The sequence below is a fragment of the Podarcis erhardii genome (assembly GCF_964252035.2).
Source record: "Podarcis erhardii genome assembly, chromosome: 17".
Taxonomy (NCBI): domain Eukaryota; kingdom Metazoa; phylum Chordata; class Lepidosauria; order Squamata; family Lacertidae; genus Podarcis; species Podarcis erhardii.
This window is the reverse complement of record NC_138515.1, coordinates 32,984,078-33,045,025: the sequence shown is the minus strand read 5'-3', so window position 1 is coordinate 33,045,025 and position 60,948 is coordinate 32,984,078. Positions and strand designations below refer to the sequence as shown.

General features: G+C 43.5%; 1 protein-coding gene across 1 annotated transcript; it reads right to left on the bottom strand.

The window, feature by feature from the left end:
• Positions 1 to 7,777: 7,777 nt before the first annotated feature.
• WARS2 (tryptophanyl tRNA synthetase 2, mitochondrial) lies at positions 7,778 to 38,307 on the bottom strand. The gene is made up of 6 exons (XM_081845477.1): positions 38,246 to 38,307; positions 22,573 to 22,830; positions 10,609 to 10,689; positions 10,327 to 10,412; positions 9,841 to 9,959; positions 7,778 to 8,490 (listed from the first exon to the last, which is right to left on the bottom strand). Exons 1-6 carry the CDS (start codon positions 38,288 to 38,290, stop codon positions 8,042 to 8,044), a joined length of 1,038 nt encoding a protein of 345 aa, XP_081701603.1. The 5' UTR covers positions 38,291 to 38,307; the 3' UTR covers positions 7,778 to 8,041.
• Between the last annotated feature and the right edge of the window lie 22,641 nt (positions 38,308 to 60,948).

The window sequence follows — 60,948 nt, the reverse complement described above, 5'->3', positions numbered from 1 at the left end:
AATGAAACGAAACGAAATGAATGAATTGCTGCTTTCCGAGATCAAAGCAACGATCTCTCTCCGTGCATCTGGAGACCCAAGCCGGGTGGGGAAAGAACTGGAGCTGCAACAGTTGCGGGGGGGGGGACTTCAAAGTGATGCCCCCCCACTCCTCTCTTCTCTCTCTCCCACTCCCCAACCCATCAAGCATCCTTTGCAGACAATGGATTTGGTGGCTGCCCTCCAAAGAAATAACCTGCCTTGTAGAGAGGGGGGGGGACCTCTGTGCGCGCGCGCGTTTCCTTTCTGCTTTGCATCCGAGCAAGCTAAAAACAGCGGGGAGAAAAAGTCTCGGGGAGCTGAGAGCAGCTGGGGGGAGGGATCGCAGACACGCAGCTGCCTCCCTCCCCCAAGTTCACTTCTGGCAAGCAAGCTCGGCGGGTTCTTGCGCTTGCCTTCGTCTTCCCTGCGCGCCCCGTCGCTCTTAATGCGCTTTTTCCCTCGATCTTCCTCCGCATTCAAGGATTTGAGGAAGAAGCGGAGGCGCTTCCGTGGTGAAGTCCAGAGAGCCAAGGACGTCGAGAAGGCGGGGAGCGACGGGCCAGGTTGCGCGCCCTCGAGAGGCATCGTCTAGCACGTCTACTATTTTATTCCCGTTCCCAAGTTCTGCGCCCTGACGGGTGGGGACATCAATCAATCACTCAATCGATTGTTGACAGTATAATAAAAACAAAGAAATGGGCTCGACGTGCCGGGTGGGCGTAGTGTTGTTGTTGTTGTTTCGTCGTTTAGTCGTGTCCAACTCTTGGTGACCCCCTGGACCAGAGCATGCCAGGCCCTCCTGTCTTCCGTTGCCTCCCGCAGTTTGGTCAAACTCATGCTGGCAGCTTCAAGAACGCTGTCCAGCCATCTCGTCCTCTGTCGTCCCCTTCTCCTTGTGCCCTCCATCTTTCCCACCATCAGGGTCTTTTCCAGGGAGTCTTCTCTTCTCATGAGGTGGCCAAAGTATTGGAGTCTCAGCTTCAGGATCTGTCCTTCCAGTGAGCACTCGGGGCTGATTTCCTTAAGAATGGAGAGGTTTGATCTTCTTGCAGTCCATGGGACTCTCAAGAGTCTCCTCCAGCACCAGAATTCAAAAAGCATCAATTCTTTGGCGATCAGCCTTCTTTGTGGTCCAGCTCTAGGGCCCCCAATCCTCAGTCCTGCGGGTTGAAAGTGTCATTTCGAAGCCCATTAAGAGCGGCAGCTCTCGCTCCGAATTGTTGAGAGGCAGCCTCTGGCTTGGAAGATGAGGCTGCAGACCAGGGGTCCAACTTGAATAAGATATTGGTGGGAGGGGACAGGTAAGTCCCGCCCTGCATAATCAATCACATGGCCTGGTATATTCCCTCCCCCATTGAATGGCAATGTCCATTAACTTGGGGGGCCCTCAAATATTTTCTTTGAGGAGGCCACAAGGGTCATGTAGTCCAACTCCATGCAAAGCAGGAATCTTTCTCCGGATGTGCGGCTCAAACCCACAGCCCTGAGATTAAGGGGTCTCATGCTTTACCAGTTGAGCTACCTGTATGGCAGAAGAAGAAGAAAGAGCCAGTAACTAGAAATGTAATTGGAGAAGAGACTTCGGTTCTGGGCACTCACCTCAAATTAAATACCATGTGCTGAAATCTGTGGGGCATTCCAGGGTCCGGTTTCCCTCCCGTCTTCCCAATCTCCAGATGTGTCCAGATGTGTCCAGAGAGACTTGCTTGTTGGGATCCGTATAAAGTCCTTGGGAGATGTCCCAAACCTGACACCAGCAAACCTGGGTCTGGATCATTTAAAAAATGCAATGTTGCATTGAACTGTATCCCTTTCAAATGGTTTTTCTTTGCAAGATTTCGCTGCTCACTTACTCGCTGTTAAGTTGATATCGTCCTGAAACGAACAGCGTTTGTATCAAGTCTTTTTTTTGTTTGTTTATTTGCTTTTGCTTTAACCGAAAAGGGGGGGGGGAGAGCAACAGAAAGGAACCAAAGGAACAATATTTCTCCCCTTTTGCTGCCCCCTCCTCTCTCTGCTTTGTGAAAGTTCCTAATCTAGAGAAGCTATTGTTATGTTTAATTAATCATAGCAAAAACCCCAAGTAACAAGTGGGAATGTGACGACGACAACAACATCATGAGGGAAGGTGGGGCAACCCAAGACACAAACCACCTTTTCCCTAGATCAGGGACGTCTAACTCCCAATAGACTGTGATCTACTCACAGTATAAAAAAACTGCAGTGGTCTACTCGTTGTCATAAGAAGACTGGCAGTGATCTACCCAAAGTTGTGGAGCTTTTTTTTAGGAAGCCAGAGTTGTGGAGTTTGAGCTTTTTTTTAGTGAGCCAAAGTTGGTTTTTTGTTTTTGCTTTTTTGTAAGGAGATCGCTGAGGGGCCAGAGATCAACCAGGATCTACCAGGAACACCCTGATCTACCTGTTGGGCATGCCTGCCCTAGATGTCCCTGTTTGACTTCTCTGGTTCTAAAAACGTCTTCTGTATTAAAATCTAAATGTCAGCATTGGTCTTGCTCCAAATGTGGGGATGCAGCAAACCTAGAGGCACAAATCAGGGTGTCTTTAGGGGCTAATTACTTGACTTGGGGCTTAGGGGCTGCTTCAGACATTACACTGTCCAGGCGTACACCCCAAAATGGAACGTGTCAAGCAGTGCTTTGAAAATATGCCTCTTATACGGTGCACCAGGTTTGGTTTATTTTCTTTATATAATATTTTGCATTGCAGCTACCCTTCGAGTGTATGCTCAGTGGCAATCCCTTGCTTGTTGCTGTGTAATGTGTGAAACGGTGCCCAAACCTGAGCGATTATGCACCATTCCAGAGCTGTCAGTGATTTCTCCATTTCCCCATGTGTTTGTGGTGACTTTTCAGAAAGCTCCGCGTTTTAGACTATACTACCCCCTGGTGGCCACCTCAAGCAGCACTTCACCCCCAGCTGCGCTGCAACCAAGACCTCTTTCTTGCAGCCAAATTCATATTATAAGCTTGAGGAAGCTGTACATTTGTACTCTGGAAACTTTGCAGAAGCAGGGAAGAAGAGGAGTTTCCCTTCTCATCTCTTCATCAACAGCCATCATTACAGGGATGCTGTGCCAGAGCACTGTCCTAGTTTTTGGTACCTATAGAATTTCAGTACGTGAAAGTAGAGGCATTCCAGCACAATAGGTAAAGGTAAAGGGACCCCTGACCATTAGTGGCGCTCATCTTGCTTTATTGGCCGAGGGAGCCGGTGTACAGCTTCTGGCGAACCAGAGCAGCACACGGAAATGCTGTTTACCTTTCCGCTGGAGTGGTACCTATTTATCTACTTGCACTTTGATGTGCTTTCGAACTGCTAGGTTGGCAGGAGCAGGGACTGAGCAACGGGAGCTCACCCCGTCGCAGGGATTCGAACCTCCGACCTTCTGATCAGCAAGTCCTAGGCTCTGTGGTTTAACCCACAGCGCCACCTGCGTCCAGCACAATGCTAGGCAGTAAATCAGGGGTGGGGAAGCTGCAGTCCTCTAGAGGCCAGAGCCATAGCCACGAGGGGGTCTAGCCTGGTGTTTTGCCCCAAGTGAAGCCTCCAAAGGCATGCCATTGAGGCTCTCAGTCTGTGTACTCAAATGCACAAGGACGTGTGTGTGTGTGTGTCAAAATGGGTCTTTGCCCCGGGTGAAATACAGTAAAGCCTAGTTTCACACCAGCTAGAGGCTACTGGATTCCATCTCCCATAAGCCCTAACCAGCATGGACGATGGTCAGGAAAGATGGGAGCTCACAGAGGGCCAGAGTTTAGCCTTCTTCTTGTTGGCATCTTGTGTGTGTGGATAAGACAATGGAGTGCACTTCTGAGGGTGGTCAAACCGCTGTGTTAGCAGCACCAGAGTGACCTCCCTGAGGTGCAGGCCTGGGCAGTGTGTTTGGAGGTCCTAGGGTGCAAAGCCTCTCTTTCAGCCTGGCTGATGTGGTCCAAAGGAAAGCAGAACAATGCGCTTTGCACCAGCTTAGCTGCAGGAGTTGCAGGAAGGAAGAGTACATTGCGCCATCAAACCGTCTTAGGTGCTCGACTCTGGATTTGTGTAGGGTTTACTCCTTAGCCTTTTCTTCTCCTGAAGGTATCCCACAATTCAGCAGAGGTTTAGGATCAGAGTATTCCTTATCCTAGGTGGGCTAACTTCCCAGGTGGATGATCCCTATCTGCTCCTCTCTTCCCTCTACATGCAGAAACTGCCACCTTGACTGTTGGACCCACTATTGGGCTTGTCTCCTCAATTTGCCAGAGCCTGTCTTCGCATGCAGGGTGTCAGGCTGCTGCCAGCGAGTCCGGGCTGGTTGCCCAGGAACATAAAAGACAAGGAGGAGTTTCTTGCCGTCTGCTATTTATTCAGTATTTACAGAGAGAGGCTATAGAACCAGCCTCTTGGATAATGGCATTGTCCCGAGCGAATCTCCACTCCCCGTCTCTCCCACGTCCTCATTTGTCATCCTCATCACCTCCTCTCTACAGGTGCTGCTATGTGCCCTCTGTCTTTGATCTCTTTGCTCTCCTACTTTCAAGGCTCGCCGGGTTCAGGGTGGAGTTTCTGGAATGCTTTCTAAAGACACTGTGTCCCTCAGTTGTTGTGCTTCCTCCTCCTCTCCCATAATTTCCTAACTTTTCCCCTGATCTGCCCCTCCCTCAAACTCCTGTTGTAAATCTTAACTGTCCCGCTCTTCCTCCTCCCTGAAAGGGTCAAGCTGGGCAGGTGGTCTCCACCATTCTTCCTCTGCCCAGTCCAACACAGGGGAAGTCTCTCATTCACCAAGGGTTTGAGCTAAGGATACCAGATTTTTTTCAATGAATCTGGGGAGACTTTTCAACTTCAGTGGGGACTGGTTTGCAAATCCGGGGACTGCCCCTGGGAAACAGGGACGTCTGGTAACCTTAGCTTGAGTCCCACCTGGTTTAGCCGGCCAGCCAAAGTCGTTTGACAGCTTCTAGGAGCCACAGGTGAGAGCTGAGTGCAAGGTGGAGACCAAATGTGGACAAACTACCCCAGAAGGAGCACAGCATATCCCCCACCAGAGGTACCACCCCTCCCCTAACCCTCCCTACACCCCAGAGATCTTACCTACCCACACAGAAAATGAACACAAAACTGGCTGGAGGTTGCAGGACTTCCATCCCCACACAATGAATACCAAGAGAAGCAGTCTTCTTGCTATAGGCAGTGTGTTGTGATTTCATGGAAACACAGAACCTGACAGTGGAGGCAGAATTCCAGAAAACCTCAGCTATCATTTTTAAAAAAAGAGGAGTGGGGAGAGAACTTTCTAGCTCAAACGTATGCTTGACAGTTAGTCAGGTGCTGAGCCTGCTGGTATCTCAGAAGCCAGAAAGACAGGATGGTGGGGTAAGACAGAAATGAATAAAATCCCCAGACATCTGTGATGGAGCTGAAGGGTTCTTACTACATGCTCTAGTTACATGCTCCAGTTATCTCCCGCTTTGACTACTGCAATGCGCTCTACGTGGGGCTACCTTTGAAGGTGACTCGGAAACTGCAATTAATCTAGACTGGTGACTGGGAGCAGCCACCGGGACCATATAACACCAGTCCTGAAAGATCTTCATTGGCTCCCAGTACATTTCCAAGCACAATTCAAAGTGTTGGTGCTGACCTTTAAAGCCCTAAACGGCCTCGGCCCAGTATACCTGAAGGAGCGTCTCCACCCCCATTGTTCAGCCTGGACACTGAGGTCCAGCGCCAAGGGCCTTCTCGCGGTTCCCTCGCTGCAAGACTATAGGGAACCAGGCAGAGGGCCTTCTCGGTGGTGGCACCCATCTCTTGCCAGATGTCAAGGAGCTTCACAATCTACCTGAAGGAGCGTCTCCACCCCCATAGTTCAGCCTGGACAGTGAGGTCCAGCACCGAGGGCCTTCTGGCGGTTCCTTCACTGCGAGAAGTGAAGTTACAGGAAGTGAGGCAGAGGGCCTTCTCGGTAGTGGCACCCGCCCTGTGGAACGCCCTCCCAGCAGATATCAAGGCAATAAACAACTATTTTACTTTTAAAAGACAACTGAAGGCGGCCCTGTTTAGGGAAGTTTTTAATTTCTGACGCTGTATTGTTTTTAATTATTTGGCTGGAAGCTTCCCAGAGTGGCTGGGGAAACCCAGCCAGATGGGCGGGGTATAAATAATAAATTATATTATTATTATTATTATTATTATTATTATTATTATTATTATTACCCCTGCAATGACTAGCAGAAGTAAAGTTGTGCAAAGTTAGATAACTGGGTCCTCTAAGAGACAATTTTTAATTGTCATATGATTTAAAGAGAGTTGCAGAATTTCTTTCTTTTTTTCTTGGTGCAGAAGGATTCTCTGAGCGTAGATTCCCCCGCTCTTTTGGCACTGCAAAGTGCTCTGTGCCAATGTGGTGGGATGGCACTATGGTGGGCAAGCGGAGGCTACGGTGACAGCGTATGAGCCACCACTTCACTCTTCTCTCTGCAGAGTGTGTTCGGCAGCTGTCAAGTTTTGCAGGAAAGCCACGGGAGGCAAGCAATTCAGACAAGTGGAAGTCGATTACTACACACTGCTATTTTTAAAAAAACCCAACAATAAATGTTTCTTTCAGTCTTGCGTACAATTCATTATTAATTTCAATAGTTTTACTCTACCCTCTTCTGAAGTTTTAAACAGAATACAGCATTTGCTCTTCCTGATTCTGAATAAATTCATTCTACGTCAGTGCGCTATTTTCCCACCAAGCTAGCTTGGCTTGCCCATCTTTCTTATTGCTTCAAATAGAGCCAGGCAGATGCTTCCACAACCCCCCCTCCCAGGGATTTTCTGTGTACAGAAGAGCCTTTGGTTGCAATCTGGTTCAGAGCAGAGTAGAGCAGCCTCTCAAAAGCCACCAATTTTAACCTCCTCTTGCCCAGTGGGGAAGCATCACATTGTGCGTTGCACACAAGGCATTAGGCCTATTCCTTCTGCAAACTCCGTACAATAACCATCATCCGACAACACTGGCCTTCTTGTCTGGAACTCATGAAATTGGTTCACCCAAATATTTGGAGGGCACCAGGTTGAGAAAAGGGGCCTTAAGGCACCCAGCAGCCCACTCTTCCTACAGGCTCCTAGCATGTAGCTCATAAGGTAAAAGTAAAGGGACTCCTGACCGTTAGGTCCAGTCGCAGACAACTCTGGGGTTGCGGCGCTCATCTCGCTTTATTGGCCGTGTGGCCAGCAGGACTAAGCCGCTTCTGGCGAACCAGAGCAGCACACGGAAATGCTGCTTACCTTCCTGCCAGAGTGGTACCTATTTATCTACTTGCACTTTGACGTGCTTTCAAAATGCTAGGTTGGCAGGAGCTGGGACCGAGCAACGGGAGCTCACTCCGTCGTGGGGATTCGAACCCCAGAAGCGGCTTAGTCCTGCTGGCCACATGACCCGGAAGCTGTACACCGGCTCCCTCGGCCAGTAAAGCGAGATGAGCGCTGCAACCCCAGAGTTGGCTACGACTGGACCTAATGGTCAGGGGTCCATTTACCTTTACTTTATCTATACTTGAGTAGAAAATGTAATGTGAGAAAACATCTTAAGACTGCCAGAGGGACCAGCCAGAGCCAGTGGTAGGGCTAACACTTGTCCCACAGACACTCTGATCAACAGTGTTCAGGTTCACAGAGGAATTACTGAGGAGTTTATACAGGCATGTACCAAAGGCTGAAATTTGCACAGGTCCCTTCCAGAAAACAAACAGGTCACAGAAAAGCTGCATTTCTCATGCAGAAAGGATTCGGTTTTTTTCATCAGCTCAAATCTTTTTTGGGGCAGAGGCAGGGAGGAAAGCACTCTTTAGCTCAGATGTCTGCTTATTTGGCTCTTTGCGATTTCCAAGCCTGGTCCATTTAATGTCCCTGAGGTAATTATTCGGTTACTCGTGGATCCAAAAACACAGAGGACCTCTAGTAAGACGGAGGAGTCAAGGTAACCATGGCTGAACTCAAGATTATGAAAGGCACGAGCTGCTTTTCCTTGAGGTTAATGCAATCCCACCAGTCTTTTGATTTCTGAATATACGGGGGCTGCAAGCTCTTTGGCTTTTTCTGCTCCGGTCCATAAAACCTTCTCCAGGTAAGATCTGTCTTCTTTTAGCCTGACAAATTCACTCCTAATTGGTGCAAGTTTCTCAGTGACTGCCTCTGCTACCACTGACTTGTAGTGAGCTGTATCAAGGCCAGTGCTCTGACGTACCACCTCCTCCGTGCTGAGTCCTGTCATAGCAGAGTGAATAGCGACCAGGTTGGAGACACCAGGGCGGTGAGCAGGGTCATAGGTCACCTCAGAGGTGAAGTCTGTTACAGCCTTACGAAATTTCAGCATTATCTCCTCGGGGCTGTCTGTTATGTTCACCGTGGCAAACTTCTGAGGGTCTGATTTGGACATCTTGGATGTGGGATCTCTGAGTGACTTGATCTTCTTTGATTCCGCTAAAATCAAGAGAAAATGCAATTACGGGAGAATCCGGGAGAATCCGCGACCAGAAAGAAGAGGAACATCAAGAAGACTGGAAGAAATTTAAAGACTATTTGAATAAATATTGTAATATTAAAGATATGTAACCACTTGAAAGAAACAATTAGGCTTAGGATTAAACTGGAATTAAATTTATAAACAAGAAAATGCATGATAAGGAAAGTTATGAAATATGATTAGGACTGTGATATGGTCTTTGGAAACACTGATATTGGAAACTGCTACATATAATTACTATGAAATTGGAAGAGATTCGAGGAAGTCAAATACTATGTTTATGAAGATGGATGGTACTTAATTTTAATTAAGTGGTAATATGCTGTAAGTATCTTTTTTCTTTTTTCGCTTTTTCTTTTATTCTTTGTTTGTTTTTATTATTGTTAATCTTTTTTTAAAATATGTTTATCTACTAATATTATTGGGGGGGGGGGGAGAAAAATGCAATTACAGAAGAGAGCTCCGCAACAGAGTGACTACGAGGTTAAGCGACATATCGGGAAGTCCCGGGTTCTAATCTCAGCTCTGCTATGGTTCACTAGGTGGCCTCAGACAAGCCACTCTCTCTAAGCCTCAGCCTTTCACCTCCAATCTGCATTATGGGGATAATACTATTGACCTATACAAACAGCTCAGGTTCGTGGGTTCGACCCCCGCAGAACTGAGCCTTCCCTAGAACAAAGTACTAAGCCAACCAGCCTCCTCTTTCCCTACAGAAAGGGAAAGAGGCATCCCTGTTTTTACATATGAAAGCCCATTTTCTTAAGAGTCTCTGGAAGACGCTATGGGCACAGTGAAATGCATAATACAGTCGGACCTTGGTTGACGGACGCCTTTGTGAGTCGAACGTTTTGGCTCCCAAACGCCGCAAACCCAGAAGTCAGTGCTCCGGTTTGTGAACGTTCTTTGGAACCCAAACCTCCATCGCGGCTTCCACGGCTTACGATTGGCTGCAGGACCTTCCTGCAGCCAATAAGAAGCCGTGCCTTGGTTTCCAAATGTTTTGGAAGTCGAATGGACTTCCAGAATGGATTCCATTCGACTTCCGAGGTACGACTGTATTCTAGAGGACTGCTGAAAAGGATAGGAAAAGAGGTCGGGGCGACACCTAGTACTGGAGTAGCAAAGATGAAACAGATGCCATACTTTTTCAAAAGCTGCATTTGACAGCCTCTGTTTCCCTTTGTATTCCTTTACTTTGGGCACCTGGCTATCTCCCCTCTTCTCTTTCTTCTGCAAAAACTCCCCAAGCCGATTCACTTTACTCAGCAGGCAGCCATTTGTGATAGGTTTTGTACCGTACTCACTTAGAATGGCTGTGGGCACTGGAAAGAATTCTCCGTATTTTTTGTTGAAGCGTCGGGCTGTATCCTGGGTCAGCTCCAAATGCAGGACTTGATCTTCTCCAACAGGAACATGGGTTGACCTTCCAACAGAAACAGAAAAATAGAAATGTTGCGTGGAAGAGAGAGAGAGAGAGAGAGAGAGAGAGAAGGTTCACATCTGCTCACTCAAACTGTTTCAGAAAAAAAAAACCACAACACCACAGTTGAAGTAAACCGCTAGATTTAGTGGGAAATTCATGGATTATCAATGACAGATTAGCTACAATCATAATGTCCACCAGATAACTGTCAGTGAGAAAGGGCCACTGATTCACTACAGAATGAAGGGACAATCCCACCACAACTAGGTTGCTCAAAAGCCACCCATTCCTGAACTATTCAGTCCCCTTGGTTATATCACAGTGGCCTTCATTTATAAGTTATGGAGCTGTGCATTCTGGCTCTTACTTGTAGAGGAGAATATCTGCGGCTTGAAGAACAGGATAGGTGAACAGACCAACTGTTCCTTCATTCATCTGGCTGGCATTCTTCACCTATTTATGTGAAGAAAAAGAAGACACATAAAGGCTTAATACCTTTATTTTTTATTTGAGGACAGCTACAAGGAGCACAAAAGATGGCAGGAGCCGGGCAATGACAAGGGCAGGCCTAAAGGCTTCACTTGTGTAACAGCTGAACAGGGATAGCCCACCTGCCAACTAAGCTAAGAAAGGCTCACAGAAACCTCACCTTCCATTGTGGAAAGTGCTGCAGGCGTGGTATGCTTGTGAGACATCCCAGAATCCAGGCGAGCTCTGCATGCTCAGGCACCTGAAACAAATCAGAAAGGCAATTAATTAGGTGCGAAGGGTTTTCACAAAAGCACAGCCCCAGTAGCAGTCCCCACTTTCAAACAAAGACAGCATGTTTAAGAACATATAGAGCTGTCTTTTTATGATAATGTCATGGACTGGTTGGGTGCAGAAGAATGATGGGAGGAACCAGCAGGGGAACCAGGAAGGGAAGAAGGCTCAGAGCCTGGGGAGTGGTGGTGGGGAACGATGAGTGGTCACAGGGAAAAGACTGGGAAGAGGAGGTGTCAGAAGTAATAGGGCTTAGTGAGCGGGGAGAGTCTGTGGCACAGAGCAGTCCAGAATCAGAGGCAGAAGCTGAAGCAGGAGAGTGGAATGAGGGAGGCCAAGAGGCAGAGATGAGACAGGCTAGCAAAGTCATGGGTGTCTCCCCCTCCAGCTGCAACAAGCTGCCCTCCCCATGTCTCCCAGAACCAGAAGAGGCAAGAAATGAATGGAGAGGTTGCCTTTACGCAGGCGCAGTCTCTGATTGCTTGGAAAAAGCTGTGGTGAGGAGGCGGTGACATTCAGTCTTGGCAACTGATTTTCATGGAGGAAGACCACCGGGAATGAGCTGCTCTACTCATTAGGCCTGACACTCAACCAAGTCTGTGGAGGTTGTGCTTTTGCTAATGAAGAGTTAACTCCATCCTTGAACTGTGTGATCTGTCACTCCTGGGACAGATAACCAGTTTGCTTGTGTTGGACCATCAACTACGCTTACGGCAAACCAGGAAGTGGAAGAGGGAATGAGCATGCACAGATCTACAGCTTGTTCAACACTCAAACCCTGCTCAATCTGTGACATCTGAATCAAGCCCTTCGTCCATTTAGCCCGATGCTGTTTACTCAGACCAGGAGAAGTTCTCCAACATCTTAAGCAGGTGTCTTTCCCAAGGATACTACCTGTGACTGTTTTTATCTGGAGGTGCCAGGGGTTGACTGGGAGACTTACCCTTCCCATAAGTAGCGTAAAGGTAAGGTAAAGGGACCCCTGACCATTAGGTTCAGTCATGACCGACTCTGGGGTTGCGGCGCTCATCTCGCTTTATTGGCCGAGGGAGCCGGCGTACAGTTTCCGGGTCATGTGGCCAGCATGACTAAGCCGCTTCTGGCGAACCAGAGCAGTGCACGGAAATGCCGTTTACCTTCCCGCCAGAGCGGTACCTATTTATCTACTTGCACTTTGATGTGCTTTTGAACTGCTAGGTTGGCAGGAGCAGGGACCGAGCAACGGGAGCTCACCCTGTCATGTGGATTCGAACCGCCGACCTTCTGATCGGCAAGTCCTAGGCTCTGTGGTTTAACCCACAGCGCCACCCGCGTCCCTATAAAATGAAAGCGCCACCCGCGTCCCTTAAAAATGAAAGGTCGTTTGAAGCACCACACTAAAGTTATTATACAACTACTTCTGTACAGATCTGTGCTACGTAGATCCATGGGGGAATAAGAGCTGATGAGAATGACATATCCACTTTCTTACACTTCTAGGCAACCCTCTGAAGTGGCCAAATGAAGCATGGGGTTGTTGCAGAAGCACAATGAGGGTGTGAATGAATCAGGTTTCCGACACAATAAGACAGTGCGGAAAAGGCAGGAAGACAAAGAAAATGGGGCTCTCATATACTTTAGGAGCGAAGTGGGGGTCTCAACATGAGCACATGGAGAAGACAAAGAGCAAGTGTTTCCCCATATGTGGTGGACTTGTAAAAGGGTAAAAGAGTATCGGGAAATGATCCATAATGAATTGGGGGGGGGGGAATGTTTAAAAGTCCTTTCCAAAAAAAAACCCAGAGTTCTTTCTGTTGGGGATAATCCAGACTGAAATTCCCAGGTGTCAAAAAAGGTTATTTATGTATGCTACTACTGCGGCTTGTGTTCTGTTAGCCCAAAAATGGAAAACGAGAGAGGTCCCAACCAAAGAAGAATGGCAACTTAAGTTGACAGAATATGCACAACTCACAGATTTAACATATACAAGAGAACAAAAAGAACATATGTTTAAAGAAGGTTGGAAAACGTTTATAGAATATACGGGAAATAATTGTGTACAGCTGAAAACGCTGGCAGCATTAAGATAAATTCAACAGTGTAAATAAGTTTTGATGGATGCAATAATGAAATACTGTGTAGTTTTTGTAAAACATGCATGGATTTATGATATGTAAAATGAACCATGGAAAGAGAAGCAGAAAAGTCATTGATATCTTAAGGATGTAAAACGAATATTTTAAATTGTAAAACATAAAATTTAATTAAAAAATTATAGAGAAAGAGAGTGTAAGTAAGTGTCTCCCATACACACCCTTTTCCCTGTTTCCTCTACAATTCTCTGATTCTATGAAGTGGCCCTCACTAGAGACAGTCAAATGTGTTGCATTTTCTCCAGTGCAGCCCAGTACGTCAAAATTTTAGAGCCAAGAAATCTGCTACACAGTGAAAGCGAGAGGCGGAGGATAAACTCCTGCCTTGAAAGCCCAGTCCTTCGTTCCTTAATTCTCATTGTCTGACTCATAATTGTACAAAGGCCTCCATCTCTTTACCCTAAGGGACAGGCAAAGCATATTTTCTCAGCTTGAAGAGGAACTGTGAAATTGCATTTTAGCCCACCAGAGTTAACCAGAATGCTGTTCTCAAATGCAACAGGTCCAAATATGGTTGGAACAACTGCATCATTCTCTCTCTCTCTCTCTCTCTCTCTCTCTCTCTTTCAGAACACACACAATGCATTAGGTAATGCTAACATTAACACATTGTAGAAGGACAGGGCATCACTTGTGGATAGCTGGTCCACGCGAAATATAGAACTCAAACTATATCACTTCATCCTAGAAAACGTGAAGTGGTTGGCAGAGGCCAAGCGAATGGATGTTTCACACTTATTAAGGAACAGACAGTAGTACTGGAGGCCGACTATACAGTGGTACCTCGGGTTACATACGCTTCAGGTTACGGGCTCCACTAACCCAGAAATAATACCTCGGGTTAAGAACTTTGCTTCAGGCGGCAGCGCAGCGGCAGTGGGAGGCCCCATTAGCTAAAGTGGTACCTCAGGTTAAGAATAGTTTCAGGTTAAGAACGGACCTCCAGAATGAATTAAGTACTTAACTCAAGGTACCACTGTACTTAAAAAACAGCTGAAGACTGTGGGGTGAGTGTGCATTGCCTCTGATGTGCACACACCCATTTGATGCCCTATTTGTCCATAGATTCTGCAGGTTTTTGTTAGCGCTTAAAATATTTGCAAAGCTAGAACAACAGTGGAGCAGTGGGGCTTTTCTGAATTGGTTATACTATTAGAAATACAGAGACAGATAATTATGAAATTATTGTGTGGTTTAATAAGTTAACTGTTTACATTTGGACAACTTTTCTATTGGAAGGAGAAACCAACCATTTCCTTAATAACAATTTATTTAACTAAAACAATAACATTACAGCATATGTATCCATGTTTGCTAACTGATGTTGTTAGTCTATTTTGTTTTGGCAAAAAAAGTGTTTTAGTTTTAGCACACAAGGAAAACTTAAAACAAATCCTTGTTTCCTGATTAATAGCCTTTGGGCTATAATGTAACTTAAATAGAAAACTATCTTTAGAAAGATTTTTCCTCCAAAAGAATTTTATTTTAAAAATCCAATTTCAATGTTAAAAAATCCTATTTTTTTTAAAAAAAGATTTTATTTTTTTACAAAATCATTGCTTTTTCCCCACCCTCACCCTGCTTTTCTTACACTATGGAGGTATACACCAAGGAAGAAGCCTGCACTTCAGATCTTTAACCTTTGGAAAACAACATTTCCCTCTCCCTCAGTTTTCTCTTTTATAAACTTAAGTTTAAATATTGATTTGTCAAAGATTACAGTCAGAATCAAGTCAAACAGGAAACCACATAGCTTTAGAGAAAAGTTGTCCAAATATAAACAGTTAACTTATTAAACCTCACAATAATTTCATAATTATCTGCCTATGTATTTCTAATAGTATAAGCAAATCAGTAATTTTTGATAAAACTGTAAAAACTACTCTGAAAATTTATTATTCCAAAAACGAAACCTTCATCTGGTTGTAAATATTAAGATTATACCAGCAAGAATCAGTCTTTCTGTAAAAAATAAATAAATAATAATAATAATAAAAAATCAAGTCTTACTGACTAGTGATTTAAATCAATTTGATTTAAATCAATTCTACCCTGGAGAAAAGTGTAAAGGTACTTTTGCTATAATAGAATCATTTGAAGTTCGCTTGCTCCTCCCCCAAGTCAAGCACAGAATCTCTCAGCTTTTCTTTCCTTCTTTAGCATCACATGCTGGAAACCAGCAGTTCTTTTGTAGAGAATTGAAGGTGGTCAAGAAAAGCCCCACTGCGCCACTGTTGTTCTGGCTTTGCCAATATTTGAAGCACCCCAACAGAATTCATGGAGGATAAGGCTATCGATGACCACTAGCCATGACAGCTATGTTCTGCCTGCCTGGTCGGAGGCAGTAGGCTTCTGCATAAGGTAAAGGTAAAGGGACCCCTGACCATTAGGTCCAGTCGTGACCGACTCTGGGGTTGCGGCACTCATCTCGCTTTATTGGCCGAGGGAGCCGGTGTACAGCTTCCGGGTCATGTGGCCAGCAGGACTAAGCCGCTTCTGGCGAACCAGAGCAGTGCACGGAAACGCCGTTTACCTTCCTGCCGGAGTGGTACCTATTTATCTACTTGCACTTTGACGTGCTTTCGAACTGCTAGGTGGGCAGGAGCAGGGACTGAGCAACGGGAGCTCACCCCGTCATGGGGATTCGGACCGCCAACCTTCTGATCGGCAAGTCTGTCGTTTAACCCACAGCGCCACCCATGTCCCTAAAGGCTTCTGCATACCAGTTTCCAGAAACCACAGGCGTGGTGGGCGCTGATGTGCTCAGGTCCTCCTTGTGCCCTTGCCATAGGAAGTTGCCTGCTATGAAAACAGGATGCTGGACTAGGTGGGCCACTAGCCTGATCTAGCAGGCTCTTAGGTTCTCATAAAATGGGTGGCTAATTTTTTCTAATAAGGCTGTTTTTCATACTATTTGATAGCACTGATCCATGCTTACTCCTGACAGGTCTCTCCAGTGTCTGGCTATGATGTTCCTGGCTGCTGAGAGTAGGTGGGTTATGAGCTCTTTATGATGTGAGTGGGCATTATTATCTTGGAAGGTGTTTAGTAGGGCCAGTTCTGGGCTGACTTCTAATATTTGCTTAGTTATTTTGCATATTTCTTGTACGACTGATGTCCAGAAGAGTTGGATTTCAGGACATTCCCACCACATGTGGAGGTATGTGCCTGTGGAGGTGCATCCTCTCCAGCATTTTGGTGAGGTTCCTGGGCATATTAGCACTAGTTTCCGTGGTGTTAGGTACTACCTGTAAGTGAGTTTCAGAGTGAGTTCTTTTCTTTTACACTAATGTCTCACAACAAATGAAACTGATCTGTAAAAAATGCAATTTGAAAAAAGAGACAATGCAGGTATTTTTGTAAATTAATAAATCTTTAATAATAAATAAAAATAAATAAATGGGTAGCTAACCTTTTTTGGGCCAAGGAGTGCATTGCCCTCTGGGACTACATGCCACTTGTTTCTGTTTCATCCCATACTGCCCATCCCATACTTCCTATCACCATCACTGAGAACCACTGAGGTCCAGATAAAAGTGCTCAGGAAGGAGTACTATAATCGTCTGAATTGTTTCCCCGAGGGCTGGAGATGGCCAAGCACTTGGGGAACGCCAGAGAAGAACTGAGAGCTCCTTACTGAGAGTCCTTCAACCTGCTTTTTCAGGAAGCAGAACCACCAATGAATCTTTAGCAAGCTGTTGGGGGTTGGCAGACCTTTCAAAAAGGCCTGGCGAGCCAGATTATGCCCACAGTGGCTGGCAGGTTGCAGTCCCTGGCACAGACCATCAAAAGAAGAGCAACAAAAGACGCAATTTATAGGGCCATGCAACAATCACCACTGGCATGACAGCATCCGTTTACATTAAAGCCCCTCTAATTTTAATCCATCAGCCAAATAAACACAGCCGTGTTAAGGGATAATAATAGACTTACTTTCCCCACTGATAAGACACTTGATTTAATAAGGATTTTAATGACTTCCATTCTTGGTGGTTTCTTACATTAAATGAGAAATCTCCAGGCAGAAGACATAACAATTCCTAATCAGACCTACTGATTGCACCCCACCCCAAGCAATTTATTTATTTAGGGCATTCCTATCCAAGGCAGAATTTAAGGCAACATACATGGAGCTCCAAGGTGGTCCCTTATCCAGATACTAACCAGACCCACACCTGCTTAGCTTCATCTGTGAATGCAAATGGTTCCCTTGAAATGTGGTGGACTGTAACTCACACCATCCCTGGCCATTAGCCATGCATGCTGGCACTGGTGGGAGCTGTAGCACACCATGTTTAGAGGGCGCCACACTCTCTGCCTTTGCACCAAAGGTTGCACAGGATTTCACAAGTTAAGATACAGTGGTACCTCGGGTTAAGTACTTAATTCGTTCCGGAGGTCTGTACTTAACCTGAAACTGTTCTTAACCTAGAGCACCACTTTAGTTAATGGGGCCTCCCGCTGCCGCCGCCCAATTTCTGTTCTCATCCTGAAGCAAAGTTCTTAACCTGAAGCAATATTTCTGGGTTAGCGGAGTCTGTAACCTGAAGCATATGCAACCTGAAGCGTATGTAACCCGAGGTACCACTGTAGTGATAAAGAGCTGCTGAGCTGAAAGTTGAGGCATAAAGCTATGGCCGTTCAAACACCGAAAGCAAAATTAACACTCAAAATATCCAGAACTGACTGATAGCAGCTTCTGAAAATGACACTGTGCAAGTTTATAATACAAACACAAGACACATGCTATCACCACCAAAGAAAACTAAGTGAACAAGAGAAAATCTCTACCTCTGTCAATTTTCTGTATACAATCTCAAAATGTTCTATGTTTTTCAAAATTGAAATTGTTCACTGAAAGATAAAGTTGAGTTATTTTTAATGGGACCAGAAATCAACATGGTTGACAAAGGCTTACTTTTAGGGAACCCTACAAACCAGACATTCCTTCCCACCTCCCTTTTCCCCTGCTAGCAAGCCAGAGTTTGCAGTTCATAGAATCATAGAGTTGGAAGAGACCACAAGGGCCATCGAGTCCAACCCCCTGCCAAGCAGGAAACACCATCAGAGCACTCCTGACATATGGTTGTCAAGCCTCTGCTTAAAGACCTCCAAAGAAGGAGACTCCACCACACTCCTTGGCAGCAAATTCCACTGTCAAACAGCTCTTACTGTCAGGAAGTTCTTCCTAATGTTTAGGTGGAATCTTCTTTCTTGTAGTTTGGATCCATTGCTCCGTGTCCGCTTCTCTGGAGCAGCAGAAAACAACCTTTCTCCCTCCTCTATGTGACATCCTTTTATATATTTGAACATGGCTATCATATCACCCCTTAACCTCCTCTTCTCCAGGCTAAACATGCCCATCATGACATGGTGAATTATATGCCCTCCAAACCAGAATCAGAAACCCGTTTGAAACCATGGTTTCCGATTCTGGTTTGGAGGGCAAGAATTAATCATATCATTTGCAGATTTGAACACCAGAACAAAATGCAGCTAGTATTAGTCCCAGAAACAGAGGGGCTGGTTATAAAAGAGAGAAGAGGGGGGTCGTTTGCATTGCGCTATTGGCATGTGATGGTGATGGAAGCAGCAAAGGCATATCTTTCAGGGGAAACCTTTTTACTTCTACATGACAGGACAAGTACTTAATGCACATTAACCCATGACTCTTGTAGATTAGTGGTCTAATGGGCTTTCCTGAAACTAGAACTCTATTTCCAACTTGGCAACTGTTCACTACATGTTGCAATGAGCACTAATGATTTCCACTTTCCTCTGCCTAGAGGATCTTCCTCTCTTTAGCCCATCCTTTACCATAACGTAGAAGATATCTACAGCCAAGAATTCGCTAATCCTCAACCAGCAACAGCCAGATGTTTTCATAGTGGTCAGAAGGATGGCAAAACCAACGCCCCTGGGAATTAAATGCTAAAGTATTGTCCAGGTTGCATATGGAATGAAAAGTGGTTGATTTTCTTTTGTTTGAATCACACACTTTGCCAGTTTCCACAATGACAAGTCCTAGACAACGACTGCAATTCTATGCACAGAGACTAAATCCCATTATACTCAGCAGGACTTACTTCTGAGTAGACATGCCCGGGACTACACTGCAAAAGGTGCTGCTAGCGGAATACCAACTAAACGAAACCTTTGCTAGAAACTTAGGCCAAGGCAGTGGCAGTGACGTAATAGGCAGCAGCTCAGAACCTTGCGTGTCTCCTGATGGAAAAGCCTGTTTTCCGTATAGATATTATCTTTCTCAGAAAATGTTTCCTGCAGCATAGCTAAAAATACTTGGAAGAACATCAGCATTACAAATCCCTCTATTTATTGTTTCCCATAGGAAGCAAGCTATGTCCATTAGCTGATTTCCCCAAAGATGTGATCATCCAATATGTTGTATCCCTAGAGCTCTTACTGGGCAAAGTTTCAATATTTTTTGCTGGGATTCAGGTGTTCCCTCTTCTACTCAAGGCAGTCGCAGTTGCTCTCCTCCTCTGCAGCCCTCCGTCCAGCTATTCCAGAAGTCCTCAATTTTAATCTGTCAACATATTGGGGAGGAGCCTCTTGAAAGAACTCTCTGTCTCCCTTTCCATTTACATCCAACTATATTACATGAAACTGCCATTGTTTTATTTCTCGATGAAACAAAAGTTTACTCATTTGTGAAAAAATATTTATACAGTACACTGCTATTCATGAAAAAAATATCAGAGCAATTCATAACAATTACACATAGCACCATACACTAAAAACCATATTAAGAAGTTAAAATCAGAAATCAGCTAACTATTGTGGAAAGAGAATTGCCTGCAAAAGCCCGACAGAAGAGAAAAGGTGATGGTGATTTGCCATGGCATATAACCAAAGGTATATACAGTCGTACCTAGCTTAGTTCTTAAATGTTTTGGTTCCCGTTCGACTTTCAAGGTACGACTGTATAACCAAAACTTCTCCCCGACAGGGTGTCTCGTATTTTAATCAATATCTTCATGTCAGTCTTAGATTCAGAGGTTTGAGTAGTGCTTCCTGTCCTCTGCTGCTTCTTTCTGTTCGGTTGCTGTATTTTATTCTTTATTGCAATCCACCCTTGTGGGTTTATTCCTGGCCTCATTTCTAAATAAGCAAATCAATGTGTCTTGAATGATTTTAACATGTGTGTCTCACCCTTCCTCCAAGATGCTCAGGGCAGTATACATTTTACCTCCCAACAACTCTGGCCTGAGCTCAGTCACCAAGCTTCATGTGAATTCTCAATCTAGACTGAAGCTCAACATTGGGCCCACTGCTCTGTGCCTCAGGGATGGGCCACACTTCTCCAGCCTGAGAGACACATTCCCTTGTGCCTACTTCTCTGGGGGGTGGGGTCTGTGCTACTGATGGGAGGGACAAATGCAAAAGTGGGCAGGACCACTCAAACATTATCTCACACATTCTCACATGCATTCTCCCACCTAACACACACAACGGACACCATTCACTCCCTTACTCACAAACATCCTTACATTCATGCACAACATGCAGATTCTCACTCCCCATGCCTGCAAGCACGATTGCTGTGGGAGGGAGATTTCTATGGAGAATGCAGCTTGCAAGGGTTAACACTACCACAGTAGTGGAAAGCACAGTGACGCTCACCTGACCTACCAACAGCTGAGTCACTGCTGCTTATTGGGAAAGAGAGTGGGAGGAGAAATTTGGCAGGGAAGTCAGCATGGTGCAAACACACCAGCAGTAGCAGCAGGTTGTTTCTGCTGCAGCTTTTGCACCACTCCCAGCTCCCCATTGCCTTGCCCCTTTCCTTACTGGTAAGCAGCTGTGCCTCAGCTGCTGGGAGGCCACCACACCAACTATCCGCTATAGTCCTTCCCTCCCCGGCTAATCTCCACAAAGATCGTCCTTGCCCCATGCAGCAATTACATTTGAAAACAGCCTTCTATTAGAGCTAATTGCTATGGGGGGTGGGGGGAGAGCTGCAGACCCGATTGGGAGGCCCCCAGGGCCAGCAATTCCCTGCCTCTGAAATACAATGTAGATGGGAGATGACAGTAATAGTTAAATAGAAGGTCTTATTGCAGCTGCTGAGTGATCTCATTTATCAAGCCAATTGACTGATGGCTGATGTTCGCCAACAGGAGCAAACAAGACAACTAACATTTTCCTGATGCCTGGAATCTCTCTCTGGACTTTGGAAGGTGACACCCTTTACCTAGAAAGTGTGCCAATTTTGCAATTTTAATTTGGACTCAGAAAGAGGAAAACTTTGCTGCTGAGTGCCAATGCAGTGGCTCCCAAAGGACTCTCCTTATACATTTGTAAACAGGTAAATATTATGAATACATTGTTAAATTCTAAAATAAAATAAGTTTTGAAACATTATGGCAATACAGTACAGTTTGGCTGATCTGTTTATTCTCTAGTGTATAACATTTTTTGGCTGAATTAGGCTAGATGTTCTCCATTTAGTAGAGTCCTTTGTGTCCCGTATAAGTTAACTTTCCTTCCCTCTCTTATAACACAATACATTTAATATGAAATCAAATGTTGCAGGGTTTTTGTTCTGATGTATTTTAGTTGTATCCTTTATTGGTTTTATTCAGGGGTGTTGGGTCAGTTCTTTAAACCATGATTATTATTTATTACATTTATTACATTTGTACCCTGTTCTTCCTCCCAAAGGAGTCCAGGGCGGTAAACATTAAAAGGTTAAAGGAGTTCAAGTTTTAAAAACACATATTTAAAACATTTAAAAACAGTTCAAACCCACTCAAAACATTTTGAGCACCTAAAACCTTTTAAAAGCAATCACATACTGTTCAGTTATTAATTTTGCAGCTGTTAGAAATTGTTATGTTGATGTAAGTCTACACTAAGAACTAAGAGTGTCCAAGGAACTAAATAAACAAAAACTAGCAATTGGAGAGTTATGCAAATTTGCCAATGTGCTTTCTTGTGTTTAATAACCTCTCTTCATTCATACCCTCTTCCCTCGCTCTCTCACTTTATCATTCACATACTACTCATGCAGACAAACTCACATACTGTTCAGACATCTGATCAACACTCAATGGTACTGCTTACTTTGTTCCACTCTTTTCATTAACATCTATCCCTAAGCTCTGGATGCCGACTTTTCAACGAAACGAAACAAAACAGTCAGAACGCCCTTACACATCCTGTTAATTCATCAGCAACTGAGCCAATGGAGTTATCTCACAGAAGGTCTCATTTCAAAATAGAGCTGGCAGACTTCTCTCACCAGTTAAGGCAGTGCGGTGTTCAAAATTCTAACCTGCATATAGCCCAGATCAGATTAGATCAGAATAATCTTTATTTGCATCAGCCACTAGCCATAGCAATAAAATAAAATAAAATATACTGAGGACATAGGTAAAAAGTTAACTATACAAAATACATTTTGGAGGTTTACATCAATAATCAAATAATATACCCCAGGTTTTTCCCTTTTGTACAATCTGTTGGGCACAAGATGGGTGGGTGGTGGTGGAGGAAATTCTGCGAAACTATTAAGTTCTGTGATTTAACCTCACATCTCATTTATCTGTTGACCACAGTAAGTATCCTCAAAAATTATCCAAACCTGGCTTTGACTTCTAAAGCACATATATAGATAATAATTGGGGGGGGGGTCTCTAAGTGGAGCTATGCTCTGTCCACTGAAATCAGATGCAGAGCCGGAGGGCAATACTGACCTGGGATTGTTGGAAAATGAAGCACTTCTGCGGGCTGATGCCACAGGCAAGGAGAACAGCAGTGACGTCTAAGATGCTCGTGCGTAAAACCGCTGGTTCCCTTGGTATGGTGAGGGAGTGGAGGTCCACAATGCTGTATAATACGGAACTGCATTCTTCCTGTAGCTTCACCCAGCTTGTGATAGCACCAAGGTAGTTTCCCAGATGCGGGATCCCGGTTGGTTGAATCCCAGAGAAAATCCTTTTCAGACCTTTATTCTGGAGCCAAGCCATAACGGAATGAATCATTAGCGTAGCAAACAATCACAGGGAACTGAACAGTATGAAAGTTCCCAGGTACATACCTGCAACTTTCTGTGCAAATACATAGGACAAATACAGGCAAAAAGATGGATATTTGAGCATACGGTAAACTCTACAATTACTCTCAGTCACAGCACTTTGGGGGCTCATGAGCTTTTGTCCATTTCAAAAGGACTCTGACCACGCAGCTTTTAAATTGGATTGTGCCCTAGCAGCTCAATCTTCCACAATTTGACAGAGTTGTGATATATTATTCTAAGGCAGTCATTTTTAATTACCGTAATAATAATAATAGACAAATAGTTGAAAATTGCTGGGCATCTTGGCAATCTACCTTTTAGTGATGTGCAAGTGGTTAACAAAAACGTCAATGGTTTGTGTAAGCAAAAAATAAAAATAAGTGATTTACAAGTGATACAGATTTATAGTGTGGATGGGCCACCTCTCAATCCTGCACACTTCTTCCCCCACATAGTCTTTTACTGGAACCCACAAACCTCATCTCCAACTGAAACAAAGCCTTATTAAGTGCTTCTGTACTTGCTTATTTCTATATCTTGTTTACCTGCGTAACCCCTCCCTCTAAATTTAGACTGTAAGTTCCTTGATCAGCAACCTATTTTTTTTAATTACTTTTATTATATTGTAAAACATCATGACAGCACTGTAATAACTTGCACATTATGGTTTTTTAAAAAACATTTTTTTTAAAAAAAAAACCAACAACCTCCTAATCTGCTTTACGTGGTGAAGATTTGTGTTTTTGTTAAACCAACTGCTGGACTGGTGGGAACAGAAACAAAATTGCAAGTCTTAAATATAAAGAATATAAACCACTGCTGTTTCTCAGTGGAAGACTGGAAGTTTGCTACAATACCAGTTATGTACTGCTATTCGAAGACTGCAAATCTAAGCATGGTTACTTGTGTGTAAGCCTTGCTGAACACAGTGGAAATTTCTTCTGAGTAAGAATTCACCGTATCAGGTTATACACTTCAAAAACAGCTGAAGAGATTGTTCGGCTAAAACCTTCATAGAAAATAGTTGACGCTCAAGAAAGAATGTTGTCATGTCCTCAAAAAAATTGTAATGGCAGTATCATTATTTCCAGCTCTGGTTATTCAATTTCTTTTTGCTAGTCCTTCCTTTCTCTGTATGCCAGAATGTTTTTCAGATATTCACCATCTCCCTTATTCCTACGGGAGACAAATATTCTTGTTGACTCAAGAAGGAAACTCTAAAGTATGACTGTCCAAACAGTTACATTATTCAGTAAGGTGGGTTTTATATATATATATATATAAAGCAAAACCAAGCCCTGAGATATAACTTGGTATTTGTCTTTTTTAAGAATCCGCTTAAATCATTAATCATAAGTGAGCTCTGACAGACTGATCTCTAAAAAGGAAAGCAACTTTCTGGGTGGCCCATTTAACTTTACTTTCCACTTTCGATTGTTAACCAAAGCTCATGTTCAAATGCAACACTTCTTCTTCCAAGACTGTTTCTCCAAAAACAAAAGGGCTGCTACACAAAACTGCACCCCAGTGTCATATTCACCTCCTCCGTAATGGATAGTAAAAAAAATTTCCCACATTTGTCTAACATCATCACCCTTGCTGTGTTGCATTCCCCATATGTGGCAGCCAATGTTGTGGAGTAGGAGTGAAAAAAAAGCACAAATTATATCAGGACAGAGGGCATACCGTATTTTTTCGTCTATAAGACGCCCCCATGCATAAGACACCCCCTATTTTGGGGGACTCAGATTTAAGAAAATCCACCCTCGACACTATCTGTGTATATAAGACGCCTCCTAATTTTGGACATTATTTTTTTTGCAGGGGGACGGGACCTAGTCTTATACACGGAAAAAGACGGTATTTTACTTGATGCTACGGAAAGAGGGTACCCTTTCTTCTGCTCATAATCCTACCCTTAAGAGATGCCTCTGGACACACCATCAAATTCGTATATACGTTGTAAATGCAACAGATTCTATGCCATACCACCAGCAGCTTTTGAAGCCCTCCCAGTTTCAGAAGTAATCTGCCATGCGGAGTAGTGGGAAGTTGCTGGAGCGGCTGTGGTTCAGCACACACACTTTGCATTCAGAAGACGCTGGGTTCAGTCCCAGATTTCTCCAGTTAAAAGGGTCACAGAATCAAAGAGAGAAGAGGAAGGGAGAGACCCTCTGACAGAGACCCTGGATAGTCAGAAACAGTCAGAAGAGACATCGCTAAACTTGATGAATCAATAGTACAGTGGTGCCTCGCAAGACGAAATTAATCCGTTCCGTGAGGCTCTTCATATAGCGTTTTTTTCATCTTGCGAAGCAAGCCCATTGGCAGTTTAGCAGATTAGCGCTATTAGCGGTTTAGCGGCTTTTAGCGGATCAGCTGATAAGCGGCTTAGGGCTTAGGAAAAGGGGGGGGGAGGGAAAAACCCCCGCAGGAACTCGCAAGACATTTTCGTCTTGCGAAGCAAGCCCATAGGGAAATTCGTTTTGCGAAGCGCCTCCAAAACGGAAAACCCTTTCGTCTAGCGGGTTTTCCGTCTTGCGAGGCATTCGTCTTGCGGGGCACCACTGTAAAAGTCAGCTTTGTGTGGTAAAAGGCAGCTTTGTGTGGTAGACACATGCCCTCTTTCCTACCAGAAAAATGCTAGGTGTTTTTTGTTTTGTTTTGTTTTATAAAGGGAAACCTGCTATCTTGAAGAAAACAGCAAGGTTTCCTTAACATGCAGAACACTTGCAATTTGCTAATTAAAGGTGTAGCTCGTGAAGGACAGATCCTGAAGCTGAGGCTCCAGTACTTTGGCCACCTCATGAGAAGAGAAGACTCCCTGGAAAAGACCCTGATGGTGGGAAAGATGGAGGGCACAAGGAGAAGGGGACGACAGAGGAGGAGATGGTGGGACAGTGTTCTCGAAGCTACCAGCATGAGTTTGACCAGCATGAGTTTGACCAAGGGAGGCAGTGGAAGACAGGAGTGCCTGGCGTGCTCTGGTCCAGGGGGTCACAAAGAGGCGGACACGACTGAACAACTAAACAACAACAACAATTAAAGGTGTAGTATGATGTGAAGCGGAAAAGGAGTGATCGCACTAAGTGCACAATCAAACACTACACCTCAAATACCGTGACCCATTATGGATACTTCTGCAATAACAAAAATATATTAAATAACAAAAATAGCTGTTCTATTACAAAGGAATTTCAGAAATAGACTGGAAAGAGAAGCTGCTGAATTGCAACTTATCACCAAACTTAAAACTATGGAGAGACCTGGTTTGAATAAAGACATTGGATTCTTATCTCATTATACATGACAAAGCCATTTTTCACCTTCTCACCCCTTGCTTTTTCCTGTTAGACCTATTGCAGTCGTTAAGAGTCGTCAACAGGCTCATCGCAGCTATCTGCCAATCACCCATTCCCACCACCCTTCTGAGTAATACCCCTCCCCACCTTCTCACTATATAGAAAGGTCCGGTGACTTCTGTTTCAGTGTATCTGAAGAAGTGTGCATGCACACGAAAGCTCATACCTAGAACTAACTCAGTTGGTCTTTAAGGTGCTACTGGAAGGAATTTTTTTATTTTGTTTTGACCATGGCAGACCAACACGGCTACCTATCTGTAACTAAAAATATATTGCTTAGAGACAGTTCATAGAGAAACAACTGAAATGATTAAATGCCTGGAAACAACTAATTTTTTGTTGTTGTTGAGGGGGAAGAGAGATTGAAAGAATCACATATGCACAGTTTAGCTAAATTAGAACATTTGCTTTCTTCCATCCTAAGCTTGCCAGAGTCTGGTCTATTCCACTTCAAACACTCCAACAACAATACCCTGTAATCAACTGGAAATAATTTTTATTTAAAATATTTTCCATGTGCTGATGTTTAAAGCTGGGAAGAGGTGAAGTTCCTATTAGGGATTCTAACTGAGAATCTTATTTTCGCTATAATGTCCTCCAAATAACCATCACTATCTCGGCCCCGACTCTCTGCATCGGAGAAACAATTCACTCATTCAGTCATTAAGAGCTGTAGCAGAGAAAGCTCATAAGTAGTTACAGCCTAAGTAGGAACACGAATGATATTTACAGTACATCTGTATCCAAGGTGCCTCATCTTCTCACAAACCCGCTATATCCTTTATAAAAATACTGAGCTCAAATTGGATACGGATGAAGGAAATTACATATGCTCCAACTGTACTGTTACCTGACTGTAGATAAAACTTTATAAGGATAAAAGAAAGCATAAGCTAAGAAATTACTTTGTTATATCCACAAAACGTTAACAAAATATTATGTCAGCAGATAATGAAAGCCTCTTAGAAAAATAAATGGCAGTGATAAAGCAGTGGGTTTTTTTTAATAGAGTAACCATTCATCAAACGGGAGCCAAGAGATTGAATGACACACTATCTGATTAACAGTGCAATCCTACACGTTTCTACTCAAATTTCTCTACGTACTTTCAGGTGAGTGGGCATAAACTCCAGCCTAAGAGGTTCAGGTAGAGTGGAATTCAATAAACAGATTGTGTATTTCAAAAAGGGCAATACCACATTAACTCCCAGTGGACAGAATAGCTAGTGACAAAATCAATGGAATTGGATTCAAAACTTAATTTTAAATTACAAATACTGCTGGCACATTTTAAATATTAAAGTGCTTGACACATGCTATGGCACAGGGGAGATAAAATGAATCATGCAGGAAAGAAATATAAACATATAATGGTCACAGATTAACAAATCGCGCCATTACAATTGTGTAATGAGGGGAATATAAGTGGTAGATTATTGATAGTTTTGGCAAAACGATGCAATAATGAAGTTTTTCCTTGTGCTGATGGTTTTTAAAATGCTTATAACGCTTCAGTTGTTATTGCACAATATTTTTCTGGATTTGATACCTCATTAATAATAAAATACGAGTTGCACAAAGCGTTTCATTTCAGCTTAAAATAATATTCATTAAAAATAAGAATTCTGAAATCATAGTGCTAAAAGCCACACTGCCCTGCTACAGGCTTTGCTCACTGTTTATTCACCCTGCAAGAGTCAGAAGGCAACATAGCAGGGAGTTCAGTCTGGTGTCATGAAATCATAGGGCTGGAATGTGCTTGACTGAAATGTTGAGGTCAGGACATCAGAGCCACATGCTTAAAAGATCTGGAGTTAGTAAAGGATTAAAAAGAGAGAGAAAGAGTATGTTTCTCAAGAGTTCCCAATGGGCAGAAATATAAGCCATAGGAGATGCCAACTCAGACTACAGCCACTCAAGAATTACCATTTCTGTCCAGAGAAAAAATCCCTTAGCATCAGAGAATTCTGCATAGTACGGTTTTGTGACCAGTCTTAAAAGACCTCAACCTTTGCTGGAAACAGGGGCATAAGATCCTATATAAGAGCAACAGATTCATTATCTGAGTGCAGATCGTGATATAGGCAAAATGGCACCAGCCACCCACAAGATCAACAGGCTTGGGGAAACCTCAAAGGTTTGCAGAGGTACATATATGCAGAATGAAAGAACCCTAGAAGAGAGGGCAGATGCAAAAAACAGCCTACTGAGGAGGGTTGAGTGTGCCTGGTAGGAATGGAAGGCTGACTGGAGAATGTGGAAAGGGAAATGGAAAACGAATGGAAGAGTAATGTAATGGAGTATCATTAACGGTGGTCTGTCTGGTTGGCTGGAACCCTGACCACTCTGCACAACAATACAGTGGTACCTCGGGTTACAGACGCTTCAGGTTACAGACTCCGCTAACCCAGAAATAGTACCTCGGGTTAAGAACTTTGCTTCAGGATGAGAACAGAAATTGCGCCACAGTGGCACCGCAGCAGCGGGAGGCCCCATTAGCTAAAGTGGTACTTCAGGTTAAGAACAGTTTCAGGTTAAGAACGGACCTTCGGAACGAATTAAGTTCTTAACCAGAGGTACCACTGTATTTCGTTGCAGGTTCTACGTGTATATGTTATGAGCTCCACAATGTAATTCTGTAGAGTGAGGAAAAGTGATTTCTAGAAGACACCAGTAAGCTTCACTTCCATTGTAGGACAGTCCTGAGGTGTGGTGCGTCAGTTGTTTTTACTGGATGGTTTCCCAGTCCTTGTACAGTGGTGCCTCGCAAGACGAAATTAATCCGTTCCGTGAGGCTCTTCGTATAGCGGTTTTTTCGTCTTGCGAAGCAAGCCCATTGACAGCTTAGCGGATTAGCGCTATTAGCGGTTTAGCGGCTTTTAGCGGATCAGCTGATAAGCGGCTTAGGGCTTAGGAAAAGGGGGGGAAAGGGGAAAAGGGGGGGGGAATCCGCAGGAACTCGCAAGAAATTTCGTCTTGCAAAGCAAGCCCATAGGGAAATTCGTTTTGCGAAGCGCCTCCAAAACGGAAAACCCTTTCGTCTAGCGGGTTTTCCGTCTTGCGAGGCGTTCGTCTTGCGGGGCACCACTGTACTGGGCTTCCAACTCTGCTTTGTTAACTGGCTCAGCTTCGGAGCTATTAACAATCTAACACAGAAATTTGGCACCTGAAGCTTTTCCCTCGACTTTTTCCACACGAAGAAAGCTTTGCCTGCTTACATTTTTGAATCACAGTAGATACGAGCACAGAAACGGGGGGGTGGGGGGGTGGAACAGGTGTCAACTACACTATTGCCTCTGCACATTTCTTATTTATTCATCTTTAAAAGCAATGTAAAAAAAATGGTGTGGAATTTAGTTAGGAATAATCAAAAGATCTAACATACAGATTTTGAGAACCTTAGTAGTACTAGGCAGCCATACCAATATGGCCATTAACGTGCAGATTAAACAAATTGTTCCAATCTCCCCCCACCCCTTTTCTTTTTGAAATCATGTTATGAAATACAGTTATGGCACACGTGCTGTTAACTGTCAAGTGAAGTCAGTGCTATCTGGCTCCGAAGCCTTTTCTTTGGATTTGTTTGCACTTTGGAGTAGAAGATTCCAGGTTACAGATCGACCCATCTGTTTAAAGAGAGCAGGTAAGGAAACGATAAGGTCGCAAAGCTAATTTTAAATACAGGTGTGTTTGTGTGTGCACGCTCATATGTATGCAAGCGAGCAGGAGAGAGAGAGAAAGAACGAACGCAGGAAGAGAGGAGCGGATCGCTGCTGACATGTGCGACAAGAAAGATTGATGGTTTCCCTCTCTAGTTTTCCCTACTGTGAAGGCACACAGGGGGTGGGGAAGGGGACGAAGAAGCCGCTGCGCCAGCGACAAAGCAAGCTGCTTCGCTTATACCACTTGAGCCCTGATTAATGAGGCGGCAGCAACTCAGGAAATGGAGAAGGATCATGCTTAGACTTCCCCCTTATTGTTACTTAGCTATAATTTGAGCCACAGAGTTCCACATGTTTTTAGTTGGTTTGCTAGTTATGAATTTCCAAATTGGTTAGACAAAGAGAAACTGCCAGGAGACTGAAGGAAAGAGCGTGTTTGGGGGGCGGGGGAGAGAAAGAGAGAGAAACCTGTGTGCAAACTCTTACCTTGAGCTGAAGACTATGAAGTCTGGATGTGCTAGCAAACATAGGGGTTGTAAGCCAGTGCTACTCAGAGCAGACCCACTGAAATGAACGAATGCAAGTTACTTGTGTCCATGCATTTTAATAGGCCTTCTCTGAGTAGGAGTAGGTTTGGATGCAGCCTGCAGCTCCAGTAAATCACGCAAACAAGCTCAGCCTATATTGTACCTGAGAGTAAGGCTGCAATCTTAACTCCACTTACCCAACGAATTCAATAGGACTGACATAGGAGGTTAGGATTGCATGGTAAATCAATGGGACTTACTTTTGAGTAGATTTCTTTAGGACTGCATTGTTAAATCTATTTAAACTTGTCAGTTAACTGCATCAAATACCCATTAGCACTATTAAGTCAGGGAAATAATAATAGAAATAATAATTGTAAATTTTATAAAACATTTGTATTTCTTGCTAATTTTAAACCCTGTTTTATACACAATCTCAACAGAAACTCAGGGCAATTCACACATTACAGTGCAGAAGTTTAAACCCACGTAAAAAACACTTAATACAGATTGTGAAGACTGAGAGCAAAGAATAAGGAAAAGTGATATACTAGATCAGCAACATCCAATATTTCCCTGGCACCATTTCAAAATTTTACCATATGCTTAGGTAATATTCTCTCCCTCCTCTGCACATTCCTCCTGTTTTTCTCCTCTTTTCTCTTCCGCCCTTCTCTTCTAAACAATATAAACAAACAAACAAATTAAAATAGTGGTGATACCACTGATAAGACCCAGCTTAAGAAGCGTGACCCATTTTGTGGGTTCCAGCACACTAAAGGGGAATTCACAAAAATACATAAATCTCCTAATAGAGCCTAGAGAATCCTATCCCTGTATAAATATACAAAGCCAGTATCTGCATGTGGAGGGTGTTCCAATTTCTTAACTCCCTTCATGTAAGATTTCCAGAAGCCATCAGCTGCCTGCTGTGGATAAAATGATTTTAACAGGCACTTCAAAGTAAGTGGCGCTGAACTAAATGGGATTTTCTTCAGAGTGAACAAGCAAAAGATTACACAGTAAATGGAGATTTGGTTAAATTCAGAAGGGCTGTACTTACGTCTATCTGTTTCTTACACATGCCCACAAACCACTCAAAATAATTTGGAAATTATAGCAAAACCTTCTACATGCACATCTTTAACAATGGTTTAAACTTCATCTATATTTGAAACTAGAAATACTGTTTGGAAGTGTAAACCAACTAGGTTCTAAAGAGGAAATATACTCCCTGGCAAGTTCCCTCCTAAAAAGTAAGGGGAAATGTGTGTGCGTCTTATGGAGCGAATGCAGGCTGCGCAGCTATCCCAGAATCCAGAACAGCAAGAGGGATTGCTGCTTTCACTGCGCAGTGATCCCTCTTGCTGTTCTGGCTTCTGGGATTCAGAATATTTTTTTTCTTGTTTTCCTCCTCCAAAAACTAGGTGCGTCTTATGGTCTGGTGCATCTTATAGAGCGAAAAATACGGTATTCTGAGAAACGTCTCAGAAGCTTTATTCCCTTTCTGTACCCATTATAAAACATTTTCAAACTGCAGAATCAGTGACTTAAAAGTAGTACAGAATGCAGCAACCACTTTTCAACATGATGAGTCTCTGGAACAGGACACACTTTTGTTCTACTGTGTTTCTTATTGCCATTCATGCACAATTCTGATTGTTTTAACCTATAATTTCTAGAACACTTAGGGACTTACCATTATAGCAAACAGGCAAACTGCTTGATGGCAGCCTCTGTACCATCAAGGTGTGATTAGCAAGGGCTTTCCTTTTCAGTGACTTTGAAACTCCCTTCCCCAACAACATGTTTGACGAAGCCCAAATTTGAGCATTTTCCAGCAGGCATGCAAGCACAGAAACATCTGCTTGCCAGAGAAATCTAGGAAGTTATGCAAACAACGGGACATCAAACTTTATCAATATTTTATATATTTTTATTTTAGATCCTGGCAGCTGCTTCACAATGGAAGACAGAGGACTTCAACACCCTTTTGGCTTTACATATGGGTGTGAGAAAACACCAGAAATTTAATTTTCATTGATAGACATTTTGCTTTTAAGCCACTTGGTATGCTAAGAAAAAGGGATTTAGAGTGGGGAATACCAAACACTTTGGTACTGCGTCACTATAAACCCAGATGTTTCCTTGATATTTGTAGATGAGGAAACTAGCAATAAGTGTTTAGGACTAGGAGCGAAAGATTAGGCACATTTACATGGAATTAAGTCCTATAAAAATAAATGACTCATTTCTATGCACATTTATGTGGGATTAGGATGCAAGAGGCTCACTGGAAGGACAGATCGTGAAGCTGAGGCTCCAAGACTTTGGCCACCTCATGAGAAGAGAAGACTCCCTGGAAAAGACCCAGATGTTGGGAAAGATGGAGGGCACAAGGAGAAGGGGACGACAGAGGACAAGATGGTTGGACAGTGTTCTCGAAGCTACCAGCATGAGTTTGACCAAACTGCGGGAGGCAGCAGAAGACAGGAGGGCCTGGCGTGCTCTGGTCCAGGGGGTCACGAAGAGTCGGACACGACTAAACAACAACAACAGGATGCAAGACGACTAAAGGCTTATGTTTGAATCTGCCAGTCTCGAACCTGAACACTACTCCTTTCCTCCACTGCTGAAACCTTGTCCTATAAGTTCTGCGAGGAACATTTTTAACATAATGGCAACCTAATAGTTACTGTTAAGATACCGTCAGGGGCTGAAGCAGAGCAACTGCCTTCCTTATTTGACACATTCAACATTTCACAGATCTTTGAAGCCACTTTTGCTTTAACTGAGTTGTCTTCTGAAAATGCAAAAACTACCACCTGATTTTTGGCTGGCCCCATTTTGTTTCCAAAATGACAAGCATAACATGACTGAAGCCCAGCATTAAAAGAGACAAGTGGATTGGGGTCCTGCAACTAAAGGTGTGTCCAATGTGTTCCAAGCCCCTTAATAGGAGTGCTCTTGTTCAGAAATTGACCGCTGCAAAAAAGGAACCTTGTAATTTAAGACTCATAAAGGTAGGAGGTTTCAGGAGTTTAGAATGGGAGGATACTGCTATTTATTTTTCTACACCCCACCAAACAAACTCTTCCCCCAGTGTGCTACGAAGTACCAGATGACTCATGTTCATGACTGGCTGATATTTGTAAAACTTAGTACTTTATAGCACATGTAGTGGGTGTTTCTGGCAAATAAGAATACTGCTGAATACATACTGCTAAAACTACCACAAACAGCATGCAGGGAGAGGTTTTTTAAATCCTTTGTGCACAGATCCCTTTACTTGTAATTCTCACTTCAGAATCACTATACATTGGTACCTCAGGTTACATACGCTTCAGGTTACATACGCTTCAGGTTACAGACTCCGCTAACCCAGAAATAGTCCTTCAGGTTAAGAACTTTGCTTCAGGATGAGAACAGAAATTGTGCTCCGGCGGTGCGGCAGCAGCAGGAGGCCCCATTAGCTAAAGTGGTGCTTCTGGTTAAGAACAGTTTCAGGTTAAGTACGGACTTCCAGAACGAATTAAGTACTTAACCCGAGGTACCACTGTACTTACCAAAAGTTATTTTTTCTAATTCTTTCTCTCCCCCACCCAACAGGCCACAGGTCAGCTGCCCTCAATGTTCTGTAGGTCCTGGAAACTCATAAGCCCTTCTTAGGCCATTTCTAGGGTTTCTTTCTCTTTTCAAACTAATTCTGGGTACCTGGGGGAGTCCCCTGACTGTGTTGAAATCACTACCTTATCTTTTAGAGGATGCTTCACTCCCAAATTGACAGGCACCCAACTACTCGCTTCGTATCACAAGGAACAAATGAAGAATCACAGCAAAACATTGCAGCGTATTCTAACCACAAAGAAGAGTGTTCCTGTTCAGGACACAGCCAACGTAGAGCAGAAACCTTGTTTGGCGCTCATACCTGCAATCCCAAAGATTGCAGTTAGGGATAATGAAGCCCCTTGTTTTTGCCAATATTGGACAAAATAGTCATTTTTTTCTATATAAGTTTCAGTATAGTGTAAGAAGCCCCTCAGGGTATCTGCAAAGCTTTGGAACCAATGCCACCAACACCTTGCCCCTGAAATGCCCAATTTTGAAGCTTCCTGTCTGCTACCACCAGCAACAAAACAATAGGTCAAGCTTGGTAGCTGGAGTGCAGCTGGGTTTCCGATCTCCACTCCAAAGACACTTCTCTGATAGAAAAGAGGCGCCAATGAGCCATCCTAATACTCTCCAGTCATCCCTGGCATTGAGACTAATTAAAAACAGCACCATGTTGTTGTTGTTAATTAATTAAATTTGTATACCAATTTTTTATTCAAAGGTCTCAAGGCAGTTCAGAGGATAAAAATACAAGATAAAAACACAAAATTGGCTGATGTTGTTTGTGCAGTTTTTAAAAAGGCCAGGTGGCAATCTTGTAGCCTGTGTTTTGTGAGCCATTGAGAGATAGAGGACTTGCAGGAAAAGGGGAATGCTAGCAGTCTGTACTCAGGCGGCCACTAGCTGTTGAATGGACAAAAAGAAGAGAAAGGATGCTTAGGCATTTAGACTTACAGGCACCAAAGTTAGTTTTGCAAAGTCCCTTACGATGGGCTCTTTCTTGCAATGCTCTTAATGTTCTTTCACAGAATCATAGAATTGTAGAACTGGAAAGGACCACGACGGTCATTTAGTCCAAACCCCTGCAATTTGCTTAGTAAGTCCAACCCCCACACAACTGCACCCTTATATACAGGAGACACTTTGAACAGTCAGAAGGAACTGTTGTTACTGTTTACTTCATACTCCCACTACCACTACCATCGCCAATCTATCAAAAACTGTCAGGAATAAATTGCTATCCTCTGTCTGTTTCAAGAGACATTGGAGTGCACCTCTGGGGATGAACTCAAACCCCTGTGTTAGCTTCACAAGCCTTGGCAGTGTTGTATTATGGAGGTACTGGGCTGCTCAGATGACAAAAGTGGCTGGGGAGCCGCCCAGAGTGGCTGGGGAAACCAAGCCAGATGGGTGGGGTATAAATAATAAATTATTATTACTATTATTATTATTATTATTATTATTATTATTATTGAGACCCTGATTACAAAATGAGGTAATCCACCTTTGAGCAGTTTTATATTAACATAGATGTCTGTGAAACTCCATTCCAACTACACATGGCTGAGGGCAGGGAGGAAGAGGGGGCCCTAACAGGAGACCAGAAGCCCCTAACGCAAAATAATAATAAAACCCTGTCAGCAGAGCGTGAGGCTCTTAATGACAGGGTCATGGGTTTGAGCCTCACCTTGGGCTAAAATATTCCTCCTGCATTGCAGGGGGTTGGACCCTCAGGGTCCATTCCAATGCTACAATTCTGTGATTCTACACAGTACATTAAAAAAGTAATGTACACAGTAAAAACCCAGAGACATCACCTTGCTGACAAAGGTCCATATAGTTAAAGCTATGGTTTTCCCAGTAGTGATGTATGGAAGTGAGAGCTGGACCATAAAGAAGGCTGATCGCCGAAGAATTGATGCTTTTTGAATTCTGGTGCTGGAGGAGACTCTTGAGAGTCCCATGGACTGCAAGAAGATCAAACCTCTCCATTCTGAAGGAAATCAGCCCTGAGTGCTCACTGGAAGGACAGATCGTGAAGCTGAGGCTCCAAGACTTTGGCCACCTCATGAGAAGAGAAGACTCCCTGGAAAAGACCCTGATGTTGGGAAAGATGGAGGGCACAAGGAGAAGGGGACGACAGAGGACGAGATGGCTGGACAGTGTTCTCGAATCTACCAGCATGAGTTTGGCCAAACTGCGGGAGACAGTGGAAGACAGGAGGGCCTGGCGTGCTCTGGTCCAGGGGGTCACGAAGAGTCGGTCATGACTAAACAACAACAACAACAACAACATCACACATTGTAATTATGGGGGAGGGGGGAGAGAGAACATCTTATTTTTCTCTGTACCATGTATACCACTTTACGACTTGCAAGCATGGAACCTGAGGGACCAGGGTTTGAATCCCCACTCAGCTACGAAGTTCACTGGATGACTCTGGGCCAGTCACCATCTCTTAGAATAGAATCATAGAATCATAGAGTTGGAAGAGACCACAAGGGCCATTGAGTCCAACCCCCTGCCAAGCAGGAAACACCATCAGAGCACTCCTGACATATAGTTGTCAAGCCTCTGCTTAAAGACCTCCAAAGAAGGAGACTCCACCACACTCCTTGGCAGCAAATTCCACTGTCGAACAGCTCTCACTGTCAGGAAGTTCCTCCTAATGTTTAGGTGGAATCTTTTTTCTTGTAGTTTGGATCCATTGCTCCGTGTCCGCTTCTCTGGAGCAGCAGAAAACAACCTTTCTCCCTCCTCTATGTGACATCCTTTTATATATTTGAACATGGCTATCATATCACCCCTTAACCTCCTCTTCTCCAGGCTAAACATGCCCAGCTCCCTTAGCCGTTCCTCATAAGGCATCGTTTCCAGGCCTTTGACCATTTTGGTTGCCCTCCACTGGACACGCTCCAGTTTGTCAGTGTCCTTCTTGAACTGTGGTGCCCAGAACTGGACCCAGTACTCCAGGTGAGGTCAGACCAGAGCAGAATACAGTGGCACTATTACTTCTTAGCTACCTAACCTACTTCACAGGGTTGTTGTGAGGATTAAAAGGGGAATAGGAGAGCCATGTACACCACCTTGAACTTCCTGGAAGGAAAATGTGGTATAGAAATGTTATACACACTCGTTTTCATTTTTCATTTGCCACGTGACACAACCTTGATGGCAGAAAGTGAGGAGGAATTAAAGAACCTTTTAATGAGGGCGAAAGAGGAGAGCGCAAAATATGGTCTGAAGCTCAACATCCAAAAAAACAAAAACGAAGATCATGGCCACTGGTCTCATCACCTCCTGGCAAATAGAAGGGGAAGAAATGGAGGCAGTGAGAGATTTTATTTTCTTGGGCTCCATGATCACTGCAGATGGTGACAGCAGCCACGAAATTAAAAGACACCTGCTTCTTGAGGGAAAAGCAATGACAAAGCTGGACAGCATCTTAAAAAGCAGAGACATCACCTTGCCAACAAAGTTCCGAATAGTAAAAGCTATGCTTTTTCCAGTAGTGATGTGTGGAAATGAGAGCTGGACCATAAAGAAGGCTGATCGCCAAAGAATTGATGCTTTTTGAATTCTGGTGCTGGAGGAGACTCTTGAGAGTCCCATGGACCGCAAGAAGATCAAACCTCTCCATTCTGAAGGAAATCAGCCCTGAGTGCTCACTGGAAGGACAGATCCTAAAGCTGAGGCTCCAAGACTTTGGCCACCTCATGAGAAGAGAAGACTCCCTGGGAAAGACCCTGATGTTGGGAAAGATGGAGGGCACAAGGAGAAGGGGACGACAGAGGACGAGATGGCTGGACGGTGTTCTCGAAGCTGCCAGCATGAGTTTGACCAAACTGCGGGAGGCAGTGGAAGACAGGAGGGCCTGGCGTGCTCTGGTCCAGGGGGTCACGAGGAGGCGGACACGACTAAACAACAACAACAACAACAACAACAACTATCCCACCCTGACTGTAAGGCGGCGACTCGCCCACTTCCGCCCCGGAAGCACCGCGGCCGCGTGGCGGGATTCGAATCCAGAACACCGTCCCCAACCTCAACCTCGCTTTCGCCACAGCGGCTCCCGGTTTCCCCCAGCCTTTTTTTCGTCCCTCGGCTGCCGCATTTCGCTCCCTCCAAGAAGGGACCGCGACCCGGAGCGCCGTTTCTCCCTCTCTGCACTTCCTGAGCCCCGTTACCTGTAGGAGGTGAAGCGCCCGGGCGGAGGAACTGGGCGCCGCCATGTTGGAAAGGTAGGGACGGTCACGTGACGCCGCGCGTGCGCACTAGGTCATTCATGCCTCCTCCTCTTCTGCCCCCGCCTCCCCTCCCCCCGAGGCTGAGATTCTGCAACGCAGCAGGAATATTTCCCCCCTGCGGACCCTGAGATGAAAGAATCTCGTGCATCTGCCGACTAAACTGTGCCATCAGTTTGGAAGGCTGACTGCCTTGGCCTCCATTTAAAAAAAAGAAAAGATAATAATAATAATAATAATAATAATAATAATAATAATAATAATAATAATAAGGATTGCTTAACGCCTATGTTGCACACATCTCCCTATTGTCTCTGGCCATCAGTTCTCCAAGTTTCTTCTGGTGCTTTAAAAACCTGCTTTGCCCAGAGCTGGAATTAAAGATACCAAATTGGCTTGATCATACCCACCTTCAGTTTTCTTCCCTATCTATAGTATATACACACACACATATATGTCTCTCTCTCTCTCTCTCTCTCCCCCCACAGAGAGCAAGAGATATACATACTCTTTTTCATTATATATATCGAGTTTGGATACTCCCCCATTTTGAAAAACAAAACCCCCTGCCCATAGAAAGCTACCATGTTAGAGCAAAAGAAGAATCCCGACAGAAAGTAAAGTTTCTGTTACTTAGATCATTTTACAAAAAGGTTTTTTATATAAAGAAAAACACAAGATGGATTTAGATGGTATCTAAAAGTTATCAATGAAGATGGCAGATGACTGTGATCAAGGAGGGTTGCCCTGGTATCTTCCTGCCTAACTTTCAAAAAAGGGTCTGATCAGGAGATCTCAACTGATGGGAGAAAAAAAGGGGAAAGAGTTCAGTCCAAACCGATCATTCAGAATGTTGTCTAATGAAATCTAAGTTTTCCCCTCCCCCTGCAGAAACTGAGAATGTGGAGTATAAAAAGTGACAGATCATGCAATCTGATTTGTGGACCGGGTCACCTTACGCAATCTGGTGTAAAGGTAAAGGGACCCCTGACCATTAGGTCCAGTCGTGACCAACTCTGGGGTTGTGGCGCTCATCTCGCTTTATTGGCCAAGGGAGCTGGTGTACAGCTTCTGGGTCATGTGGCCAGCATGACTAAGCCGCTTCTGGCAAACCAGAGCAGCGCATGGAAACGCCGTTTACCTTCCCGCTGGAGCGGTACCTATTTATCTACTTGCACATTGAAGTGCTTTCGAACTGCTAGGTTGGCAGGAGCAGGGACCGAGCAATGGGAGTGCACCCCTTCAAGGGGATTCGAACCGCCAACCTTCTGATCGGCAAGCCCTAGGCTCTGTGGTTTAACCCACAGCGCCACCCGTGTCCCTGCAATCTGGTGTACCAAACAGCAATAAAACACTACTGGACTCGGACACAGTTTAGCGCAAAACTGGATGAGTGTAGACTCTGAAACAGCAGTGCCTCCTTCTTAATGTGTAGGGAAATTCCGCATGTGAATAACAAGGAATGCTCATTGAATGGAACGTTTTCCTTCACGGAAGAAAAAATATGTTTGTGTGATTGGCTTTGGATTGCATCCACAGCAGCATTATCCGAAACCAACAACTCACAACCCTTCCTGGATCATAGCAGACTATGGACCCAGAGGTAAAAGCCTAAATAAAAATACGACTGACTGCTTAATTGCCTCCCCCCTTTTCTATGCTCTTCCCACCACAGTCAGGAATATGTTTTTAAGGTTAGTTTGAATTACAAAGGCTTAATTTCCATTTTGAAATAAACTTATCTTGAAACAAAGGCTCTTTTGATTGCACACATATGGAGGCTTAGTTGTGCAACATCTTCAAACCACATCGGGGCAGCAGACGCCAGGCTCAAATTACAAGCAACCTGAGGGGGGGTGCCCCCCGCCCTTCCCACATTTTTAGGTTCTCTTTCAATTTCTATTTGTTTCTATTTAAAAGCTTTAGGAAAAACTGAAGCCCCCTTCCTTATCTTAAGCATTTATCAGGGATGCCAGCCCTACTATTAGCTCCCTCCTTACTCCTGACACACTCACCTTAAGTTTGAACACTGACCCTCTAGCAGAACATCCCCATCGCTCCCCACATCCCTGGTAGAAGATGTACCTATAACGTTCAGCCTAAGGAAGAGTGGATAGCTCAGTTGGTTGCAGCATGGTGCTGATAACACCAAGGTCACAGGTTCAATCCCCATATTCCTGCATTGCAGGGGGTTGGACTAGATGATCCTCAGGGTCCCTTCCAACTCTACAGTTCTATGATTCTATAACATGAACATTGGGATATTAAATTGTAAAGTTTGGTTGGGCTTAACAGCTATAGGAGGAGGTACTGACTGCTCCATCCAGGGGTACCTTCTTATAGCACAGGCATTCTCTATAGAACAGGCCTTGTCAGCCTACATAAGTCCTCAGATAGCTTCAGTTCTCTTTCCGCTGAGTTATCTTTCCACAAGGGTCAACATTGATGCCGAAATCCAGCATCTCTTGAGCTCTGCAAGTGTGGCTTTCTCCCGATTGAAGTGCAGGGTGTTTGAGGACCGGGACATTCGCAGGGAAACCAAAATGCTTGTTTATAAAGCTATTGTACTACCAACCTTACTGTATGCTTGTGAAACATGGACCACTTACAAACACCATCTCCAACTTCTTGAAAGATTCCATCAGTGGTGTCTCCATTGAATGGCGGTGTCTTACACATCACTTGGGACAACAGGCGAACTAATATCAGTGTACCAGATGAAGCAAAGATCACCAGTTTTTTTTTAATAAATATTTTTTATTAGATTTTCCATTAAAAAAAAAATTTACAAAATTATACATCCGTTTTTAACTTAAACCCTTTTTTCCAGAACTTCCCTCAGCTTGTCTGATAATTTTCCGTTTATTTTTTATCCTTGTCTCACATTTCCCAATATTATAGACGAGGATCACCAGTGTTGAAGCAATGATTCTTCAAGATCAACTTCGTTGGACTGGTCATGTTGTGTGGATGCCTGATGATCGTCTTCCAAAGCAACTACTCTATTCCCAACTTAAAAATGGAAAGCGTAATGCTGGTGGTCAACAAAAGAGGTTTAAAGACTGTATTAAGGCAAATCTTTAAAAAATGTAGTATAAACACTGACAACTGGGAAACACTGGCCTGCAAGCACTCCAGTTGGAGAACAGCCTTTACCAAAGGTGTCATGGACTTTGAAGACACTCGAACTCAGAATGCAAGGGAGAAATGTGCTAAGAGGAAGGCTCGCTTGGCAAATCCACACCGTGATCAACTCCCGCCCGGGAACCAATGTCCCCACTGTGGAAGGACGTGTGGGTCCAGAATTGGCCTCCACAGTCACTTACGGACACATTGTTAAAACCGTGTTGATGGAAGACAATCTTACTCGGCTACAAGTGATCGACAAAGAAGAAAGAAGAAGACAGCTGCAATACTGTACAGGGCAATAATTCAGCAGCTGGTCCCATTGGGACCTATCCATGGTCCTGAATTCTCAGACCTGTAATTGACCCTCCTTGACCTGATGTGTGTGACTCAACTCAACCCGTGGGCCTGCCCAGAGGAGATAAAATCAGCCTGTGTCCACTTCCCCTGTTAATCTGAAGCCCTAACGGAACTGGATACATTCTCTCTAGTCAAACAGATTTTTCTGAGTTTTGAAACAGTGCAGAAAAGGAGGTTGTTAGGCAGCTGGGTCAGGTGGCAACAAAATCCCCAATCAGTCCATGTACCCACTACTAAGTATAACATTGCTAGACAAAGAGCTTGGAGAGAGAATCTCAGCAGAAGACCCAATCTCCCATTCCCTGCCATGGAGCTTAAATTAATGCTGCATGTAGAATTTGGGGTGACAATACTGCTGAGACAGACTTCTGTCTTCTTAGATCTCAGCAATGCAGGCCAGAGCAACGTCCTCATTTAGGATCAAGTCCCAGAATAAATTTGCTTTTGAATGTACCACCCTAACATCAAGCAACAGCAAACAGAGATGTAACGGCTCATTGACAGAACAACCTGGATTAACTTGGTTGGAAGAAGGGCAGGAAGAAGAGGCACTTTGCATTTTCTGGCCTCTTCTCCTTAACTGCGTAGTCCAGTCCCTACTGCCACATCTCCCTGTTCCCAGAGTCAGGCCCCAAGACACATGATTAAAAAAGAACTAGACCAGGGGTCAGCAAACTTTTTCAGCAGGGGGCTGGTCCACTGTCCCTCAGACCTTGTGGGGGGCCGGACTAGTTTTTTGGGGAGAAATGAAGGAATTCCTATGCCCCACAAATAACCCAGAGATGCATTTTAAATAAAAGCACACATTCTACTCATGTAAAAACACCAGACAGACCCCACAAATCACCCAGAGATCCATTTTAAATAAAAGGACACATTCTACTCATATAAAAACACGCTGATTCCCAGACCGTCCGCAGGCCAGATTTAGAAGGCGATTGGGCCGGATCTGGCCCCCGGGCTTTAGTTTGCCTACCCATGAACTAGACCCATCAACCGTGGCAAAGTCAGATTAGTAACACAGCTGATAATTGCACAGGAGAACGTCCCAGCAAACTGTGTCCCAGCTTAATTAGCATTTGTAGGTGGAGACTGCCATTTGCATTTTCTGGCAACAACACGCTTTGGGCTGGCCCTGAAAATTGTACACATTTAGGATTTTTTATTTATTTATTTATTTATTTTGGCCAATAGAAAGTTAATGGTAGAACCAGGAGGTTCAGTGAAATCCAAAATATTTCAGGCACGATCATTCTATTTCATGTACAGAGCAATGAATATCTGAAATACACCACAAGTGTGTGTAGGAAGGGCAGGATTTTCCAACCAGGAGCTTATAGGTGCTCGTGGTCAACTCACTGGTTTTGTACACTGAATGGCTCTTATTTTTAGAAATTAAATGAGCCTCTGTTCCACATATGCATCTCAAAGACCCCAGGCTTTTAAAAGATGGACTATTGGATGTGTTGATAACATACTGTGCTGTTATATTAAAAAGGTAAAGGGACCCCTGACCATTAGGTCCAGTCGTGACCGACTCTGGGGTTGCAGTGCTCATCTCACTTTATTGGCTGAGGGAGCCGGCATACAGCTTCCAGGTCATGTGGCCAGCATGACTAAGCTGCTTCTGGCGAACCAGAGCAGTGCACGGAAACGCCATTTACCTTCCCGCCGGAGCGGTACCTATTTATCTACTTGCACTTTGACATGCTTTCAAATTGCTAGGTTGGCAGGAGCAGGGACCGAGCAATGGGAGCTCACTCCGTCGCGGGGATTCGAACTGCCGACCTTCTGATCGGCATGTCCTAGGCTCTGTGGTTTAACCCACAGCGCCACCCGCATCCCGTTGATAACATACTGTGGTGTTATATTAACTGTATTTAAAAACCGGCCACAAATACACTTAAAAACAGTGGACATATATAAAGGTCTAAGGGAATAACTTTACACAGAGACTAAGAATTGTGTACCCTAGTGAAATTGGAGACGTCCTCCTTGCTTCTGCCAGGAGAAACTGTACCTAGAATATCAAATGAGCCCTGTTATGATTCCTATTATAAATCATGACATATTCTCACAGCATTCATATAGTGTTGGGTGTATGTGCTGAGAGGCCCCCTCCCCCCTCAAAATGACAATAAATGTTTCTAAATCCTTTCCCCCACCTTTGTAAAAAATAAAATATCTTTAATGCAGGATGCTGTGTCTTGATATATGCAGGTGAATAGACTCACAGAAGGGTTAGGCATTCTTTCTGATCAGATAGGATCTAATGTAATAATACATTAATTTAAAACAGTTGGCTGTATAATTCAATTATAGATGGGCCACCTAAATACCGATACAGGATATGTGATGTTTTTATACAATAATATGCAGTGTTCTTCATGTTGACAAAAAAAGTGCTTCACCAATGTAAAATATTTCAATTCTAGCTGGTTTTAATTGGTTAACTTATGGTTTGTTTTCACAATACAAAAATTGGATATTACTGGAACCTTGCACAAACTCTTCTTTCCCCTTTAACGTAGTAGTCACTGACTTTTGAATATAAACAGTCTGTAGGTATTATTTTGTTGAGTTTGGCTGTCAAGAGGGGCTAGTAATCAGCAAGAGCTCTAACTGTCATTGGCTCAGTTACTCCAACCAAAGGGTCACTTCTACTGATGTCTGAGCTGGTACGATCCCCAGAAACTCTGTCTGCCATTGGCTGAACTTTTCCTGACCCAACAGACCGGGCATACAGAGAGTCCTAAGAAAAGATGAGTGGAAGACCGAGGTGCTTGGGAAATGGAGGCTGGAAGAGGAAGTGAGTGGTTCAAAGTGTTAAGTTGTGGGTGAACATATCAGACGACACAGCAATTCTTCAAACAGCTCTTGTTTATTCACAGGCCAGAACAGAACTCAACTGAAGGGTTCAGCCAGTCTGCTTATATAGAGCTCCAGTACTACGCAACTGTAACAACTTTCTGTAACTATCCAATCACTGAACGTCACTTTCAATCCCTTATTTGCATATGCAGACCTGAGTGAAAACTATCTACAGTATCCCCCTGCTGGCCCAGGGTGAGAACTTCAGTACATAACACAAAGGAATGAGAGGAAGAGAAGATCAGAAGGAGCAGCTATGCAGCCAAATTACATTTGAGGTAGGACATCCATCCACACCTACCTTCTGCCTGCTCTTTAAAGCTCTGTGTTCGAGTGCCTCCACCCCACACTGTTTTCCTTAATGCTGAATTGAAATAAATGGCAATTTGGGTTTTCAATGTCAGCTGTTTTGTGGTTTTAAAAACCTCTCTTATTTTGGAACGGTGCATACTTGTGCATATAGCTAGGGAGTCCCTAAAGTATGTAGAAGCCACTCCCTTGCTTTTGGGTGGCTTCCAAACCGATCGGCACTTGATCACTCAGGTTTGCTAGTAGAGACGTGACGGATGATTGACACAGCTGATCATTACTTTCATACAAACAATGATTCAGAGAGAGCTGAATGGACACATCTTGCAGCACTCACGATTCCAGAGAAACTGAACACATAGGTTCATTTAAAAATATTTACAAAGATTTACACAACGAAATGTCACAACAGTTTGCTGTTGCTAGCAAGTAAACTGAGAAAGCTAAGCTATCAATATCAGGACATCAAAACTATTTGGTTTGCTGTTGCGATATTCTCTTTACATTCTCCATCTGTAATTTTCTTATGGGGGGGGCATGGTAGTGAAGTAAGAAAGGACATCTTTCCTACATGCTGTTGTTTTATCATCCATTATGCTTTCTCTGTTCTTTCTATTCATTTCAAATCTGTGTTTCCTGTCATATGTAGATTGAAAACAGAGCTTTGCTGGGTGAAAGCTCTCTATTGCAAACATCTGTGCCTCAACAAGGATTGTGTTTCCATGTCTTGGAACATCAAGGGGTTCTTTCCTTCCCCAGATGCACACCTTCAGTATGGGGTATCTGAGAATTCAGAAGAATCAGTGGTAACAAACTTGAAAAGCATGTATAAGCGCATTTTTGTTCCTCATCAGCGACAGTGACAACATTGTCATATATAACAACATTGAGCTTTCCCTCCCTTTAATGTCATGTAATATAAACCAAGGGATGTAATTGCTTAGAAGTAGAGTGTTAAGCAATACTGTTTTTCTAGAAAAAGAGGTGCTGGAACTCACCATAAATGTCTCCCTTGTTCTCTTATAATGGCAGTGGTATCCACCGGAGAGGAGCTAGAACTGAGTCCGGTAATTTACAGCTGAAAAAAAGCCCTGGTGTTAAGGACCCCATACTTCTTTTCAGAAACATAGATTAGTTTACCTCCCAGAACATAAAAATGCCTTCATTATCATACATCTCGCCGAAGAATGGATGCTTTTGAATTATGGTGCTGGAGGAGACTCTTGAGAGTCCCATGGGCTGCAAGAATATCAAACCTCTCCATTCTTAAGGAAATCAGCCCTGAGTGCTCACTGGAAGGACAGATCATGAAGCTGAGGTTCCAATACTTTGGCCACCTCATGAGAAAAGAAGGCTCCCTGGAAAAGACCCTGATGTTGGGAAAGATGGAGGGCGCAAGGAGAAGGGGACGACAGAGGACGAGATGGTTGGACAGTGTTCTCGAAGCTACCAGCATGAGTTTGACCAAACTGCGGGAGGCAGTGGAAGACAGGAGTGCCTGGCGTGCTCTGGTCCATGGGGTCACGAAGAGGCGGACACAACTAAATGACTAAACAACAACAACAAATCATACATCTAATAGCAATGACTATAGGCTACTCTCACATTGTAATTATATCCTTGGGAATGGCAGTGCCAGAAAGGTCTTAAGAAATAAAGGGTAGAAATGTGGATTCTCTGAACAGTTATGGATGGCAGGTGGGAAACTATACTTCACTAAGGTAAATGGCTTGCTAGTAGTTCCTAGTCGTTGTGACATTGACCCACACTAGAAATTGTGGCAGTAGGTGAGACACTTTTCGGTTTAGTTGGGCATCAAGTACGACCACAGCTACAGTTATTCAGTGTCCAAGCCAGAACCATTTGGCTCTACCCATGTGACCTTATTGGTCCTGCCTATGAGACCTCTATCTCCACAGGCCACCCCACCAGGTCTAGGTGCTACCAGCTACCACTGGGGACCCTAATGGTTCATGGATAAGTAACTCCTCCCTCTTGGAACCTGACCCAACTGGGACCTGCTGTCAATGCCTGTCAGCTGATTGTGAATGACAGCAAGCCCCGATTCCAAGAAACAACACGGAACACATGTTAAGACTGCTGGTTTTTTCTTTGCAGCTGTGCTTTGCATGTCATATGACAATAGATATCGGTCAGATGGCCATGGCTTGGAGGAAACAGCCTTGCAATCCAAATTAGCACCACTGCTGGGTCTAATTGAGCCCAGGAACCCATGAGCCAAATGTTCTCCAGGCCTGCAATAGCATGTTTAGTGGGATAGGAGAGCTGGGGGGGGGGAATTCACATCTGGCAACCAATGTGCCCCTTTGGTTCCAGATATGCTATGGTGCTCACTTACCAGAAGTAATGTATTCAGCAATAACTCTGGAATACAGTGGTACCTCGGGTTAAAAACTTAATTCGTTCTGGAGGTCCGTTCTTAACCTGAAACTGTTCTTAACCTGAGGTACCACTTCACTAAGGTAAATGGCTTCCTAGTAGTTTAGGACAGACAGCTGCTGTTCATCACCGAGAGCTAAAAGCAGGAGATGAGATCTGGGAATTTCTCTCCAGCTTTTATTTATTGTTATTTATATCTATTTATTTCATAAAATTTATATACCACTTGACTAAAAAAAATCCACACACCTTCTAAGCGGTTTGGAAAAAGAATAAGACGATAAAATTACCAGTGAAATGGTTCAAAACAGCTGTTTAAAACATACAAAAAACAAGTAAAACAACGATAAACTAAAAACAGATTAAAATATGTGTTGACATTCTACTTATCTGGAGAGGCTTGTCTGAACAAAAATGACAAATATTCAAGGAGACCTGAAGCTCTTGTAGGTGATATTGCATCAGGTAACGTTCAGATACCACCTTCCCAGCTGTGAGTTTTGATCCTCTAGTATAGTTCCATAAGTTATAAGAATTTTAAGGTCTCAAATATAGAATATTTATAAATGCACACATATCTAAATATATGAACCATGTGTCTGAAATAGTACGGGAGAGCAATCGTGAAGCCATTTTGACTCTCCCAATGACCTCAAATATTCCTCTGCAATAAGAGAGGCAAATGGGGAAAGCCTTCCCATTGTCTTTTTGCTCACGAATCCTGTCTTAAGGGCATATTTGTATATGAATAGGGTGAGCCTGTGACCTGGATTCAGGAACTAAAGTATTAACCATCACAAAAGAATGGCCAAGCTGCCCAGGTAATGCGATCAGTGACCATTATCAGGTATCCTGGCAGCCAGGATTTCTGCTGTAGACCGCCTCCTTCTGTGATGTGTATGTATGATGTTTTGGGGTGTGGTCTTGAGCAACAGGGTGGGCAATTTCAAAAGTCTATATAAGGGCTTGCGCACCACTGTTCTGGGTTCTCCTCCCTCCCTGCGTGTGGTGAGTGGGGACCCTGTTGCAACAGTTTCATAAAGATCAGGTTTACTAGCCGCTTTGCTTTTCAATATTCTCTGGTTGGCCTCTGATAGGGAACCCACTTAAGGACTCTATACGGGCTCTGGAATACCCCATAAGGGAAAGGGAGCAGTTTTTCTTATAATATATTTGCCAGGATTGTGATGAGGGTTGTCTTGAGAATGATGGTTCCACTGTATGTGTCATAAAGGAATGCCAAATAATATAAAAAGTGTCTAGAAGTTCTCGTCAAAATTTCAAATTATCCATGATTTTCTCCATTACAGCTGTATTCCAGAGTGAGTGGTAACTAGCATCTGGTGTAAGATTTTGGGCTGTCTTCCATTGGGTTGCAATTACTATTTCTGCTGCCAAGATCCTATAGAAGACTAATTCTTTCGACAATATATTTACATGGGTATCATCAACAATATTTGGTGACACTAATTTTGGACAACAGAGAAGAACATCCTTGGAGAAATCCCCCCTCCACCCCTCCCCCCCAAAGTAGCATAAAAGTTTGAATTTGTAGAAAATAGTTTTGGGGACGATCAGCGCAGCAGTTGAAAAAGAACACAGAGAGACTCCTTTTTCCAAAACTAGATGAATAACAGACATATTCTGAAACAACTTGCCTGGTCTCTGGGGCAACATTAGTGGTTCTAGAAGGGAATGACCCCGTAATAGATGGGTAAGTGCAGTTTTTGCAGGAGGACTTTCGCTCTCGGCTCCCCTCCCCTGTTGTTTGTGGGTTGTCTTAACTGAGGTTTTGATCAACATAAAGCTCATAAGATATGTAGCACACTCCAGCTCCTTCCACATCTGTAGGACATTTGGCACCATGCATCTGGTTGTGTTTGTGCAAATATAGTTCCATACTCACTAATAATTCCTGAGGCTAAAGGCCCCTCTCCTGTAACCTTGTTAATATTCTCACAAGACCTGGTGTGAACGTCTCACAGCACTGGGGCAGAATTCAATCTGGTGAGACTTCCCTAGCCCCCAGCCCCCCCCCAATCCTTGTGTCTCTTAGTTTCTCTCTTTCTCGTATGAGGGTGGCCTCAAGTTTCCTGGCCACCCACATGAGGAGACAGTCTCCCTCCCTCTCCTTTCTCAGTTTCAAGGAATTTCCTTTTGTCAAAGGCAAACTGTGATTGACATATTTTCCTCCTCTTAAAGTGCAACCATCTTAATACTCAATTTAACCATATCCTTATGGAGTTCATACAGTGATTACCTAGGCGCAAAGGCGGCTCCCTGCCCAGACAACACCACCCCTTAAAAAAAGTTGTTGTTGTTTTAAACCTGCCTACATGCTCAGCACTTTCTAGATTTTTTAAAAGCAGGGACCGAGATGGTTTAGTACTCAGAAAATGGCTAGAGATTGACATCCTTGGAGGTGAAGATTTCTAATTCTCGTATTCCTTATGAGACCCTGTACAACATAGTGACTGAGAGTGTGAGCTTGAAAGGGTAGTTTTCAAATCCCACCTTCACTATGAACTTGCTAGATGGCTTTTGTCAAGCCTTCTTCACGTTTGTAATATAGCAATACTATTGACCTGCTTTGCACAGGATTCCAGAGCATAATAGAAAGTACTCTGAACAACTGAATAACATGAAAATGAATAAATTACCGGTACATCCATGGCTTCCACCTCTTTTTCGCCAACCAGTTATTGGCCCTACCGTGGCTGTGGAGGGAATCTGTTATTTTCTCAAAGAAAGGGAATTCATTCCCCTTCCCCAGTCTTGATTATTATTTTTCTTCTCAGTTACTGGAATTGTCAACAGTTAACACCATTACATGCTCCCCGCGGAATCTTGATGTACTTTCGACAGGTCTTGAAAATGGGCCAGCACTGGGGCTACCTGGATGGATTTTGCAAAATGCAGAACAAATAAATACTGGGCATGATGGAATTCAGGTGCTGGGCAGGTGTTCAGATTTGCTTTCTGCTTTTGCAAAATGAACACAGCCAGCTGGACACGACCCTGTGGAACAGCACCCCCTTCTGTGTATACAGAGAGCCTCTGCCCCATCCTTTGGAAACTGTGAATTTCTTTGGAGGAGGCTGCATGTTGTGGTCAGCGATTGCTGTTACAGGCAAGCCCTGTGACTCAGGTTTTAAAGGAACACAGAACGATTGTCCCATTTTCAGACCTTACTAGAAAGTAGAGCATTGTGGAATGTGTGCGTGGCAGTTTTCTATAGCTTGTGGAACTACTCTAACCAGATACCTCGAGTTGTTGAGGTCCACGAGTCCATTTCATACATAGGAAATAATGAAATAGGTCTGTTAAGCTATGTATCAGTCACAATTTCATTCCATTTGGAAGGAAGTGGTAACAACAACAGCAAACTATCTAGCCTATATTTTGCCCCCAGATACTAGGGAGAGAGAGCAGCGTGGCTGCAGTTTAATTTTCACAAATGAGATGTGCATGCCTGCAATGTAAGCATGAGGGGAAAGATACCCCTCTGGAATAGATAAGGAACTTTTCCCTATTTCATCTTGAAAGTGGGTGAAGCGATTATCCTATACTCTCCTACTACACAGTCCTATGCATGTTTACTCCAGAGTAATTTCCACTGTGTTCGGGGAGGCCTGCTCCCTAATAAGTCTGTTTAGGATTACAGCCTAACTAAGGAACTCGCAAAAGTTCTTGGGACTTAACATTGCTGAATATTATTTGAGTGAAACGCAAATACAATGGCAGCTCTGAAGACGGCACAACACTTTAGCATTCCCAAATCCCTGTTTATTTTCTCCAGAGACAGAGAGCAGGATTGTGGGTCAGCAGGACTCACACGTTTTTGGCTGGTATTTATTGACTCAGAACTTCATGCTGACAGACAGATGGACAGGCAGACAACAGTTCCTGTTACAGTGACTTCACTCCCTTAGCCTTCTTTACCCCCAAAGCTCTGACACCTCTGACATCCTTTCCACACACGGTTCCAGCTTCTGCAGCTCCCGCCAAGGCGAATGGCAGCTGCCTCTCACTCACGGATGTTGGGAAATCGTCTGAGGGTGTGGAATGGCACCACTGGCATCCACAGCTGCACGCAGAGAAGAAAATAATCTAGCACATCTAGTCAGGTACCGTCACACAGGGCAGCGGAGATGAATGTCTCCAGTGCAGTTTGGCCAAGGGCATATAGGTAAGTTCATGAAATATACTCGGGGTCGAGAGTGGATTTCATGTTCTTTATTCAGCTCATAATGGTGAGGAGGAATGAAAGTTCCCCCAAAGTATCTGCTTTATATACATTATTTACACAATGGGCTGCACGTGATTGGCTAATTCCGGAATTCTCCTGTAGGCCAATCAGGTTGTGGATTCACTTCCATCTGGAGCTGGATTGGGTGGCTCCTGCAGACCAATCATACTGCTGCATTGTTCTAGGACCAATCAGACTGCTGCATTCTGAATCCTATTGTTCTAGGACCAATCAGACTGCTGCATTTTGGATCCTACTGTTCTAGGACTGCATTTTGGATCCTATTCAACTCAGTACATAACGGTTCATGAGAGCACTTGGACTAAAATTGTCAACCAAAAGCTTTACTTTTCTGGTTTATCACCTCAACAGTTCCTAACACTGGGCTTCAGTAGAGCAAATAATTTAATTAGACAGCGCCTATATGATATCGAGCGACAGAATAATCTGGCCACAATAAGGAAATTTTGTCCATGGTATGATTATTTTCTACCTAGTCATTTTGACACTTGGGCACCCTATCTGCAAAATTTAGCAACTCCAAAATACAGGTGCGCTTTCACTTTTGCAGGATTGAATATACTGCCTTCAGCTGTACTTGAGGGTCTATTAAAAAACAACAACCAGCTACCGTATTTTTTGCTCTATAAGACACACTTTTCCCTTCCTAAAAATAAGGTGAAATGTGTGTGTGTCTTATGGAGCGAATGCAGGCTGTGCAGCTTTTGCTGAAGCCAGGAGAGCAAGAGGGACCGATCTTCAGGGATAGCCGCCTCTGTGGAGATGGCAGCATTGAATCAGTGGCTCATGTCCTTCTGGTTTGCACTCTTTATAAGGATTTGAGGAGTGAGGTGATTACCCCTCTATTATTGTCCATGCCGGGTCGCTCAACCTTTGCTACTGTGTCCTTTCTTTGAGCAGATCAAGATGATCAGGTGACAACAAAAACTGCAAGGTTTTTAGCGGGGGCAATTAGAATAAGATCTATTATTTGATTATTGATGTAAACCCCCAAAATACATTGGTACCTCGGGTTACAGACGCTTCAGGTTACAGACTCCACTAACCCAGAAAGAGTACCTCAGGTTAAGAACTTTGCTTCAGGATGAGAACAGAAATCACGTGGCGGCGGCAGCAGCACCTGGAGGCTCCAATAGCTAAAGTGGTACCTCAGGTTAAGAACAGCTTCAGGTTAAGAACGGACCTCCGGAACGAATTAAGTTCTTAACCCCAGGTACCACTGTATACATTTTATTTTATGTTGCTTGTTGGTAAAATGCATTTGGCCTCTTCACTATAAAAGTGGTCTCAGACATCAAGTAATGCAATAAAGTCATCACACATGATTCAACCTGTTAAACCATCATTTTAAAGAGCTGCAAAAGAGAGAGTATGGCAGACATTCCTTTTATTTTATGACTTTAAAATATTTATAGGCCACCTCTTCGAGGAAAACTCTCTCAAGGTGGCTTACTTGACAACAGTGTAAAGCCAGCTTCAACAGTAAAACATCAGACACAGCATGAAAAATTTCAAAGTTGTCTTCAGCAGGCAGCAGAGGCTGAAAAGAGAGGAAGGTCAAATGAACCTCCTATGGGAGACACAACTGGGATTGCTACCACAGGAAAGGCTTGCTTAACCTTATTCGCTAACCTAGTCAGTCATAGATAAGTGGTATTTTAACCCTGGTCTCCTACACCCTAATTCAGTGTTTCCCAAAATTGGGTCTCCACCTACTTTCGGACTACAATTCCCATCATCCATGACCAGTGATCCAACTAGCTAGGGATGATGGGAGTTGTAGTCCCAAAACACCTGGAGACCCAAGTTTCGGAAACACTGGCCTAGTCCATTTAACATCCCTCCACATTCTGGAAGAGAGGCACAGAAGGGAATAAGTTGGAGTGTGGGGATAATCTTTTTTCCATGGGGTTGAAATATTTTTGGGAGAGGCTTGTTAGCAGTTCTGTGTGCCACCTTTAAGACTAACCAGTTCAAGTTCCAGTCCCATCTGGGAGCCATCCCCATGCTATCTATTGGGGCTTATTTCTGAGTAATGCATGGTCGTTGTGACATTGACCCACACTAGAAATTGTGGCAGTAGGTGAGACACTTTTCCGTTTAGTTGGGCATCAAGTACGACCACAGCTACAGTTATTCAGTGTCCAAGCCAGAACCATTTGACTCCACCCGTGTGACCATATTGGTCCTGCCTATGAGACCTCTATCTCCACAGGCCACCCCACCAGGTCTAGGTGCTACCAGCTACCACTGGGGACCCTAATGGTTCATGGATAAGTAACTCCTCCCTCTTGGAACCTGACCCAACTGGGACTTGCTGTCAATGCCTGTCAGCTGATTGTGAATGACAGCAAGCCCCGATTCCAAGAAACAACACGGAACACACGTTAAGACTCCTGGTTGTTTCTTTGCAGCTGTGCTTTACATGTCATATGACGATAGATGTCGGTCAGATGGCCATGGCTTGGGGAAAACAGCCTTGCAATCCAAATTAGCACCGCTGCTGGGTCTAATTGAGCCCAGGAACCCATGAGCCAAATGTTCTCCAGGCCTGCAATAGCATGTTTAGTGGGATAGGAGAGCTGGGGGGGAAATTCACATCTGGCAACCAATGTGGTTCCAGATATGCTATGGTGCTCACTTACCAGAAATAATGTATTCAGCAGTAACTCTGGAATACAGTAGTACCTCGAGTTAAGAACTTAACTCGTTCTGGGGGTCTGTTCTTAACCTGAAACTGTTCTTAACCTAAGGTACCACTTTAGCTAATGGGGCCTCCTGCTGCCACTGCGCCGCCGCCGCCCGATTTCTGTTCTCATCCTGAAGCAAAGTTCTTAACCCAAGGTAATATTTCTGGGTTAGCAGAGTCTGTAACCTGAAGCGTCTGTAACCTGAAGCGTCTGTAACCCGAGGTACCACTGTACTTGATTCTGGCCAGACTAAGCCTCCTGATGTTTATTGTGCTCTAAGAGGCTCAGTTTGCTCAGAATTGAGTATACATTTCCAGAGTTAACACTAAATATATTACTTCTGGTAAATGAGCCATCATAGCCACTTGATGGCCATGAAAATTTGTGTCCTAGGCTTTGTAGACTCGTCTGCCCATGTACTATCTGAAACCAAAGGGATAATAATAATAATAATAATAATAATAATAATAATAATAATAATAATTTATACCCCACTCATCTGACTGGGTTTCCCCAGCCACTCTGGGCGGCTTCCAACAAAATATTAAAAACACGATAAAACATCAAACATTAAAAGCTTTCCAAAACAGGGCTGCCTTCAGATGTCTTCTAAAAGTCTGGTAATAGTTGTTCTCTTTGACATCTGATGGGAGGGCATTCCACAGGGCAGGTGCTACTACTGAAAAGGCCCTCTGCCTGGTTCCCTGTAACCTCACGTCTCGCAGTGAGGGAACTGCCAGAAGGCCCTCGGAGCTGGACCCCAGTGAACGATGGGAGTGGAGACGCTCCTTCGGGTATACTGGACCGAGGCCGTTTAGGGCTTTAAAGGTCAGCACCAACACTTTGAATTGTGCTCGGAAGTGTACTGAGGGCCAGTGTAGGTCTTTCAGGACCGGTGTTATATGGTCTCAGCGGCCACTCCCAGTCACCAGTCTAGGTGCCACATTCTAGACTAGTTGTAGTTTCCAGGTCACCTTCAAAGGTAGCCCCACATAGAGCACATTGCAGTAGTCCAAGCGGGAGATAACCAGAGCATGCACCACTCTGGCGAGACAGTCTGTGGGCAGGTAGGGTCTCAGCCCGTGTACCAGGTGGAGCTGGTCCATTGGCTGCCAGATGTGAAATATACTGGCATTCTTTTCTGCTCTCGTACCCCACCACTTGCAATGGCTCTGTACTCAAGAAGCAGCCAATTCAGTTTTGTAAAAGCCCAAAATATATGTCTTGCCATCCTGTGCTAATCTTTTGCTTACAGGTTGGCACACAGCTGAGGAAAAGTGATTGTGTATGTACACTGCTGCTATGATAAATCATTTCATAAAGTATTTCCCCATAGAATGGTTTGAGAGATTGAAACTGGTGAGGCTTACAGCCCACACCCTCGCACTGATGCGCAATGGAGGCTTTCAACACATAGAAAGAGTGGGAGTCTTTGAGCTCAGCGTCCTTTGCGGGAGGAGTTATCTCATCCTAAAGATGTTCTCTCACCAACCTCTAAGTCCCTATCCTGTCCCTTTCTACCCATCCCAAGGATGTTGTTGTTGTTTAGTCATTTAGTCCTGTACGCCTCTTCGTGACCCCCTGGACCAGAGCACGCCAGGCACTCCTGTCTTCCACTGCCTCCCGCAGTTTGGTCAAACTCATGCTGGTAGCTTCGAGAACACTGTCCAACCATCTCGTCCTCTGTCGTCCCCTTCTCCTTGTGCCCTCCATCTTTCCCAACATCAGGGTCTTTTCCAGGGAGTCTTCTCTTCTCATGAGGTGGCCAAAGTATTGGAGCCTCAGCTTCAGGATCTGTCCTTCCAGTGAGCACTCAGGGTTGATTTCCTTCAGAATGGAGAGGTTTGATCTTCTTGCAGTCCATGGGACTCTCAAGAGTCTCCTCCAGCACCAGAATTCAAAAGCTAAAGGATAAAGTGTGACAAAAACCTGGGTTATATTCCAAGCACTCGTCATGCTGCATATGGCAAGCAGTTGGGGCACCCATCCCGCACGAACCTTTTCTTACTGAAAAGAAGATAACAGGAAAGAGAGAAGAGAATGAATAAAGAAAGACAGTCAGTCAGGAAGGAACGGAAAAGAGCAGAGTAGGAAGGGGCAGGAAGTAGGGGAAATTAGAAAGAAAGGAACTGCCTTGCCAAGAATGGAGGAGTAAGAGAATGCTCTTCCCCCCAATTTATCCAGAAATGATATCATCTCCCTTAAGCTACAGGTGGTGATGAAGACACACACCCTTCTTCCTGATTATAATCGTACTGACTAGAGATTTGCTTTCCATGACAAAACTGAGAGAATTTGGGAGGGGGTGCATTGTTAATCTCCACAATAAAAATCGAATATGATGTTTATATATATATATATATATATATATATATATATGGGTTTTAATGTAACAATTTCATGGAAAAATGCAGAGAGCCCTGTGAGAGGAAGAGATTCCAGGATATGAATGGAAAGCAATTAGTTGGCTCCTTTATAATCTTGAAAGAAAGACAACACAAAGTATTTTACAAGTAGTACCTCACCCTCAAAAGACTGGATATAATTAAAAATAAGAAAATGTGAGATGGTTGTAAATATAATTCTACCAATTTCTCCGAACTTTTAAATACAGGATTACTGTAATTCTTTATATGTCTTTAAAACAGAATGCATGATAGAGACGTGCCAAAATCCATTTATAATATTATTATGTTGGCTGAATGAAAACCAAAGGGTTATATATTTATAAAAATATATATTAGCCTAGTTAGGTCTCATTGCCTAAAATTGGAAATACAGTTCCTCCTTTTTTAAAAAAACAACACCTACATTTATTTATTTAAGATTCTAAGCATTATACCTCAGTGATGACACTGTACTTAACATTTTAAGCATAACGAAACAGTAATACTACAATAGTATTTTAATAGTCAAAGTAACAACAAAATGAAATAAGGGAGAGAAAACGAAAAAAAGAAAAGAATTTTCATTAACACAAATAGAGTGACAAGAGGAAGGATGTTTGCAAAATCTAGTTCTTTTAACTTGGTGGTATTGCTTTTTTCAAAACTTCATTAATTCCATTAAAATTACTGTAAGTAAATTCAGTTAGATGAGTAATCTCTAAGTGCTCCTGGCAGCACATACGAATTGATGTGTGTTTGTACCTTATTGCAGCATCATATAATTGTTGTTGTTGTTTAGTCGTTTAGTCGTGTCCGACTCTTCGTGACCCCATGGACCAGAGCACGCCAGGCACTCCTGTCTTCCACTGCCTCCCGCAGTTTGGTCAAACTCATGCTGGTAGCTTCGAGAACACTGTCCCACCATCTCATCCTCTGTCGTCCCCTTCTCCTTGTGCCCTCCATCTTTCCCAACATCAGGGTCTTTTCCAGGGAGCCTTCTTTTCTCATGAGGTGGCCAAAGTATTGGAACCTCAGCTTCACGATCTGTCCTTCCAGTGAGCACTCAGGGCTGATTTCCTTAAGAATGGATAGGTTTGATCTTCTTGTAGCCCATGGGACTCTCAAGAGTCTCCTCCAGCATCATAATTCACTTCCATACATCACTACTGGGAAAACCACAGCTTTAACTATACGGACCTTTGTTGGCAAGGTGATGTCTCTGCTTTTTAAGATGCTGTCTAGGTTTGTCATTGCTTTTCTCCCAAGAAGCAGGCGTCTTTTAATTTCGTGACTGCTGTCACCATCTGCAGTGATCATGGAGCCCAAGAAAGTAAAATCTCTCACTGCCTCCATTTCTTCCCCTTCTATTTGCCAGGAGGTGATGGGACCAGTGGCCATGATCTTTGTTTTTTTGATGTTGAGCTTCAGACCATATTTTGCGCTCTCCTCTTTCACCCTCATTAAAAGATTCTTTAATTCCTCCTCACTTTCTGCCATCAAGGTTGTGTCATCTGCATATCTGAGGTTGTTGCTATTTCTTCCAGCAATCTTAATTCCGGCTTGGGATTCATCCAGCCCAGCCTTTTGCATGATGAATTCTGCATATAAATTAAATAAGCAGGGGGACAATATACAGCCTTGCCGTACTCCTTTCCCAGTTTTGAACCAATCAGTTGTCCCATATCCAGTTCTAACTGTAGCTTCTTGTCCCACATCATATAATAGAAACCATCATATAATAGAAACCATCAATTTTCAAACAAAATGTTCATAATCCTCACCACCCTCTCTTAATTGGATCATCCTGATCAGCTGAACCATATAGGCTACACACCCCATATAGGACTTTCTTTTTAAAATAAATAAATAAATAAATAAATAAATAAATAATTTTTATTCATTTTCCATTGAATATTATACATTCACATCATCATTATCCGCTTTACCACCCTGGCTCTTTAGACTGTTTGGATACTGCCAGGGAGACAAAGGCCATCACTGCCTCCACATCGACTCCGGACGTTCATCGACCTCCCGTAGAAACGCAGTATCAGCAATTAGCGACACGAGCTCCAGAAAATAGCTTTCCACATTCCAGAACTGATGCACGCTCTATCAGCAGATAATGCACAGCGAAAGTTGCACTCAGGAGAGTATCATTTAGAAGTTTATTCAGCGTTGGTCAGAACAAAGAAAAAACATGACTGCCTGCTTCGGTCTGCTCAGGCAGAGAGAGAAAGACAACAGCTTTATCAAAACAGAAACATCCTGTGAACAGGAAATACGCAGACTCTGTGACTCACAAAGCCTGCTCCCCTTTAAGGTGGAACAGAAATATCCTAACATAGACTATCGATTTCCTTCCCTCCTGCCTCATGTCTTTCAAAATTAACCTTTATATCTTTGCATTTTGTACGTTTTCCAGTTCTAATTACACTCATTGCCAAATGGCTCAAAATTTAATTATAGAAAGACAGAAAAATTCTCATTACATTTTGCTGGCTGAAAGAATGGCTGCTTCTTGAGAACACAGACATTTTGGATTTAGAAGGTTTCAATAATGTATTTGGGTGGCATGCATATTTGTGGTATGATAAAGTTAAAGCACATAAAGCATTTAAAAACCATATTGTCAGGAAAGCATTGTTCAATGTCTGGATAAGATATAAAGACTTACTTGAAAATAAAATCCCAAGGTGGTTATCACCAATGGAAGTGAAGGCTCTGAAAAAGCTCAATATGGAGGCCAAATGGCCGAAATATTGGGAGATTTTGGAACAAGAAGGAGATAAATTGAAATTGCAGAGTTTTGAGAAACTAAAAGATAAAGTGCGAGATTGGCTTCATTATTATCAAATAAGGGAGGCTTACAATCTGGACAAGAAAACTGGTTTCCAGGTGGAAAAATCAAAATTAGAAACAGAACTGTTAGATCCCAAAACTAAGACTTTGTCAAGAATGTATAACTTGCTGTTGAAATGGAACACTCAAGATGAAACGGTAAAATCTGCTATGATGTTGGACATAACATTATGTTTGCTGACTGGGAACAGTTGTGGACCACAGGTATGAAATTTACGGCATGTAATGCCTTACGAGAGAATATTATGAAAATGGTATACAGGTGGTACATGACACCAGTCAAGCTTGCAAAAATATATCATTTGTCTGATAATAAATGTTGGAAATGTAAAGAGACTGAAGGAACATTATTTCACCTTTGGTGGACGTGCCCAAAGATTAAGGCTTTCTGGGAGATGATCTATAATGAAATGAAAAAAGGTATTTAAATATACCTTCCTGAAGAAACCAGAGGCCTTTCTCCTGGGCATGGTCGGCCAATTGGTGTCAAAGAAGGATAGAACTTTCTTTATGTATGCAACAACAGCAGCAAGAATACTCATCGCGAAGTATTGGAAGACACAAGATCTACCCACCCGGGAAGAATGGCAGATGAAGGTGATGGACTACATGGAATTGGCGGAAATGACTGGCAGAATCCGAGACTAGGGAGAAGAGTCGGTAGAAGAAGATTGGAAGAAATTTAAAGACTACTTACATAAATATTGTAAAATCAATGAATGTTAGAATGATGTCGGAATGAAGTCAAGTGGTTCTTAGCAGTAACGCTAGAAAGGAGTAGGTGAAAATGGATTTTTAATAGGCAAGAAAGTAAAGTTATAATATATTAAGATAAGGGATTAAGATAAAAATAAAGAGGGAAAGGATTTGCTGAGTCAACCAATTGAACTGGAATACAAAAAAGGGAGGTGTGGGGAGGTCAGTGAAACAAGTAAATGAAAGATAAGTTATGGAATGATGGACTTATTTTTAATTGTGTTTATTTTTTCTGTATTTTGTATTTTTCTTTTTATCTTTTTTTTTACCTTTGTAACCTTTTTTGAAATTTCAATAAATATTATTTAAAAAAAGAAAAAGAAAAATTCTCATTACAAGTCTTGAGACAACCCTGCTAGTGAGGTTAATTGCTTACAACAATCTTTCAGACATCGTATAAATTTACTCCAATTCTTTTGGAATACTTTATCGTGCTGGTTTCGGATTTTTCCCTGTCAGCTTTGCCAGTTCTACAAAGTCCACCATCTTCATCTGCCACTCTTCTTTCGTTGGTACTTCTTGTTCTTTCCATTTCTGGGCTAAAATAATTCTTGCCGCAGTTGTTGCATACATAAACAGTCTTTTATCTTCCCTTGGTATCTTTTCACCCACTAT

Coding starts and splice junctions, on each gene's coding strand:
- WARS2 (XM_081845477.1), bottom strand. CDS start 38,290: ATGGCGGCGCCCAGTTCCTCCGCCCGGGCGCTTCACCTCCTACAG. Junction 10,690..22,572: donor TCATTTTCCAACAATCCCAG/GTCAGTATTGCC, acceptor GATTTGTTTCAG/GTGCCTGAGCATGCAGAGCT. Junction 9,960..10,326: donor GCAGATATTCTCCTCTACAA/GTAAGAGCCAGA, acceptor TTCTGTTGGAAG/GTCAACCCATGTTCCTGTTG.